Genomic DNA, 60,948 nt, shown 5'->3' with positions numbered 1-60,948 from the left:
ACAAGAAGAGAAGTTACTTCTTCTCTCCAAGAAAGCCATGAAAGTCATTTCCCAGAAATCCAATCACACAGGACGGGTAAAGGAAATCCTTTTCGTTATCAAAATCGCACTACAAACCCAGCCCCCCCCAATTACGACGAAGCCAAGCCTGATGTTGCCTTTGAACAGAAGAGAAATCACCACTTCTGTTCAGGAAAGCCCACGGAAGGGATTTCCTTGACAACCAATCTCTCAAGACGGGTAGAGGATATATGTTGCCTAATCCAAGATGAAAGGCGCCTAAGGACGCACCACAGCACCAAAGTGAAACAATGCAAAGACTGATAGTTTCCTTCAACCAGAAGAGAAATTAGTTCTTCTCTTCAAGAAAGCCATAAAAGTCATTTCCTAGAAATCCCATCACACAAGACGGGTAAAGGATATCCTTTTCGTAATGAAAATCGCACTACGAACCCAGCCCCCCCCAATTACGACGAAGCCAAGCCTGATGTTGCCTTTGAACAGAAGAGAAATCACCACTTCTGTTCAGGAAAGCCCACGGAAGGGATTTCCTTGACAACCAATCACTCAAGACGGGTAGAGGAAATACGTCCCCTAATCCAAGATGAAAGGCACCTCAGGACGCACAACGCCACTGAAGTGAAACAATGCAAACACTGATAGTTTCCTTCAACAAGAAGAGAAGTTACTTCTTCTCTCCAAGAAAGCCATGAAAGTCATTTCCCAGAAATCCAATCACACAGGACGGGTAAAGGAAATCCTTTTCGTAATCAAAATCGCACTACAAACCCAGCCCCCCCAATTACGACGAAGCCAAGCCTGATGTTGCCTTTGAACAGAAGAGAAATCACCACTTCTGTTCAGGAAAGCCCACGGAAGGGATTTCCTTGACAACCAATCACTCAAGACGGGTAGAGGAAAAACGTCGCCTAATCCAAGATGAAAGGCGCCTAAGGACGCACCGCGCCACCAAAGTGAAACAATGCAAAGACTGATAGTTTCCTTCAACCAGAAGAGAAATTAGTTCTTCTCTTCAAGAAAGCCATAAAAGTCATTTCCTAGAAATCCCATCACACAGGACGGGTAAAGGATATCCTTTTCGTAATGAAAATCGCACTACGAACCCAGCCCCCCCCCCAATTACGACGAAGCCAAGCCTGATGTTGTCTTTGAACAGAAGAGAAATCACCACTTCTGTTCAGGAAAGCCCACGGAAGGGATTTCCTTGACAACCAATCACTCAAGACGGGTAGAGGAAATACGTCGCCTAATCCAAGATGAAAGGCGCCTAAGGACGCACCACATCCCCAAATTTAAACAATGCAAAAACTTGCCAGAACGAATCCTTCTTCAAAATGCGACGATGCTAAACCTGCTATGACAATGGAGCAGAAGAGAAACTAACAATTCTCAAATGTTTAAGTGCTCTCCTTGACACCCTCCCTCCAATGACGGGTAGAAAGAGCCCTCCTGCCTGAAGATTAGAACTTCAGCCAGCTGCAGCACGACACGATGCCAAGCCTGCCTATTTGCCGCTAAGGGAAGAGAAACCAATGCTTCCCTTCCTGAAAAAATTGAATACCAGGATTATCTTAACACCCACCCACAAGACGGGTACATGAAATATTTCTCCTGTCTCAGCTTTAAAACAGCACCGCTCTCTAAAAGGCGAAGACGAAAGCCTGCTGAATTCACAATAACACGGGAGAAACTATCGCTTTCCATCAGCCAAGGAAATAAGCAGCCTTTGCATTGTCTCATTTCAGGAAGTGCCACTGATGGGTCAATTTTAATATTGGGGTAGGGGACATGTTTCTCAGCCCCTACCTGGGTGGATGTCAAGGAAATGCTTTCCATGGTCTTCCCTGAAGAGGATTCAGTCAGTTATTAAGAGTCTCTCTTGGGGTAGAGAGAAGAAAACAACTCTGATGGGGTCGTTTGTAGCTTCTGGGAATAGCTGATTTGAACTTTGGGGTGCATCACACTATTTTAAGCAGAAGCGTGCATTAAATGGGTAGAAACACACCCATAAAAAGACTGTTTCTCTTTCCCCTTATATACCCAAGATAATAACATCCCTTTCTTCTCATTTATCTCTATTATGCAAATAAACCCCTCTTGTCCATCCCTCTCCACTCCCAGGACCACCCCTTTCCTTTCACAAACCCTCCCGCAATGCCCCCTCTGCTTCCCCGCTGCGTGCCCTGCCTACCACAAATCCCCCTTCACCCTCAACCCTCTTCTCTCTCCTCCCCTCAAGCCCCCTCTATCCCGACCCTGCCTTTCTGGCCCAACCCAAGCATGGTCCCTCCCACCCGCCCCGCTCTCTTGTCAGTCCCTCCTCGACGCATCTCATCTAATGCCCATGGCCTTTTCCTGCCCACCTCAAGTGCATTTCTGCCCCCTCCCCTCCCCTCACTCCCTCCTCGACGCGAGCCCTGTCTATCTCCCCATATTTTTCTGGCCACCATGAGCGTGGATCCCCACCCCCCATTCTGCAGTCATTCCCTCCATGACCCAAGCCCTGTCCATTTCCTCCCCCGCCCCACAAGTTTGCTTCTCTCCCCCATCCCCCGAGGAAGTTCTGTCATTCCGTGCTTGCCACACCATCTGTCTTTCCCCTCTCAGGTCATTTCCTCCCCAACACACATCCCTTCCTGATGCCAGCTGTATTCTATTGTTTTTCTTTTGCTATCAAGGGGGCCAACTCAAGTCTCTCATAAGGAGGCATTTTCCCCTCGTTTTGCCAATGGTCGTTGGCCACAGGTTGAAAGAAAAAAGAATGGCTGGACTATGTTTCAAGTTCAGGTTTGGCAAATATAGCACTTCCACATGGTCTAGTGTGGGAACGCTCCCCTCCAGGTCACTAGCTGATGTCTGTTCTTCAGTGCAGAGTACACTCTCCTGGCATAGTGAGAGCGGCTCCTGACGGGGAGGGGTGACTCACCCATTCTGCCTATTTTCCCTTAGAGTTAGAGCGTAACTTCAAAGGATTTCTCCGGCCTATCCTGAGTGGCCATGAGGTAACTAGTGTCCCATCTGAATTCTGTCAACAATCTGTAAGCTTGTTAAGGTTCATAAAAGGGACTTCTCAGGGCCTTGCCTAAAGAATTCCGCTGGCGGACATCTACATGTCCACTGACTTCTTGCTTCTCTCTAAAGTTAATTGCTTTCTCTTTGTTCTGTGATCACCTAAACCTTTAGTCTTTGTTTCCTGATCACTATAGTCTAGGATGTCTCTCAGGAGTGAGACATTTCCACAGATGCAGAAGCCACTTTGTTTTATATGCCGTCACTCCAGTTCTTTCAACCAAGAGTTCATGTGCTTGCATTTGATGGCTCACTGAGCTTTCTAATGCAAAGTGCACATCTCCGACGTTCTGCAGGGAGAAAAGAAGACAAAATTGCAATGGTCAGAACACTGATTTTTTTTGCAGGAATAAGTACTTTTGTACTGAAATACTTCTGCTGCAAGTTCACAAAAGCATTAAAGGCAACACACCTGCATTGTTAGAGTTTGCATTTGGAAACACAGCTCTAAGCAGAAAAACACACTGGAGGCACTAGAACCCTGACATTTCCATCCATGAAAAATCAGTCAAGAATATTAGAATATTAGAATGAGATATGTAGAATAGAAATTTAAAATCTGGCACAGAAGATCTTTCTTCTTTACATAAGAAAAGAACTGTCAGAAGAGAATACTGTAAATGTGGGGAAATGCACCTTTATTTTGGCCATTTGACAATCCTGAATCAACTGTACGCTTTGATCTTAACTCCCGAAACTCTCTCATTCACTCTTTTTGACTGCTGCTTTTATTTTTTTTATTCTGAAGTAACCTAAGTGATGCCGTGTACACTCTTCTAATCTTTGATCCTTACATGGATGAACACTAGTTTTCACCTATTCATAACCATGTTCTCAACCACTGCGTTACAGTTCTCAACATTAGGTGGAGAACTTTCAAAAAGAATTTACAATGTCATAACATTGTCCAATCCTACGTTTCTTTATCTCTGTAAAGGCGGCTCAGATGCACCCTTTCTCTGAACCTGAAAAGTCGCTTGCACTCTTAGAGAGGCATTTGGCAGGCACATCTGGTTTGCTATGAACGGAAAAGGCCTTGCGACACACGTCCCTTAATAGCTCCTGGACAGACTGTGAAGACAGTCCAATTCCAACCAGCTTTTAATGACGTACTGTGCAAGAACAGGTTTACCTTTGCCACTGTTTTAATGATACTTTGCCCACTACTGATTTTGTTTTAATTTTTTTAAAAAATGCTGTACATCTGTTTATTTTACGTGCCTTAAATAAGTTTCTTTAAAATGAACAAGAAAAGAAATACTTCCTTCTAAGGTTTACCTGACTTATTCAACAGTTTTCAGTCAAGAGTTTTCATTTCAACCAGACAATCATAGCATTTGGCATCCCGTTTCTGCCATGTTTCTTCCTTGCTACCCATTATGCTCATTCAACCATCGGCGCACAGACGTACTTCAAAAGTCTGAAAACACAATGCACACCAAATGAACCAAAATGACAATGCAGCAGCTGACAAGACATAACATGCAAAACAATAAGTACACCGTTAACATAACAACATATATCTTCATGTATTGCTTCATATGGACAATATGAAATGGGGGGAAAATGTACCTCTTAACACCTAAAACTGAAAAGGAAAGCAGTCAAAAACTGTGCAATCTTTTCCTTATCATACCTTAGATGAAGGGGTTTTATCCCCACCCAGACACTTAAGATCAAAAAGCCCTGCAGAAATGATCAGTTTAGAAGAGACTCTACAAGGGTGACTCCCGCCCCCAATGCCCCCCCCAAGCAAGCTGGGACCTTTGAAGGGAAAAAGAGAGACAGAAAGAGGTGGCAGGCAACAAGGCAGCCCCTGGGCTGGCATTTTCTTCCACCCCCCTCCCCACTCCTGGTCTTTGGCAAACTGCGGAGTGCTCCGACACTGGGGTAATGAAACAAGAACCTACGCTGACTGGGGCCAGGAGCCCAGCCCTCGGTCCAAAGGGTCACCACCCTCTCCCGCCAGGCGCAGCGACCTACCTGCCTTGCCGCGCCCATCCAGCTGCCGATGCCCCTTCCGTCAGAGCACGGCAGGCCAGGGAATGCCAGAGGGTTGCTCGGCAACAGGCTTGAGCCCTGCCTCAGGGCAGAGCAGCACCAGCCTTCGCGGGAATCCTCCCAGGGCGATTTGGGCAGTGAGAGAGCGGAGGACGAGGCTTTCGCTTCACTGGGCGGGGCTTGCAGGCCCTTCACGAAAGAGGCTGTGGGACAGACAAGGGCCCTGGCCTCCGCCTTGGGGGGACACATCCAGTTGCCATAGGCAGTAGCTCTGGTAAAGCACCCTGTCCACGCCTCACTCTACCTTGGAAGAGGAAAGGCAGACAGAGAGAGAGAGACACCATCAACCTTGAGAACCAGAGAAGGCATGGCTAGAGAAAGAGAGAGAGAGACAGAGAACTGCTCTGCTGCCACCTACAGCTCAGACTAAGCCTTGCATGCAGAGAGAGTCAAAGGCCCTTTTATTGCACCGGCTAGGGATGCCCCCAATGGATGGGAGGCAAACGCAAGGCCATCAAAAGGGCCCACCAGAAATAAAGGAAGCTGAACAAGTCTTCTGCCTAATCAATACTCAAAGACTAAGAGCAAAGTCAACACCGTTCAGGGGAAATGCATTCCCCAGAGTAACCCAGCTTAATTGTTTTTTTTCCTAGACTCTTCCAGGTTCACTATTAGTGAAGTCTCTTACAGAGAGGATGCACTGACCACTTTAGTCAGACTTTGAGCCAGGGTGATGCAAAAGCACATCCAGGCTCAAAAGCAACCTTAAGGACAAAACCTATTCTGAGATTTAGGCAGCTAAGAGCTGTTCCCACCAAAAACAATAACAGCTTCTTACCTCCCAGCTCTCCCCACAGAGTAACAAGGTTCCAGTGCTCAAGCAGAGTTCCTCATAACAGCAAGCTGGACGACATGTTCCAGCCAGAATAAAGCTGCTGCCCAGAACTGCTGAGCGCAGCCATTCCCTCTGGCTGGCCTTATATCCCATCTCCCTCCATCAGAGCCTGCAGCCTTTCCAACCAATCAGGTGCAGTCCTTTCAGAAACCAACTAATTGGTAACTCCTGGAAGAGTAGCTCCTGGAGGTCACCAGGTGTGCCTAATTAGCCCACCAAGGGAAGCCAAAAAAATCCTCCCCAGTTTCAAGGTCTATAGATAGCATTCTTCACAGCCAGGATGGCTCCTTCATTGCCTGAGCCTTCTTTCTCTCTTCTCCACTCTTTTTGTAGCTGTGAAATGAATAAGACATCCAAAATATATAAACAGGTAGCTGTTAGCTATAAGGGAGCTGAACATGTAGGTACACTTGAATTCATACAAAATGCATTTGTGACTGTTTGTGATTTTAGAGCTCAAAATAAACTGTGTTTTTGCTCCACGAAACTCTCTGGTCTTTCCTCTGCCCTGTTTTCTGAGAGGTGGTTAGAGTGGCAGCTTTCCTGGTACCAAAACTAGGCATCTCTGAGTCAGGGAGAGGGACTGAGTTTTAAACGCGTTTGAACTCCCCCACTGCTGGCACCCGGGAGGCAAGGGTCTCTCTGAAGACAGGCAGACGACGGTGTGGTGATGCGCTTCACACGCCCTCTGGCCGAACGCAGTCTTTTTGACTGATGGGTTTGAAGACGCTTCTCCAGCAGAATCTTGGTTCTGTCCCCTTTGGGGAGACTCTTCCTGAAGTGAAGAGCGTTTGGTCCCCATCGGAGGAGGGGGTTTTGGGAGCCCACCCTCCAGTAATGCCCAGGGAACTTTCACCTATGTGAATGGCGCTATGCCTGGATCGGATCATGATGCCCAGGTGCTGGAGGCATCTGGTCTGCTGCCTTTGGTAGAGAGCTGGCCTGCCGCCTGAGGTTGGTGGCTGGTAAGTTTAATGTGTGGCAAATGGGAGGGAACAGGGAGGACTCATACAGATGCTGACGACTATGTTTCCCCCACTCCAGCTGATTGGGGCTATCCTCTCCGGCCATTCCTGCAGACACCGTATCCTAAGGACCTCCCTGGATGCACCAGCCCCTATAATGAAGCACACGGGAAAACCAGAATGGTGACAGAGTGAGCGACCCTTTGGGATGGGGAAAACGTGTTTCTGTTGTTTGCGGCACGTACAGTGTCGCCTGCTGTGTAAATCAGAAAAGGTGTCAAAAACCTTGCTAGTGTGTGCTGTGCTACATAACTTCCCCCCTAGATCCCCCCAGATGTGGGGGCTGTTATAGCCATGATGCCCCATGTGTGCTTTGAATTTGATGGGAGAAACATCCCAGGGCCGGGATCCACAGGGGGTACAGTTGCAGGACGACATTACCCATGCCTACTTTGGGCCACGAGGCAAGCAAGCTGCTGCAGGATGTGATCCGTCTTGCCCTCTCCCCACTTTTTTGGAACTGCAGAGCTGTCTTTCACATTCCAAAGCATTTCCCAAGGATTCTCTTGCAGAATCTCACCCCGTTGCTCCTAGCTACCTCCTTGCACACGATGCCACACTCCTTCCGTGGGATGGCCTCGTCTTATTCCCTTTCCCCTCCTTTCTAACTCGTCATCAGTGGCAAATATAGCAACCAGAGCTGTGCGGAGTTGTACTTTGGGCAACCATTCCTAGGCTGGGCATGTTAGGGATCACAGGGGCTCTCGTCCCTCTGACACAACTCTACACAGCTCACTGTCCATCTTCCTGTCTTCTTTTCTGGTTGGGTAATGTTTAGGGGCTTAACTTGGGCTCTTTTCCCCATGATTGGGCAGCCGGTTTGGCTCCCACCCACTCCCTCTGCCTCCTGGCTCATGATTGGGGGGCTGCGTGGATCCATCCGACCCTAATCCTGTCCACCCTCAGCCTCCTGGTTTATTTCTGGGAGGGTGGTTTGGGTCCCTTAGAGTAGCATTCTGCCCACCCTCAGCCACCTGGGTCATTATTGGACAGCCGGCACAGGCCTCACCCACTCTCAACCTTGTTCCTAGAGCTCATGATGGGTGGATGGGGCCCTCTGCATTTGTTTTCACTCCCCACCCCATGTTAAAGGCAAGCCATGGGTTTCTTCCATCCTTCCCCTGACATTATGATGGAAAATGGAGTTTATGTTCCTTCCATTTTCCTGCCACATCATCCCCTAGGAGAAAGACCTTGAGCCTACTTGTGTAATCATGTAATTACAAGAATAAACAAATGACAGGTTGTAGGTGGCATTTTATTGAGCAGGTTCAAAGAAATGATGCTTAGAATATAGTGTGCCTTGGCACTGGCATTTTGCCTCAGAAGCATCCTTGTATCTTCGACAAAGAGAAAACAGACAGAAAGACAGACAGACAGCAGAGAGACTTGTGCAGAGAGCCTTCGTGTAGATGTGCTGCACCTGACCCATACCTGTCTGACCATACCATTGCCAGGGTCCAGGTGCAAGGCTCAGGCACTGCTTAGTGAAATGGCTGTGGTCACGCACAGCTGAGTGGTTTGGGAGCTGCACCTGTAGCACAGCTACCTGTATAAAAAAGAGAGATGGGGGGACAACAGTCAAAGCCCTAGCCTAGTATGGAAAGGAGAGGGCAGCAGGCCATTGCTTCTTTTGAAGTCGTAGAGCACTGGACATGGCGGTGCTGTTGGGAGGTAGCTAAAGAGGGCACCAAGGGGGCATGGACTGACCTGGCTCATGGGCTTTGGTGTCTCCCTGAAGTCTATTGTTCACATGCAGAGTTTCAGCTTTCTCACAACAACTTCACTTCAGCCCTAGATGACATAGGCAGGAGAAGTCAAGTCTTATTTGTTGCTAGTAAGAAGGACTCTCATGAGGAAAGCAAGACTGACATTTCATGGCTTTCCTCCCTTCACTTAACTGGGTTTTCTTTTCTAGAAGCTGGAAGCCCCAGGCTTCGGGGTGTTTGTGTCTTGCAGCTGCATTCCTGGATGGCTCGACCTGTTAGGCTACGAGGCAGACAGATTAGTGGCTCTACCTGTTAGGACATTTGTCCCCAACCTTGGGCCTCCAGATATTTTTGGACTACAACTTCCAGAAGCCTTCATCATCACCTCTGCTGGTCAGGATTTCTGGGAGTGGAAGTCTCTACCTGTTAGGATACGAGGCAGGATACGAGACAGACAGAAGTTAGAGAAGACAAATTACATGCTTTGGAGTGGGTCTTTTGTGTTGCAAAGTGCCATTTCCCATAGTGAGCTGCCACCACCACCCCGACTCAAGTGTCTCCTCGTGAGTCCAAAGTGAGTATGCTGCAAAGCCAGAGAGAAAGAGTCCCTTGGCCCGTACGTTGTCATCTGAGTGAGGGGTATATATACCGGTGGTGGTGTACTGTATCTTAATGTCAGCCGAGTCTGTCTCCCTGAGAGGTGGGAGGACTGGGGCCGTAATTATGTTGGGAGCTCCAATTGGGTTCCATGTGCTGGAAATTACTTTGGAGTATTTTTTTTCCTGGCCTGACTTGTGCCAGCATAAGGGTGAGGAGTTTGAGCTTGGTGTAACTCAGCTCCTCCCCTGCCCCTCCCTTTCTCCTCCGCTTCCCCTCCCCCTTTTGGCCCTTCTCCCCACTGATCAGATGGGGGATCAGCCCGCACAGAGGGTTAGGCCAGCCTCAGGGGGCTAGGCCGGCAGAAGGATAGTTGTGCCAGCAAAAGGGACTTAAAGGCCAATCCAAACCTTCTACAGCAAGCCTATCTGGGATTTTGGATTCTGCCCTAAATTGGTGCATTAATCCTATTTTCATATTGCAGTCGTCTACTGATAGCTTAATAAAGATTTTGTCTGCCTTATACTGACTGGGAAAATAATCCATTGAAAATTAAGGCCAGATGTGACTAATGCTTCCGTAGCCTCTCATCAACCACTGGAACTCAATCTATCGTGGGAGAAAAAGAGGAAGGATAGAGCCAGCCTCGTAGTTTATCCCTCACAGCGGCATTTCAGCGAAGGCTTGTGTCTTCAAGGTCAGCGGTGTGGCCAATCTGCTCTGGGTTTTAGTTTAGACATTGAAACTCCTGTGTGAGATGTTAAGCTCCTTTTGACAAGAAGGTTCCCTACTTTGGATGGCTCTCGTAAAGTTCAGAATAAAAACCTAGAGCAGGTTCACTGACATATTGACCTCTTGAAGCCATCAACCTCCACTACGCCATCCAGTTCAGGCAAGAGCCTATATTCTTCTATGGGCCGAGTCTCTCTCTGCATTTTCTTGTCCTCAAACTGCAGTGCCGTGATGCTCAGTTGAATGGCGAAACGAGTCCACTGGTTGTCTCTTTTGCTTAGAAAACTCCAAAGGGCACCTCTTCCCTCTCCATGTTTAAATCTACTGCCTTGAATGTACACAGTCATAGAGCACAGTTATGTACCATAACCATTTTTAAACCAATATAAACACAAGTTCATGATCTGTCTGCAGTTGTCAGTGACATCACTCAATCTAATTTGCCCATCCCAGTTGTAATAATTTTTTCAAAAAACAAAACAAAACACTCTTCACGTTAATGGCAATGATTGGCAAAATAACATAGCTAAGGACGGTGCTCCAAAGTCCACTCAGCCTTCATTCCAAATTCCTTGCAGATTGTTCATTCCAGCGTCCTAGCCTTTTCTACTGCCTCAGTAGGTAGGTACACTGTTCATTCCAGCTTCTAGAGGCTCATGTGCTGCTTGCAGATCTGAATTCAGCATCCCACTGTTTCTGCCAGCCAAAAACAGCATATTTGAGTTCACTTTGGTGATTGTCTCTATCCCTCCTTGATGGCAAATGCCTCCCTCTTCCTCATCCATGTGGCAGATATCTGCCAATAAATTACCAATGCCACCCCCAATGCCACCGTATCTGCCAATAATTATGTTGGTACCTAGAATGTAATCCCACACTGATCCAGCCTAGAAAATCAGTGTGGGATGTGGACATCCCGATGGGGCAACACACGCGACTTTGCTGCTACCATCTACCTCAGTGCCTGATGGGGCAACACACGCGACTTTGCTGCTGCCGTCTACCTCAGTGCCTGATGGGGCAACACACGCGACTTTGCTGCTGCCGTCTACCTCAGTGCCTGATGGGGCAACACACGCGACTTTGCTGCTGCCGTCTACCTCAGTGCCTGATGGGGCAACACACGCGACTTTGCTGCTGCCGTCTACCTCAGTGCCTAATGGGGCAACACATACTACTTTGCTGCTTCTATATGCCCCAGTGCCCGATGGGGCAACACACTCTACTGCTGCCAACTATGTCAGTGCTGCTAAGTGCTCAATGCCTCATGCCTCTGTGTGCCTGCGAGAGACAAACCAAGCCACCTCAGTGCCAAAGATTTTTCATTCTGCTGGAGTGAAATATAACTCCCTCAATGCCATGGGCTTTTCTGTTCCACATGGTAAACTATCCTGTGGTGACCCAATTTGTGGGTGAATAACTTGGAAGTCGGATATTGAATCTTCACCAAACATGGCAGGTGTGTTGGGGAAAAACCTAGGAAGCTTCAGTTTGATTCTGGATTATCTACAGTAAGTACCTGGGGGGAGCTTTCCTGGGGTTGTTCTACTTTTGACTATATAACTCAGAGTTCTGTTACCCAATGTTCATCAAACGTCCTGGACTTGTAGAAAAGTGCCTGAAGAAGCTTCCCTGCAGATATAGTGTCTTTAGGTGTTTGGTGGCCAGTTTTATAGGCTTTTAAATTGAAGACAAATTGACAAAATGATTTGTCGATGAATATTCATAAATTCATATTAATTGATTCGGTAACATTGATGAATCATGAATCAAAAAACAATTGTCATTGAGATGTTACTTCTGCCGGGATGGGATGCACAGTTAAATCTTTGTCTCCTCACCCTGTGGAACATAAATAGGGTGATAAATGCCTTTTCCCCTACTGGAAATGTGAGTAAACATGCTTAAATTCTTTGTGAAAACTTCAAGCGAGATAGAAGTGCTTTTTAAATTGCAAAAAACTGGCTGCATATCTGAGGAATGTACTTTTGTTTTCACTCAGAAAGAATGCCAGTGAAGTTATACAGCTACAGAACTGTTAAAGACTGTTAAAGATGGCTTGTCTTCTTGTGTTATGAATATTTGCTCTGCTTATGAGAAAAAACAGAGAGAAAAGAGCTAGAAGTTGGACAAGAGAAGCAGAAGGACCATCAGATCATAGCCTTGAATGTTTAAGACAAGTGGAGGAAGAGCCCCTTCCTAAAGAAGCTTCTAGAGAGATTCAGGAAGCTGTGGGAAAGGAGGAGGGAGGGGCTACCTCTTTGAGCAGTCTTACTGAAGCCAGCTTGGGGGGGAAATTCGGGATTAGCTGTTTGTGTAAAGGAACTTGAGAGCCCAATTGATACAAAACTGGAACAGGTTTTCTCCAAAATGGACTCTTTAATAAAAGAAAATCAACAGATGGGAAAAGACTTGAAAGCAATCCAGGGAGAAATGGAGAACATGAAGGCAAGCTGAGAGAAGGAGGGCAGAGTTCAACAATTGGAAGACTTCCAAGGGAAAATGAAGGTGCAACAACAGAAAACAGATAATATGCAAAAGAAAGTTATCTATCTGAAAGGTAACTCAAGATGTGACAACATAAAAATAATGAATGTTGAACATAAAAAAGGAACTGATCTTAAGCAGGAAGTGGTGGCCTTGATTAATTCTATTATGATTTCCCAACATCTGGCAAAGGAAGATATAGAGAGAATACATTTTGTTGGGAATCCCAGAAGCAAGAGATCAAAACCTGTAATATTGAAATTTTTCAACTATGTCAAGAAAGAACAATTTCTTAAGGTCATTAAAGAAAAACCAGAACTGCTAGTTTATATATCAAACCCAGTTCAGATCTACCAGGATTTAAGGAATGAATCTATACAGTGGAGGAAAACGATGAAACCTGTCACTTCAATTCTAATCAAGAATGGTAGAAAATGCAACTGGGTTCGTCCTGTCTTTTTAAAAATATGGAAGGATGGAGTAGTTTTCAAAATCTACTCTTTTGAAGAAGGCAAGGATTTGCTGATTGTGAGGGGGCTTTGGCAAGAAGATGAAGGCGACCAAGGTACAAGTAAGTAAGCGTGCAAGGAGTGGAAATTTGAAAGAGAAAGATATCTCGATTGGAAGAAACCATTGGATGTTATCGGATGTTTGACTACTCCCTCCTCCCCCCACTCTTTCTATCTTCCTTTTTTTTAACACTGTAGTTTTTATTTCTTTTCCCTTTTTCTTCCTTTTCTTTTTATTAACACTGTCTTTTTTCATTGGGTTGTTTTGTTTGTTTGTTTTGGGGTTATGATAAAAATATAGGGTAGGGTGAAACAGGAATGAAGATTTGGCTGGGGCCCAGACTGGTGTGTGTGGCATCTCCCTCCCTCCCAGAGCTCGCATCAAACTTTATTGAGACATGGGAAAATGGGAGGGAGGAAAAGAGTTTACATGTAGAAAGGGATGTTAGGGATAGGAGATTAGATAGAGATGTAGGTGAATTTGGTTTCTTAGGGTGTTTTTGTTTTTGTTTTGTGGGATACACAACGGGACCAAATAAAAGTCAGACTATGGAGAAAAACATAAGTTTAGTTACTTTAAATGTGAAAGGCCTAGGGTCTGTAACAGAAAGAAAGAGAATAGAATCACTACTGAAGAAAAACAAGGCCGACATTATTTATTTACAAGAGACTCATCAATCAAAGGATGGAGTTAATGAACTGAAATTACAAAATATACATATTTATGAAAAAGGATTTGGGACTTCCAAATCCAAAGGTGTAGCGACATTGATATCTAAAAAATGTGAATTTGCAATAAAAGAAGTAGTAAAAGATAGAAATGGTAGATATTTGATAATACAGGGTCAAATAGGGGAAGACAGTTATACATTAGTAAATATTTATGCACCACATATGAATCAAAGAGAATTTTATAGAAATGTGATTAAAGAGATGGAGAAGGTTAGAAAGGGATATGTGATTATGGGAGGAGATTTTAACATGATTTTGGATAAGGTACATGATAAATCTGTATGTAAAAAAATGAGTTGAACAAAAGTACACTTTTGAGCAAGATGTTGAAAATTACAGATTTAAAAGATATATGGAGAGAATTGAAGGGGTATGAAAGAAGATTTACGTATTATCTTCTGTACATAATAATTATTCAAGAATAGATTTTATCTTCATATCGCAAAATTTAATTTCAAAGGTAGTAGATACAAATATTAATGTGATAAAAATAACAGTTCATGTGTTGATTGTGATGGATATGGAAGTTAGGAAGGACTATGGAGACGCTAGAAGATGGAGAATAGATTCCAAAATTTTTCAGCATACAGATGTAGTGTATAGAGTTAAGAAAGAATGGTTGGAAATATAGTCAAGCAATGAAGCAGATGGGAGTAAAATAGGAGTTTTATGGGACACTATTAAAGTAATTATGAGAGGAATTGCTATAAGAGAATCCTGTAGAATAAAAAATTTGAGAGAAGAAAATATAAAAAAGAAGAATCATTAAAAGATTTAGAAAGTAAATACTTTATAGAGATAATAAAAATATTAATTAGAGATTCAAGCTATTATTATCATTAGAGATTTCTATACAGAAAGTGTAGAGTTAGAAAAGGTCCAGAGGAATTTGATATAGACGAAGAGGAATTTTTTTGAATATAGTAATAAAAATTCAAAGCTTTTAGCTAGAATACCTCAAACTAAAAGATCAAAAAATACAATTGGAGTGATTAAAGATGAAACAGGAAAGATTTGTAGTCTAAAGAATTCTATCAAAATTTATATAAAGCTAATAGTACATTGAAAGAAGGTATAGAAAATTATATTAAAGAAAATGTTAAGAGTAAACTATTAGAGAATGATAAAAGAGAATTAGAAAAAGAGATAAAGGATGAAGATATTATAGAGATTATTAATAAACTAAAAAATGGTAAAACTCCAGACTTTGATGGAATCGGATCAGAATGTTATAAAGCTTTTAAGTCAATACTGATCCCTAGGTTAAAATACTTTACAATGAGATATTGGAAGGAGAGAAAATACCAGATTCTTGGAAACATTCATTAATAACTCTTATCCCAAAACCTAATAAAGGTTTAACAGACCCAAGTTCCTATAGACCTATTTCACTATTAAACCAAGATGCAAAGATATTCACTGCGATACTGGCAAATAGAATGAACAAGTTTATTACAAAATATATTAAAGAGGATCAGAATGGGTTTTTAAAGGGAAGACAAATGGAAAATTTGACTAGGAGGGTTTTGAATATTATATATAATATAGAGAAAGATAAATCAAAGGCAGGTATTTTATCATTAGATACAGTGGTGCCTTGCTTAACGAGTGCCTCGTTTAGCGATGAATTCGCATAACAATGTGGTTTTTTTAAGAAAATAATATGCACTGTATAACGATGTTTCCTATGGGCGATTTTCGCTTAGCGAAGTTTGGGACCATGCTTCGTATAACGAATGCGATTTTAGGTCCCCTGCTTCACTTAACGATGTTTCTTTTTTCAATTTAAAAAGTATCTTAGAAGGGTCAAAAATGGTTCTAAATGCTTGGATTCGTTAGAGGACCCCCTAGGTCGTGTGCAAACCTGATTTGGCTTTGATCTGACTTTTCGTTAATTTATGGTGAATTTTTTTTTGGCCCATAGGAACCAATGGAACTGTCAAAATCTGACAGCTCCATTGGTTCCTATGGGCAAAAAAAAGCATTTAGAACAGTTGCTGAGTCATCGTTAATTTTTGTGAATTTTTTCTTCCCCCATAGGAACCAATGGAGCTGTCAGATTTTGATAGCTGTCAAAAGTTGGGGGGAAAAATTCACCATAAATTAACGAAAAGTCAGATCAAAGCCAAATTAACTTTTGCATCCGTTTTAGAGGGTGCAGAAGCTAATCCAAGCATTTAAAACAATTTTTGACCCTTTTATGACACACTTAAATTTGCAAAAATTGACTTCACCAAGCCATTGAAATGCATTGAGTCAGCTTCAATACATTCCAATGGAGGAAACATTGTATCGTTTAACGATGTTTCCTATAGGTTTTTTCACTTAAGGATGGCAATCCGTGCCTATTGGAATGGATTAACCAGTTTCCAATGCATTCCTATGGGAAATGGTGTTTCACATAACGATGTTTCACATAACTTTTTTTTTGGAACCAATTAAAATCATTATGCGAGGCACCACTGTATTTTCAAGGCATTTGATTGTGTTGAGTGGCCAACATCAAAGATTCTTTTAAAGGGCTGGGGTTTTGGAAAGAAATTTAGCGGGATAATAGATCAATTATATGTGGAGAATACTTCCGCAGTAATAGTTAATGATGGGATGACAGAACAGATTACTCTAGGCCAAGGCCGCTCCTGTCCTCTGAAGATGGCCGCCACAGAGTCTGGTGAAATGTTAGGAAAAACAACCTTCAGAACGCGGCCAAAGAGCCCGAAAAATCCATAACAACCATACTAGATACAGTTGCTCTCTTTCCCCAGTTCTGTTTTGTTTGATTATTGAAATGCTAGCAAATGTAATAAGGAATGACAATTTAATTGAAGGTATGGGTGAAAATAATAAAATAAAGATTAATTTGTTTGCTGATGATTTCCTATTGACAGTGAAAAATCTGGTGGAAAGTATAAGTAGAATTAAAACTCATTTGGAAAAATTTGGAAAAATTATTGGATTATGCGTAAATTGGCAAAAATCTGAAATAACGTTGTTTAATAATAATAAATTTGAACATGAAAGGTTTGCTGATAAATATGACTTTAAGATATTAAATCAATTAAATATTTAGGTATAGACTTAGTAAAAGACATTCAAAAATAAAGGAACATAATTACGTATAATAAATTAAAATAAGAAATTAAAAAGAAATTACAGGAATACCATAATTTAAAACTTTCTTGGTTTGGAAGGATTGCACTGATAAAAATGAAAATTTTGCTACAAATTAATTTTTTATTTAGAATGTTACCAATACAGTTAACAGAGAATGATTTTAAATTTTGGCAAGGAATAATTAACAAATATTGTAATGAAGGGAAGAGAACAAGAATAAATAAAAAGTATTGGTATAAAACAACAAAAAGGTGGCATAGGTTTACCAAATATAAAGAATGATTGTTTGGCTAATCAATTAAGGTTTATTGGAGAAATTATATATAACCCAGAAAAGATAATTTGGTGGAAAATGTAACCATCACAATTACAGGTAGATATTGAAAAATAGCTATTTGGTATAGTCAAGAAATATAAAATAAATGAAATTAATAACCCGTTTTTAAAGACAATGTTAAACATATGGTATAAATATAGAAAGAATTTATGTCCATTTAACTCTCCACTAGGATTAGTGACTGAAATAGAGAATTTTCCTGTCAATATTAAAGTGTATGTGGAATTATTTAAAGAAAAAAGGCGATTAGATTGAAAGGCTGGTTGTATAAAATGAGATTGAAAGATCAAATGAAACAAATCCTTCAGAATAAGAATATTTCATGGTTGAATTATATGCAGTTAGAAAGATGGACTAATGAATGGGTAAAGAAATATAACAAAGGTAGAGAATACACAAAGTATGAACAATTTTTATTATCATATGAAGATATTCAGATGACTGATTCAGTAAAGGGTACAGTGAGTAAAATTTATGGATTCCTGCTTCACTTAGAAGAAGAAGAAAGTGAGAAAGAAGGATTGAAAGTATGGGAACAAAATTTTAGAAAAAGAATAAATGAGGAAGAATGGAGGAAGATGTGGAAAATGAGGGTTTTGAGATTTATGTCAGTGAGAATAAGAGAAATTTTAAAAAAATTGGGCTTAAGATGGTATTTAAAACCAACAAAATTAAATGAAATTGTCGCTAGTTATCTGAATGTCTGTTGGAAATGTGAGGAGGAAATTGGTACATACTTTCATATGTAGTGGGAATGTGAAAAAGTACAAAGATTTTGGAAACTAATCTTTAAAGAATTAAATGGCATATGTGGAAAAGATATAGAATTTAATCCTGAGATAGCTCTGTTATCAATATTTGAGAATGTGGAATATGATATAATGACTAGAGAGTTGATTACCAATTTATTAAGAGCAGCCAGATTAATAATAGCTAGGAATTGGAAATCAAAATCTGAATTTCAAATGGAAGAATGGTATAATGAAATATGGAACATTGCTATAAACGATAAGCTAACTTGTAATTTAAAGGTTAAGAAAGGAAAGATGAAAAGGAATAAATTTTATGATATATTGGGCAGATTTCTTGAATATGTGCTAACAAGAGGAAAAAGGAAATCTCCAAATCAGGAATCAATGCAGTTCTGGAGAAGAGAACAATAAAGGAAGAAGAAGAATAAAGATTTATTTATTATTATTATTATTATTATTATTATTATTATTATTATTATTATTATTATTATTATTATTATTATTATTATTATTATTATTATTATTATTATTATTATTATTATTATTATTAATTTGTTTGTTTGTTTGTTTGTTTGTTTGTTTGTTTGTTTGTTTGTTTGTTTGTTTGTTTGTTTGTTTGTTTGTTTATTTATTTATTTATTTATTTATTTATTTATTTATTTATTTATTTATTTATTTATTTATTTATTTATTTATTTAATATCCCGCCTATCTGGTCGGTTAAGACCACTCTAGGTGGCTAACAGCCTAAAACAGTACAAAAAATAAATATAAAAACAATTATTACATAGATAATTGTAAAGGATAAAGGAAAAAGAAGACTGCTGCAAGAGGTCCTGATTATGGTGGTGGGAAACACAGTTGATTTGTATTTTGGTTTATGTATTTTATGCTTTTGTTTGGAAGGCAGTGGAAGACAGGAGGGCCTGGCGTGCTCTGGTCCATGAGGTCACGAAGAGTCGGACATGGCTAAACAACTAAACAACAACAACAACAACAACAACAACAACAACATGCTTTTGTTTATGTTGTAGTTGAATATTTTTTTTTAAAAAAAGAATTGTCATTTTTTTGATTTGTCCCCATCTCTAATACCTACAGTGTTATTTGAAAGACAGATTTGGACTTCCATATAGGAGAGTTCTTTTATGGACTCTAGGACTCCGAAGGCCATGTGCAGAACAAGGAGAGGTGGATAGTAGGATGGACAAAGCACCAGAACCATCAGGAATACAGATCATGCAGCCTGTGCTGCTTGCAGGGTTTAGAGACCATTTTTCAGATTTTCCAACATGCTGAGGGCAGCATTCCCTAATCTGTGTATTTCCATGCTTATCAACCATAATGGTTGCTACAACAGTTTTTTGTTAATGGAAAAGTAGATTTCACGTGAAAATTGGGATTATCTGACAAACCAAGTCCCCTTGCATTTTCTAATGGCTTTTTGAAAAGTGTCAATAAATCCTTTTTTTCTTTTTTGTTTTGGAGTCATGGTTTGGTCGACACATGCTAGCGGGCGGTGTATTATACTGAGTTGGCGGTTTTACATCACTGTTTACTTTACATGTGACACCAAGATTAGAACAGTGGTGGATAAGCCATTAAATAATTCAAGTGTTGGGTTTGCCTATAATGCAAATTAGTTTGCACAATATGCAAATTAGTCTGCCTGGGCTTGCAGAATTAGAATGTGGTAACTCTAATCACCAATTTGAAATCTTGCTGGCTTCAGACTGGAGTTCAAGCTGTTCTTCGTTGCCTCAAATGCTGCATAACACCATGCAGGTTTAAGCTATAAGGCTGTGTGATGTTATGAAGCACTTAAACCATCCTGAGCTAGTTTGAACTCTAGTCTTAAACAAACAGGCTTTAAGAAGAAATACGATTAATTATACAGTATGCATCATCCTGGAGATGGGAAACATGCCTTGGGAGATCTAAGCTATGAAGTTTTTAAAATTCTGCTTCTTGCATACCGCGGGGACATACTAGGAGAACCTGAGAGGAAAGGAAGAGCCTCGTGGCACAGTGGTTAAAACGCTGTACTGCAGCTAAAACTGTGCTCACGACCTGGGGTTCAAATCCCAGGTAGCCGGCTCAAGGTTGACTCAGCCTTCCATCCTTCCGAGGTTGGTAAAATGAGTACCCAGCTTGCTGGGGGGGGCAATGTGTAGCCTGTATAATTAAAATTGTAAACCGCCCGGAGAGTGCTTGTAGCGCTATGGGGCGGTATATAAGTCCAATAAATAAATAAATAAATAAATAAATAAATTACAAAGCTCCTGGTGACCATTACAGTGCTGCCTCGCTAGACGATGATAATCCGTTCCACTGAAATCGCTGTTTAGCGAAACCATTGTCTAGTGAATTGGAATGCATTGAAACCTGTTTAATGCGTTCCAATGGGGAAGAATTGTCATTGTCTAGCGAAGATCGGCCATAGGAAAGCCGCTTTGCGAATCGCCGATCAGCTGTTTAAGTCACTGTCTTGCGAAGCTTAGGTCCTGAAAACACCTGTTTTGCGAGCGCGGAGGGAGCTGTCAAAATCGTTGTCTAGCGAAAATTGGTTTGCGAAGCAGGGACCAAACATTGTCCATTGAAATTCCCCCATAGGAATAACTGTTTTGTGAATCGCTATAGCGATCGCAAAAAGTCAATGTCTAGCAAAAAAACAGTCATGTGGGGTAACTGTCTACCGAGGCACCACTGTATAGCCAAGCAATTTCCTTGTTGATTCCATACTTAGTGATGGAATTCAGTAAACACAGAGATCAGGCACAGTCGCTCTTCCCTGAACCTGGTGAATGTACAACTGCTGGAGTCCCTGGGGGCAAAACAGACTTTGTACATTCTTTGGCTGCAGACTTTGGACATTCAGAGACACGATGTAAAGCCTGTAGCTAAAGCTGGCAAACCTCCTCAGAACTGCATGTTGAGAACCTCTTTTGCTGAGCCGTGTAAAAATAAAACACATGGAAGTGCTCAGGCATGCGGCTAAAAGTGTGAAACCTGAAGTCTTACATAGCAAAGGAATATGAAAGAGGGGAAAGGTGACTTTTCCCCTTTGCTCTCTTCATCCTCCTCTCAAACTCTTCTCTTTCCACCCCAGTCTTACCCATCCAACCACAGAATAATACAAGGCTCCTGGAGCTCTAAACAGGAGTGCTCGGTTTATGTGGCATTTCAGATACCCTGCAGCATTTTATTGCCAATCTTCACTTGTTCCGATACACTGCTGGAGATGCTCAGGTTACTTCTAGATCCTTTCCATGATCCTTTCCATCCCATACATGTCAGTATCAGCCCTGGGAGCTATGCTCGGTGCTACACTTTCTGTCTTCTCTGAGCAATTGAAGCCTGCAGCCTTTATCTTTGTCCTGTGAGGACACCTTGCCTCTTCATTGTATGGGAATAGGGCACAGTTGCTCTATATTGATAGGAAAGCATGCAGAGGCAGTTCAGGATTAAATTCGTACTGGTTTCTTTAAAGACCAAGTGCAACCACTGATTGGAAGGGACAATGCTAAAAATGCATAGCTGAAGAAGGAAGGCTGAGGATACAAGACTGCCATTTTCTGAAGGAATTCTTCTGTTCTGCTCTGCCTGCAGCTATCTTGAGAGGTCACTTACCCTCTGTGGTTGCCCTATTCCAGAACAACATTCTTGCCCCCAAATTTCTCGCCAAACAAGTCTTTGACATCATTTGGGCTTCTTGAACACTCAGCCACTCCAGCCTGTCCAGATAGGTCATAATCTCAACTATCCTGTTGGGACAGACTCAGCTATCTGACCTAAGACGGTGAGATAGCTAGGAATTGTGTGCCTAAGTTCCAAAGGCCATTTGTATTTCTCAATGTTTCCAGCTAATCTTCCCAGGGTATAAGAGGCAGCAGAAAAAGACTCCAAAGGTTTCACAAAAAAGTCAAAACCATTTGGCTAATGGCATTCACTCAGCCCATTCTACCCCACAGAAGTGTCTCATTAACTGAGAACTCCATTTTTAACTGTGGGCGACCAACAGTCCATGGATCTAGAGGAGGAGGCCCAGTAACAATGGGGTTAGCCCAAAGGACAAAGAAAATATCAGGTAATAGGTAGAAAAACACATATTCCACTCAGCTTTTTTCCTGCTCCAGCATACCACAGTGGCAATGAACCTCATCTCACTCCCTACCCCATACCTTCCTCTCTGCCCAGAAGAAGGTTCTCCATCCTTTTTCCTGAAATAGACAAAGTTTTCTCTTCCTCACCATCAAGTTTTGCTGTTGCCAACATTCAGGCTGCCTTTGCTATGTAAAGCTTGGCATCCCCTTTCCTGCTGGCAACATGCACATATTAATGTGCAGCAATACTGGACCATTTTCTGACATTTTGAATCATGGCTACAGAAGCAAAATATCCCACATTCATAAACTGGAGGGTTTTTTTTAAAGCACTGAAAATATATAAAAAAATAAACTCAGGAAGAACCAAAACAAACAGATCCATCCATCCAGACCCATGGCTTTCAGTGCTCTTAATTCTTAAAGGTCTAGGTTTCACTCTCCCACTGATTATTTAACGATATTGGCCCTGAAGTAGGCCCTGAATTGTTACCCATCCCCCTTCTTTAACATCTGCTTAGTCATTAGACAGACAACATGGTCCACTCCATGCTCGGAATAAACACACCTATTGAATAGTCAGTAGAGGTGGAGAATAATTTCATGTCATGCCATGTGTTGAAGAATTTACCAAAATTCACAAAATACATGCTTTTTTTGCTTGTCCTACAATGCCACCTTGAACATATACTGATTTTGGCTACTGCAGAGTTGGGCCTGGTTAATACTTGGTGGGCAACCATCCGGAAATACCAAGGATTTTCAAGTATAGCTAAGAAAGAATGCTTCTGAAACCCTGAAGAGGCAATGCTGTCAGAATGCACAAGACTGGGTTAGATGGGCCAACTGTTTGGCTCAATATAAGTCAGTTTCATTCATTCATTCATTCATTCATTCATTCATTTAGTCATGAGGCACAAACTGGTCCAGCGACCCATGTTCTCACTACAACGGTTGTAGGGTCATGAAATGAGAAGGCTGATGGGCTTTGTGATCACAAGTAATTAGGATAGCAAATAGTCTTAGAGAATAGAAGTTAAAGAAGTCAGCCACACACAGAGAAGGATGTCTGCCAGCAGTGCTCCTGATGGGAGACTCGAAGAAGAGAACCTCGAATAAGACTGCCCTGCCCCCCAGGAGGACTGTGTTTTATTAACCTTACATGCTCACAGATAGTTGACAGTATACGGATTGTTGACAGAGTTCAGATAGGATAATGATTACATAATGCCATTAGGATTGGCCCAAGGAAAGGCTTTGAAGCTAGCTCCCTATCACTATGAGAAAGAGGAAGAATGGGTAGTAACTCCTCCCAGAAGCAGCTATGACGTCCCAGGAGAGTTTGCTCTACTCTTGTAGAATCAGCCAACAGCTTAGCAACTTTGGGGACGGGCATTCCCCCACAAACAGCCAACCAGCTAGCTAAGTTTTATTTTTTTTTTTGCACGCTTTAATCTGAGACCTCCCTCTTCCTTCTAAATAAATGAAACAATCTGTCTTCTCTGCTCATGAACTATAGTTTCTCCAAATGAGTTAGGAAATCAATTCAGGGACAAAAGCCAGAGAAGAAACATCCCCTGAACTTTGATCTTGTTAACCAAAGTACACAAGTAGAATCTGGCAGAAGACCTGGAATCACCAAGGCAAAAGCGAAGATGAAAGAGTTGTAAGAAGGGTAAGAAATTTATTCAAAGAGCTATTTTATTTTATTTTATTTAACTTATATGCCTCCCACACTACCCAAAGGTCTCTGGGCAGCTTACAACAATAAAAATACAATAAAAAGATAAAACATTAAAATACAATTAAAATATATACTCTAAAATTTTTGCTTAAACCTTTTAAATACATCATTTACAAATGACTTTATAACACTTTATTACAATGCATAATGTTTCTGTGTGTCTGTCACAGTATCTGGGCATAGAAAGACCATTTTAATGTAAAGCTTTTATCTTCTGCAGGCCATCATAGAATGAATCAGATCAAAGTTTTCTTGAAATTGAAGCCCAAACTGTATGCAGTTGGGAAGACATTCCTGCCATCTTTCTCATCCTTGCTTTCTTCCTTGTTCAGCAGAAACAGGAAGAGACATATTTGACATGTAGAGAACGAGCGAGACTTTACACATGTCTCTAGTCCTCACTCCTCTTCTGCTTGAGTGCCACCAGATTCCCAGATCTGTGGAGTTTTCTCCTACCCGGCGTAGGCTTCCAAGTGTTATGAAATGTGACTCTAATGGTAGCAGTTCATGCATTAGAGCAAGTGACGTGCACCTCAAGCTATCCCCAGCTATCTCATTCCTGCCTTCCTCCTTACTACATGTATATATTTGCCTTTGTGTTTATTGATGTGATGAGAATGCCACAGTGTGTTGAGAAGTGTGCGTGTGTGTGTGGGTGGGGGGTCGGAGGAATAGCTATTTCTGCTAGTTGACAATTTGGTGTTGTATCCCAGACTGCAAAATGCCTTCAGCTGCCCTGAAAAATGAGCAAACACAAGCACCACGTCTTTATGTTACAACATACTTAGAGGAACCACCTGAAAGCAGGCTGCTCAGGAGTTCAACCAACCCTGGAAGCCCATCCTCTTGGGAAGCAGTTGTAACATGCCTGGATGTACTCTGCCCAACACAAGAAGGCTATGCCAGCCTTCTAGGGCCATGCTTGGAATCAGCCCATATTTCCTCACTGCCACCTCAGCAGCAAAAGCACAGGGTGACCTGGATGCACCTAACTAACAGGGCAGTTAGCGCTAAAAGCTGTTCATAAGGAGGAAAAACGACCATGCTCAGCAAGTGAAAGCCCCCTATTTGCCTGATCACTGTTCTTCACAGGCCTTAAGCCATGTGGCTCTACCTGGTTGCCCTCTTGGGGCTTTATTTCATTCGCCGATGGTACCGGGAGAGACAGACTGTGGAGAACCTGACAGAGAAATATGTCTTCATCACTGGCTGTGACACCGGTTTTGGGAGAGCGCTTGCCAGGCAGCTGGACACCCGGGGTATGCGGGTGCTGGCCGCCTGTCTCACCCAGAAGGGGGCAGAGGAGCTGGAGAGACTCACGACTGATCGGTTGAAAACCACCATTTTGGACGTCACCAGCACAGAGAGTGTTGCTGCAGCAACTGAGTGGGTGAAAGGATGTGTTGGGGTCAAAGGTAACAGGCTCCCTCTTTGTTCATAATGCCCTCAGTACTCTGTATCTAGAAAAACTGACCCGATGCTACATAATTGTTATTAATTTTACATACACAGCACACCTACACATCTATACAGAAATGCCGATACACTTCACTTGTCACATAGATTTATCCCTCGTGTTCCCAAATCCCTCCTCATTATCTTTGTCCCCTGCCCTCAACTCATTGGCTTCCCTAACCACCGTACAATCCTTGTATTCTCTTTTGAAACTCTAGTTACTTTCACCCACCCTGTTTGACATTATACAGTATCTGCTCCCTAGCCCACCAAATATATTATGACACTCTCGCCCTCACAAAGCATTCCCGAAGCTGTGCTCTTACTTTTGCCTGGTTGTAGTCACTTTGTTTCAAACCTTCAACAAATTTGGTAGGTCAAAAGGCTGGCTGGGCTCTGTAACACCAGAGAGGATGCTTGGCTCGAGATTGACCTTTTTGACAATAGGACTCGTTTTGCTCTTTGGTCTCATAGATTTCATGGGTTGCAACTTGATGAGGCAGTGAGGAATTTTCAAGCTCCTGTGAAATTCCTTGTGAAAAAATGCTAATTTTGGTCAGTGTTTCTGTAATTTGTGCAAAGTACCCCTTCATTTTGAGAAGCAAACCACACAAAGCCTAATAGAATTGGAAAGTTGTTTTAAAAGGAGAGAAGTTAAACAACTTTTGTGTAAGATGTGTGACCTCTGCATTAAACATTATTTGGGCAATACAGTATTCCTTGGTTTGCGCAAAAGAATTTGTTCTCATTCTCTTCTTCCAGAGCATGACAAAATACACCACTCTCTTGTGAAGCATAAAGGATGAGACAAGTGAGGATTTACACGGCTACTCAACGTTGTGTTCCCCTCTTAACATTACACAGAGAACCAAAGGTTTCAATAGGAAAGCAAGCCATGTTGTTCTGAAAATTCCTCAGAGCCTTCAAGAATCCATCTTGACCAATTCAATAGGTGTGCCCATTCCTGCAGAGAGAGGGGGAGCCATTACAAATTTAAACTGTGCCACAATATGGTCTGACCATGAGAATGGGCTTCAAGATTCATTTGAAATCATTGCCCTCCCACCCAGAATAACCACGCGAGACCAAGTTTGTGGGTAAATCATGGGCCACGCTTTATTTGGAATCCATTCCATTTCATAAACATTGCCACTCCTGGCCAAAGGGGGGGTCCTGCTGTAGTGCGGATTCAGGTTAGTTCTTGGTCATCAAATGACCATTCAACAGCCAGCTGGCTGTGCTCAGGCCTCAGTCATCCCCTTCTTCCTTAACATGGGATCACTATCGGCCTCCATTTACCCGGATCCTTTTTCACTCTCTCTGTGCCGACCTTGGGTCCGGGTGCGTCCCCAGCATATCCCAGCTTCCCAGCACTGAGATCGCCTGATCGGCAGTGCTGCAAGCTGGGACGCGCTGCCATTTTCCATCGTTAACCTATCATCCAGGTTCGAATACCGCTCGAATCCGCACTACCCTCCACAGCAGTGGGACTAGCTGCACCATGTCCCATGCTCCCCATCAAGCCGCTGCAGCTCCAAAAGCAGGCCCCCCTTGACGTCTTCTAAAAAGACGTCCAAACCTTCTTCTGACAGGTGCACATCATCCGACCGAAAGAGTTCTGGCGTGTCAATCCGAATCCTGTGGTGCCCCACCACAGATCCCAGACCACTACGGACTGCCCTGCAGACTTCCCTGTTAACGCTCCTCCGGGCGGTGTTTACAGGCAAAAACTGTCTCGCCCCTTTCCAAAACCGGCGAGGAATGATTGTGGACCATATGATCTGCATCCCCGGGTACATGCTTCTCAACCAGTTGAGATCGCGTATCACGTCGATTATCAGGGACTTGCCTGGGTATCGGGCCAGATCATTGCCGCCCAGGTGTATCAGCAAGACATCTGGCGGATGGTTGCCAAAGGACGCTGCTCGACAAAGCTGACTCCACAGCATGCCGCGGCGCCCTCTCCACTCCACGTGAGCCCGCTCATCAAGTCCCAGGTTGCTCCCCCACGGGGATGCGGCAGCGTATTTCTCTGCCCACCACACAAAACTGTGTCCCACAATGACTATGTGTCTCCTCCTCGGTCCCGGTGTAGAGCCTGCAAGAGAGAAACACAGTAGGCCTCGTGCCTACACGTTAGGTAGCGGCCGAACGTACCGGCGATATGTCGTCGAGGCCCAGCGCCCTATCCTTTTAATGTCCTGCGGCTGATATCCTAGGGACGCAGCTGTGGAGGCTGCCCCGATCCGAAAGGAGTGTGTACCAAATTGCAGGCCCTGGGCCCCTTCCCTTCTCAACGCTTCCTTGGCCAACCTCCAAAACTGGTACCTCGTCAGGGGGGATCCGTCCTTGTGAATGAATAGGTATCCCTGCTTGGCCCCTCTCCTGCTCAAGTATACTTCCATAGCCCTTACCGGGCATATGGTAGTGTTCTGACATTGAGTTAATGTAACTGACGCCCCTCTTCCCCACTGGTCCACTTTGGATCGACGTATGTGCAGCCGCATCACGCCGTCCCGCAGCTGGACGTCAGCCAACTGCAAGGCCGTCCTGGACTCATCCCCTTTACCTCCGGCCACCACCTCGCTAATCCTAAGGGCGGCGAAAAAAGTTAATAACCCGGTGGCCCGAAACAAGGCCACCTCGTACTCATCCCGGCAAATGGATCCCCATTGCCGGCAGATGCCCATCAAGAGCTCGGGTGATATTGGTACCCTGGCATCCTTGACCTGGCCCCTTTCTTTGGACCAACCCTCTATCATCTTCCGAATGCGGAAGTCCGAAGAAAAATCCTGAAGACCTCGCGCTTTGGCCTGAAATGCCAATGCCGCCAGCTTGCCCTTAATGGTCCTAGGGGCCAGGCCCTGTTTATGCAGTCCCACGATAAACTGCTGTAAGTGGCGGACCGGAATCGGCCAAGTCTGCTCCAACCCCACTGACTCTCTGAATTTCTGAAATTCGCTACTCACTGCAGAATACCCTCTCCTTGTCCTTGGTGCCAGGGCCATACCTATTGCCCTCTCCGCGTCGTCACACCAAGTGCCCAAACCTCCTGCGGCAGATTCTCCGGCGCCTCGCATGCCCTTGGGTCCAGTTCCCTGAACCGTCGCATCTGTTGGCGTGACAAGGCATCCGCTATACTGTTGTCGATGCCGGGGACATGCCGGGCCTGCACCAATATGTTAAATTTTAGCGCCCGTAACGCGAATGCCCTTACCAAGGCCATAACCCTCTCCGAGCGGGATGTGAGGCTGTTAACTACATGGACTACGGCTTGATTGTCGCACCAAAAGCGTACGACAGAGTTAGCCCATTCCTCTGCCCAGAGCCACAAAGCCCCCACTATAGGAAAAAATTCCAGAAATGTCAAGTCCCTTGTGATTCCCATCTGGTGCCATTCTTCTGGCCATGTGCCGTTGCACCATCGGCCCTTATAGTAAATCCCGAAGCCATGCGCTCCCGCAGCATCTGACTGGACTTGAAACTCCGCCCTGAGCAACCTGTGGCTCCTCCAGAACGACACCCCATTGTATTGCTCTAAGAATTGTCTCCAAACTCCCAAGTCCTCCCTGATTGCCGCTGTAATCCGGGTCCTGTGAAATGGGCGCTGTAACCCCTGCATGGCCACACAGAGCCTCCGCAGAAAAGCCCGACCTGGAGCCACCACCCTGCATGTGAAGTTAAGGTGGCCGACTAGCTCCTGTAGCTCCTTGAGTGTGGCCTTCTTTTTGCCCATGAGCAATGATACCCGGCTCCTTAAATCCTCTAACTTCCCTGGTGGCAGCCTGGAGGTTTGCTGCACTGTGTCCAATTCGATCCCTAGGAATGTTAGCGTCGTGGCCGGCCCTTCTGTTTTCTCCTTGGCCAAGGGAAGCCCAAGCTCGCCTGCCATGGCCCTGAAGCTCTCTAGTATAAATTTACATTTTCCAGTGTTGGCTTCTCCACAAAACAAATAGTCATCCAGATAGTGTGCCGTATTCTTGCTGCCAACCCTGCACCTCAGCTTCCATTCCACAAAGGTGCTGAAGCGCTCGAAAGCCGAGCAAGAAACCGAGCAACCCATCGGTAAGGCCCTATCCACGTAGAATGACCCCTGAAACTGAAAACCTAAGAGGTCAAAATCCTTCGGATTCACTGGCAGAATTCGGAATGCCGATTTGACATCACATTTCGCCATCTCTGCTGCCACCCCGCATCGTCTAACCTGCCACCCCGCATCGACTGCCTCGTCAAATGATGTGTATCGTACAGTACAAAATTCTTGAGGTATGGCATCGTTGACTGAGGTCCCCTCCGGAAATGATAAGTGCTGGATTAACCTGAACTCCCCTGGCGTTTTCTTAGGAACAATCCCCAAAGGTGACACCCTCAACGTGGCTAGTGGTGGGTCCCGAAAGGGCCCCAGGACCCTTCCTTCTATCACCTCCTTCCCAATCTTCTCCTGCACTACCTTTTCCATCCCTACTACGGATTTCAAGTTCCTTGCGAAATACGCACGCCGCTCCCCCACTGCTGGTATCCGAAAGCCTTCCTTAAATCCAGCTAACAAGTACTCGGCGTCCTCCCTCCTGGGGTAATCCCTCAGCCATGCCTCTAGAACCTCCACTTTAATGGGGCTGGGCCCCTTTGCCCGGATTGGTGCTTCCACCTCCGGGCTTCCTTCCCCCTGTGTTTTTTGACATACCGGCCCTATAGCAATTGGCGCTGGCGTGAAGTCCTCCGCACACTGAGCACTCGTGCTTAAATTTACATTGCCTTCTTGAGCATGTGCCCTTGGAGTTGTACTCCCAACACACCAGGCGGGGTTGAACCACCTGCCCCGCATTCCCGCGGGGAGCCCAGGGTGCGGCCGACTTCCTAACCATGTGCCCGCTGTCCGTCTTCTCACCCCACATGGGTCTATACGGTGCCATAATTTCCAGCCATAGACTCGCCATCGGCTCGTCCCACGGTAACGCAGGTTGAGCGGCGCTCGCCTGTCTGAATTCCTCGTCATACTCCAACCATGCCCGTCCACCAAAATTTGTATATGCCTTGTGTATAAGGTTCCAATACTGGAACAATGAGGCGGCCCGCCAGGGCTGCGCCTGCACCACTACTCCACCGTAAATGACAAACCCGGGCTCCCAATTCGCCCATGTCCTCTCTAGTTTCCTACGCCTGCGCTTGTCCTTATCCTTCTCGTCCTCTTTGTCTCAGCTCTCTTTCTCCACTTCTCTGTTCAAGAGCTCAAAGAAATCAATAAATTCTCCACGCCAAATCTTTTCCTTCATAGCTGCTGATAGGTGATGACCCAGACGTTTGTATCCCAGCCGGGAACTTACTTCCCCCTGTCCCGATCCGCCTGCCAGCATACATGTGTGTGGCGTGGCCGTGGCCCCTGCCTTAGCTGATTCTGCCCGCGTCGCCACAACTGGTGCACCCTTGGCGGCTGAGGCGAGTGGGACGCCCACCTGTGTTCCCTCGGCGGTGCACCAGCACGGTGCTGGCGGAAGCCCCGCCTGGACACCCCCGACGTGTTTTGGTGGCAGTGTTATTGTCTGTGTTCCTGCCGCCAGGCCTGTCTGTGGTGAGACCGTAACCTGGGTCGCTGTCTGTGTGCTGGGGGCTGTAGTGGACACTGCTGCTTGCGTCCCTCCTTCGGGGCCTGTTTGTGGCGTGTCCGTCGCTGGGGTTGAGCACATCTGCGGCAATGCCGCCAGCGGGGTAGAGTGCACCACCACTGGGGTGCCCCCTGCCATCCGGCCTGGGCCATCCCAGGGCCATGCCGCACCCGTGGCCGGAGGTCTGGCAGCCCCAGCGCAGGCCCCATCCCCCGCGACACAATACGGGCATGCTCATTTTGCTTGTTCCCCACTAGCACCTCCTCCTAACCCGTCCCCGTGATGTGAGGCCTGGCCTTGTCCGATCAGTGACTCACCCAGACCTGAGGATGCTGAGGTCTTGACCTGGCTGGTCCCTCCCAATGTTCCGCTCGTGGCCCCTGGTATTGCTGGTGATCCTTCCGACCGTAATCCGACAAGTGCCCCGGCCCTCTCCGTACCCTCCACCGGCGCCGCTGCGTCGTCGCTCACTTCTGCGTCCAGGAGCTCAGCATCTAAAACTGCAAGCTTCTTCTTGAGCTCCTCTGCTATTGCCCGCAGCTTCGCCCTGCGATGAGCCTTGGAGGCGCGGGGGGACCTGCGGGGCTGTTCCCCTGCCTGTGCCTGGGGCGCCCGTGCCAACCTCATTTCCCAGGCCGCCATCTGCTGCTGCAGCTGGCGCCATATTGGCCATGCTTCCTCGTCAGACGAGGACTCTGGAGGGGAGAGCTCGGGGCGGAGCTTAGGGGCCCTCTGCTTCCCCTTCTTAGTCCCCTGTCCCTTGCGGGAAGCCATGGCCCCCTAAGGGCGCTACAAGTGGGGCCCCCAAACAGAACGAAAGCCTTGCCCCTGGTCACCTATACAAAGGAGTTGCTCCCCAGCCGGGACTTGAACCAACAACCTCCGGGACTCGAGCAGGGTGCCCTTCCCACAGAGCTATTCCTGCTGTTACCCCTGGTCCCTGTTTTTTTTTAATAGTAAATCAATCAACTAACGAATCGCTCTTCTCTCTCTCTCTCTCTCTTTTTTTAAAATTATTTTCTTTCTTTTATTTATTCATTCATTCATTTACCTATTTATTTATGCATTTATTTGTTGGTTTGCGTTATATCTGTACTTGCTGAGTATTATTTAAGTTATTCCTTTACTGATCCCCCCGGCTGAGTGGCACCCCAAAACTGGTGAGAGGGGGCTCCTCCCTGCCCCACCGGAGCGCACCCGTGCCCACGTGGTCCGGCCTGATGCCCAAAGGGATCCCTCAAGCCGAGGATACCGTACTCCGGGCGGGATCTAGCTCCCGGAGCCCCCACACGACAAACACGGAGGGGACCCTCCTATCCTGAGTCCTGTGCTCAGGGCTGCAAGGCAGCTCCCGGGTCGCGTGGTCCAGCCCTAACAAAAGGGTCCAGCTGCCGCCGCTGCAACCACCCTTGGCGAGGCCCGGGCCGGCAACCCCTGCTCAGCTCCAGACAGAAGCCTCCCAAAAGCCCACGTGGCCCTACAACAACAAAGGGGATTTCCACCCCCTCCGCCCGTCTGGGGAAACCCCCGTCGGGCCACACGGCTCCCACCGCTGCCTAGCAATCGAAGGAGGGGCCGCGCTTGGCCCAAAGAAAGCTTGGCCCCGTGGGACAGTCCTCAGAGCCGCGCGGTCACCGCCCAGCCGCGCCGCAACGCCTGGCCCCAGCGGGGGAAGTCCCAGTGGCCGAGGGGGTAAAGGAACTCCCTGGCCCCTCCTCCCCACCACCGTTGGATCTGCGCGGCAGTCCCGACCGCCACCCAGCTGATCCGCGCCACTCGGCCCGCAGGGAAAGTCCAGGTGGCCGAGGGGGTAAAGGGAATCCCCTGGCCCCTCCTCCCCACCACCGTCCGATCTGCGCTGCCGCCCCAACCGACGCTCCGCTGAGTCGCGCCCCCAGCCCCGCAGGGAAAGCCCAGGTGGCCGAGGGGGTAAAGGGAATCCCCTGGCCCCTCCTCCCCACCGCCGTCAGAGCTGCACGGCCGCCCGGCGGCCGCTCCGCTGCGCCGTGCCGCCTCACCCCGCAGAGGGAAGTCCCGGTGGCGAAGGAGGCAAAGGGGAATCCCCCATGCCCTTCCTCCCCACCCCCTCGGAGCTGCGCCGCGCCGCTGGGGAAAGTCCAGGTGGCGCGGCTGAAAAACAAAGAAGTCCTGAGGCCACCTATCCGCTGAGTGAGTGCCTGGGACCCGAGCTGGAAGGCTAACTAATGGGATGGGGGTCGGGTGTTCAAAGGGGTGGGGTGTGGCGCGCCTGAGGTCGGTTTCACCGGGGGAGAGGGCTGATGCCCTCTTCCCAATCTGCTGCTCCGCCACTTCTCACCCTGCTCAGCGTCTTGGCTCGCCTCCTCGCAGCCGCTGCCCAACTTCATCTAATGCTGCTCTAGCCGGGGGGGGTTAGCAGTATGCCACCTCGCCGTGCGCACCTGCACGCTCGCTTGCTGCACCGGTGACCGGCTACCTTCCCCCTGCCAGCTCAGCATGCCGTTCACAAGAACAAAAGGGGAGCTTCCAACGTGGCTGCCCCCTTAAATATGCCCTGTTCAGTCCACGCCCCTCGGCTGATCTCGGGCAAGTCCCGTAGCCTCGCGTGGCATCCGGGAAGTTGGCAAAGGCAACGCCTCCTGGGGGGATCCCTTTGGGCCCCTTCCCGGCGTTGGCAATCTTACAGGTTACGTTGACATGGTATGGAAAACAATTTTAGAAACACCTAGTTAATTTTGAAATAACAGACAAGGTTGAAATAATTCAAATCACTACCGATAGATGTCAAGTGCAAGATTACCCATGAGTCTTTCTCCACAGGACTCTGGGGCTTGGTGAACAATGCGGGCATTGCAATGCCACTGGGCCCCAATGAGTGGAAAAGCAAGGAGACCTTTGCACAGATAGTAGAAGTCAACCTCCTTGGAACAGTCGATGTGACCCTGCACATGCTGCCCTTCATAAGGAGAGCTCAAGGAAGGGTGGTCAATGTAAGCAGCTTAGCTGGAAGAGTGGCGTATAGCGGAGGGGGCTACAGCAGTGGAGGCATTCTCCAACAGTCTCAGGTACATAATCCGACAGTCTCAGGTACATAAACCTCTCTCAATCCAAAACACTTCTACGGTTTCTGCCGCTGTCGACCAGCCAAAAGGGGAGATAGGTCAGGTACTCGGCTGTACGTCATACTTTCAAGCTTGTTTTTATTTGAATATATGACCAAATCATACAGCAAATCATCTGAACAATTGGGGAGGAAGGGTGGCAGACTCATAGGCAGATAGATAGACTACATGTGCAATTTCCCTTCAGGTTTTTATTAGAGCTATGAGTAAACTAGTGCTCTTAAGATTCCCTCTGTTTTCTGAATACATTCTCTGGCCTTTTTTTTTCCTCCCTGCACCACATTAACTAGACCTGTAGGAATACAAGAAAATTCTCGGGGCTTCTTGAAATAAATTTTAGAAAAGTGTTTTCTTCTACACTTTTTACAAATAGGTTTCTCAAATGAATGAAGATTGGCCAGAATCTTATTGGTGTTCATATGAGATATACACAACTTGCTGTGGCTAATTGCGCCTAATTGAGGAGGTGCCAGTCATATGTTGTGTGCCCAGCTGCACCATTGAGATGTGCCCTGGCATCCTAGCAATTAATTGAAATTAGCCATAATAAATTATCTTGCATAAGCACTCATAATGTTTTGACTGGTAAATGTTGTTGTTGTTACTGTATTATGGGTTTATATGTGGTGTTTTTGTGTGTGTGTTGCCAAATAGTAGTCTCCTCATCAGTCACAGCCTCTGCACTAGTTTGTTAGCAGTATAATATTTGATAATCCTATTAGTTTTCATAAGTGGTGGCCAAAATTCTGTTGCTTTAGTGTAGTATATCATGCTAGAGTAGACCCATTGAATCAGTGGAGGTTTGGTGACTCAACTTCTGGGTAAGTGCCACTGATTCAAATGGGCCTACTCTAACTGTGACATACTGTAGCCAAGTACATCACAGTTAGAGTAGGCCCATTTGAATCAGTGGAACTTATGAAAGAATTGACTCACCAAACCCCGACTGATTCAGTGGGCCTACTCTAGTGTGGTTTACTTTGCCTCACAACAGATCTATCTTGCATTCTGTTGATTCTTGGCTCCTTTAGGACACTGGCCCCCAACCTTGGGCCTCCAGATGTTCTTGGACTTCAACTTCCAGAAATCCTGGCCAGCAGAGGTAGTGGTGAAGGCTTCCAGGAGTTGTAGTCCAAGAACATCTGGAGGCCCAAGGTTGGGGACCACCGCATTAGGAGAAAGGCTTAATTAAAACACTCAGCACCAGAAAGACACTTCCCTGTTTAGCTAGTGGGGCAGTGCAATAAAGGATCCTAGCTCATGAGAAAATGTTCTTTTTCACATGTTGATTTTCTTCCTAGGCGTGAATTATATCCCTTTGGGGTCAAAGTCAGCATCATTGAGCCAGGAAGCTTTTTCACAGGAATAAGTAATGTCAGTGACTTCTGTGCAATCTGGGATACAGTGCCTGCGGAGATCAAGGAAGTCTACAGGCAAGAGTACTGGAATAACTGTGAGTTCCAAGTCATTAGAGGTTGAATATGTTGTAGGATCAGATGGGAGGGATTGGAGCCTGACTGGTAGCCATTACTGTAGTGTAAGAAATGAACAAGATCTAACAAATTCAAATTCCTCATATCTCCACACACAGTTCAACATGCCCTTCACTTGGAACTCTTAGCCTGGTCCCTCCCAGAATCATGAGATAAATGGTGATGATATTTTCAATTAACAATTGCCAAGTCTGGGAAAGAACTGTGGAGCTAGATAGAGAAAAGCTCATATTCTCTCCTTCCTTGACTTCCTGCAGCAACAATATTAGCACGTGCTGAAAATGTGAGATAAGGCTGCTGTGGACACCACTCAGATACATTGCCTCTCTCAGGCACCTTCTGCTCCAAATGGATATTGAGCACTTATTGCCAGGTGTTAACTGTTGCTTCAAATTGATTCTGATGCATATCTGTTTCCTGTAACATTCGGGATCTAGATTAACTGAGCACAGTGACTTGATCATGTAAAGGAGTTCTTACACAGAGAAGGAGGTGGATCCTTGCACAGCTTTTTACCATTGAAGAGGTGCATTTCCTTAAAGAGATGTGCTACTGGTGGTGCAAGAAGAGACTGATGTCCATGTTTCAAGGTATTATAGCCTGTAACGGGCAGATGGTACAACAACCAGATGGCAGGAGTGTACAAGGAGCAGGCAGGATAGGCAGAGTTGGCTAGAAGACAGTCCACAAGCAAAGGCCACTAGACACAATGCTTCTGGGACCTTCAGTAGGCCACTGGGAACTGGATGTGTCTTATTCCAAAAAGGTCACTTTCATATCCAGTTGAAATTTTACATACCCTCCCATGGGCCCTGAGTGCTCTGTCCTGTTCCACCCATTGGCTGAGGAACAGAGAACTTTAAAGGGGCAGGTGGCCCCTGGGCTTGATGCCGAACATTCTGTCTCATCTTCATAGATGGACAAGGAGCTATGCAGTGCTTAAAGTCCATGGTATGTTCTTCTGAAGCCAAGGCTGGCCTCCAGAGTAGAGGCACTGAGGTTTGCAAAACTATGGGGAATATAACCAATGCACCCCACTCCCAGGGAGACAGCTCTCCAGCAAGGAAGGGCTTCTTGTACTTGGTCACTCTGTCATCAGAAAACTCGGCAGCATGTTTTCAATGACAGTGTATAATACACTGTGAACTGCCTGCTTGGCATCTTCCTCCTATGTATACATGCTGAGTGGTAGAGCACAGTCTTGCTATTGAAAAAGAGATTCTGGGGCTGAATCTTGGAGAAGTCTTTATGCTTCTTACGTTTTGGACAGAAGGGTACTAGGGGAATTTGCTTAATAAAAGGAGTGCGGAGGGTTCCTAAAAATAAGCAACTGTTTTGGAAAAAGTTCCTGTAGGAGACAGTATGAGATTGGGCTATTGTGTGGAAGGAAACACAGTTTCTGCCTTCTCTGACTCTAGCTTTCCTGCAAAAGGAGAAGGGTTGTTATTTAAGTTCTGAAAGTGGAGGTGTGAGTAGGATTACTGGTTGGGACTGATGTTGGTGTAGTTAAGCAAACTGACAGCACCACCTTCCAGTTCCTAACATATATTCGTTGTTGTTGTATAGTCGTGTCTGACTCTTCGTGACTCCATGAACCAGAGCACGCTAGGCCCTCCTTGCTAATATATATATATAACATATATTAGCAAGAGTTAAGTATACAGGCCTCAGTTCTGTCACAGAAATCATGACAGCTGCATCTTCAGCCACTAGCACAGGTGAGACTGATGGGTCTGTGTTCTTCTTCTTCTTCTTCTTCTTCTACAGTTAACAAAACATTTGTTGGCCAAAGATGGCGGAAGAAAAATCTCTCCCTGGTCACAGACTGTATGGAACATGCACTAACCTCCTGTTACCCCCGTAGTCGCTACAGTGCCGGCTGGGATGCCAAATTATTCTTCATCCCGCTCTCCTACTTGCCAGCATCAGTTGGGGACTTTGTCATGACGTATCACCAGCCAAGACCAGCCAAAGCTCTCTACTGACATAGGCCTATGAAGTCTATAAAAGCCAACATATTGAAAAATGGATCAACCAATATCCCCATACTCTAAGACCAATACAACCGATATCCTCATATGCCCCACCATGTGTACAAAAGAAGATCTAGCAAATGGCTGAGTTATTGCTATTGAAACAGTCCACTTCTGGTCAAAAGTAGTCTAATTATCACACCATTTTAATGTGTTTTTAATTTAACCTATATTTCACATATGACCATAATTTAAAATTGTGCAGTGCTTTAATATAAAGAAAGAAAGAAGATTTCAAGATCTCTTCATTCTGTTGCAGTTTCCTACATCATTACTTGTTGGACAGGGACACAGCTGAACCTGCCTACCATCTCCCAGATCCTTATTGGTACAGTGGGGTCTTGACTTACGAACGGCCCGAGTTACGAACATTTTGACTTACGAACCGCTCTCATAGGAAAATGTTGACTTGACTTACGTACTTAGATTTGAGTTGCGAACTGAAAAAAACCTGAAAAAAACCACGTGGGAGGCAGGGAAAGTGCAAAACTTGAACTTTCAATTAACTGTTGGCCGGTGAAAAGGGTGCTGTCTGCTTCCTCACTCCTCCCAGCGTTTAGAGAGTGGATTGGGAGACAGTCTTCGGACTGCCTGGTACTGTACTGCCTGGACTGTATTTTCCCTGCCTTCCCTGAACCTTTCTTGACCTAAGAAAAAAAGAAACAAAATATCCCCCTCTAGTGGTTGAAGGCGGAATAGCAGCTTCCCATTAGTTTCTATGGACGGAAAAGAGCAGATACGGATCAAATGGTTTTCAATGCATTCCTATGGGAAATGCAGATTTGACCTGCGAACTTTTTGACTTGAGAGCTGCCTTCCAATACGGATTAAGTTCTCAAGTCAAGACCCCACTGTATAGAAGTTTAAAACTGAGAGTACTGGAAAGTTAACAACTTACTTGTAGCTGCTGCTTTTGAGGTGATAACGCAGTCTCCAGCTGGCCTCCACAGCCACTGCCTGCAGAAAAGGACGCTAGATGCCCTTTGCAAAGATGGCAGCTGCGGCTTCATTTAGGTTAGGGAAGCTACAGCCTCCATCTTTGCAAAGGGCAGCCTGGATTCTGTTAGCCTGCCTTAAGGCCAGCTGGAGACTGCAGCAATGGTGGTCTGCTGGCAGTGGAGGTCTGGCGGTGGCAGCGGTGCAGCAGTGGCCACCAAGGAAGGGAGGCGACAGGGGCAGGGGGGCAAGCTGCGGGGGTGGGAAGGGGTCAGCTTTGTTTTTTTTTATACAGCCTCTGGTTGTCTAACCCCCCTCACAAACCAACGAATAAATTTGTGCTTTGTCGGTTCATGGGGGGAGCTTCATGCTTCGTGATTCATCAACTTTGATGGATCACGAAGCAGGAGGACTCACCAAAATGGTGAGTCATCCCCATCTCTAATTATGAGTAAATTAAAAAGGTCATCATTTGGACTGGGTGCAGCAAAATATTATTCGTGCACTAAAAGGAGCAAACAAACAGCTAATTCAGCTGATGCCAGCCCCCAGTGCATGTGACAGTGTGTCCAAACAGCCAGACCCATCTTCCACCATCGATAACTAAATTAAGGGCAACACTTACAACTGCAGATTCAGCATTCCATAAGGCAACTCAAAAATAGGGGCACCCCAAACATTATAACTTTGAAACTAGACCTTGCATCAATGCTGAACTTGGCACAGATATGACAGATGGTCTGCTTTTGCTCTGTGCCAAATTTAGGGAAGTTTGGGCAAATGGCTTTTGAGTTATTATTTTTAAATATGTAACACTATTTTACTCCCAGGCAGATAGCAGTGACCTTCTGCAGTCTGTAGATTTAAAACAAATCAAATACATTGAAAAGTCCACACTTGCTTATCTTGACAGAGAATGATGAGTTCCAGCTCCTTCATTTATTTGTAAGGAATCTAGGCATTGGAGGAGGATGATCTGAATTTTTAAAAAGCAATTTTGAGGTGGAAAGTCTCTGTTTCTGGCTTCCTGTGGTGAATGAGTGTTCTAAACATAAAAAGCACTCTCAAGTCTGCAACAGTGTTGCACGTTTGCGAGCCCATGGAAGGTCTGAAATTTTGAATCTGACACTTGGAACCAAATTGAAAGACTCTAAGGAGAAAACTTCTAAACTCATTCCTGCCCAAACAGACATTAAAAAGAGTTTCTCTTTCTGGTGTACCAATATTTACATATATATTTATTTATATTTTGGTACACCAGAAAGAGAAACTCTTGTAACTGTCTGTTTGTCAGTTTAAATGAGTGAGCTTTGAAACATTTATCCTCTTTTAAAAATATATTAATATATTAAGTATATTTTTATTCTATTATATATCTTTTAAATATCTATCTATCTAAAAAGAGAGGATAAATATTTCAAAGCTCACTCATTTAAACTGTGAAATTACTGGTTTTTGCTTTGTGGCTGGAGATGGTCTACCTCGATGTTAGCAGAGCTTGGGGGCCTATTCCACCAACTTTGTCACTAGACAATTGCTTAGTTATTAAGGAAAAAAACTATAAAGATACTTGCCATTAAATCACTTCTGATGTGTGCTGACTATGAGAGTTACGGACTTTCAAAATGTCCTATCATTAACAGCTCTACACAGATCTTGTAAACCAACATCTCGTATTAGGTTGTTCTCTCTTTCTTCCTTTCTTTTTCAATCAATTCAGGCTTGACTGGATTGAGCATCCACTTTTCTACTTTTCTGGCTGTCTTTTGTATTTATAAAGCCCTACTCCAGCACCGCATTTCAAATGAGTTGATTTTTGTCCCTGTCTTGTTCACTGCCTTTCTTTCACATAGTATGGATGATTTTGACCCTGGTTTCCAGTGACATTCTTTGCAAAATCCAGTCTTTATTATTTCAAAAGGCAAAGGGACATCTTTTGGAAAACATGCACACAGCATGTCTGTAAAGCTTTTCGTCCTATATAGCTTTTCTTTTGCAGCTTGCCTAATTGAAATAAAGAGTTTGGAAACGGGAACATAGCTTTCTAGCATTCTACAGAGCGAGCAATGTTAGTTTATCTGAGAGGTTAAAGGGTGTGTATGTCTCTGTACTTGGTGTACCTACTCACATCTTTGCTTCACTATTTTGTTAGGTCCAAAACAATCCTTCAAAATATTGTGGAACAGAGGAACTACAGCCACATCCAAGCTGTTCTTGCTTCAGTCCTCTCCCAATAACCATAGCACAGATCATGTGCTCCTGGAATCCCACAGCACTGGATAATTCTATATTTGGGAAATTTCTATTGGGATTTGTGGATGTTTTAAAACTCCCATTTTAAAAAGCCAGGAAATAAATTCTTTTTAAAAAAGTCTCTGGTTTATTAAAGTGGGATATTGCATTTCATTTTTGCCAGCTTTCACTGCAAAAGCATGTTTTACTGCACCTGTGAATTAGGTTACAGGCATAATCCTTTGTAAGAATGAAGTGATGGAGCCCAGCAGAGACCTCTATTTGTTTTGCAATTTGAGCATCAAGCTGAAATTCATTAGACAAATGCTCCTCCACCCTCCATTTCAGTACCCTCATGCATAGGGATATCTTCTTGTCCTCCTTCTGTGCATGCAATCCAGTTGTTAAAAGGTGAAGCTGTCCTGCATGGAGAATACTGGTGAACTTAAAAAACAGAAGGACAACCAAGGAAGCTGCCCTGTGTGCTAAGGAGGACCTTACACATTTCATGAGAAGTGTCTCAATCCAAAAATGTCATTGACCAACGAGGAGGGTTGAAAGGGTCTTAAAACACCATCAGTTGGAAGAAAAGGACCTAAAACCCAGTGGGGATACAATTAGTGGGGGTAACTGAAACTTGACATCTTAACTATTAAAACTGGTGAGCCAAGGTTTGATCTCATGCACCTCAATAGCAGCTGGTTTGTGGTGATCACTGTGAGGAATTAAGTTAGGCAGCAAGAACTTTCACCTAGTTTTTTCTGCACATTGCTTATCTGGTAACTGAAAAAAAAAAATATAGCTGGCCGAAGGGAGTGGGAGTTTCCCTAGATAAAAAGACAGTTTAAAAAACAGCAAGGAGAGAGTTCGTTTTTGCTGCTGGGAGAAAGAAGACAAGATGGAGATTTATGATGGACTGAAGAAACATTTACATGATTGATTTTATAGTCGTTGCTGAAATATCCCTACAACTAAAAAAACTTCTGTGCTTTACCAGCTGTATTCAAGGACGTGAGATAATAATTTTTTTTTATTTAGAGAATGTGTTTAATTATTTTTCTAGAGAAATGCAATGAAGGGGAGGGAAACTGCTTAGAGTAAAAAATTGTACAAATATCTATTTATATTATATTAGAGTTATGTTGATTTAATTCTTTAATAAATACTTCTGTCTATTTGACAGTTTAAAATTATGTTCTTTCCTGACCAAACCGAATCCATTTTGAGTACTGAATTTACGCTACCTAATTAATTGATGATTCAGCCCAACCAATTAAAATCTTATATGTCTGTGTTGTGTTATTTAAAATCAAGTGGGCTTTTTGAAACAGACAAGAGTAAAGCTCCTAACTGTTTGTATTTGGGCTGACGGACAGCAGAGAGAGGGGATTGCTTTGTTTGTTTATCAAATCCCTACTTGTGCTTCTCTAATTACTTTATTACAGCTTCTTAGGAACTGAATGAAGTAAATAAGAGTCGTTATATGGTGGCAGCGGTGTCATGAAACACGTGCTTTGTTTATTTTTGCTGGCAACAGTTTGAAGATTTATAGCTAGGCAACGATCGTAAAAGTAAGACGTTAGCCTACTATATATTTGATTTATGGCATTAAAAGCAGTGTCTGCTTAAAGCAGAGCTGTGTGAGTAAGTGAAAAGCTAATGGGTTTTCTTTGATAAAAACATTAGCCATGCAGGAGTTTGGTAGGAAAGAACGTTTTTAAAGTTAAATTGGCTTATTAAATGTACATTTTTCTCTGAGTGAATTCCTTGAACTTCACAAGCATTTCTGCAGTGATTTTTTTTTCCCTATGTGCTAATTTCATTTTTAAAGCACATGGACAGTTTTGCATCTTTTTTGGCATCAGAGAGAAGGAGAAGGGCGACATCTCGTGGTCTACGGGGTACATTGCTCCGAGGAGATGTCGAAGTGACACCTGGTGGTCTTCAGACATTATTGCAGCATGACATTTCAGATTCTTACGAAGCTGATACAGAAAGTGCAGCTCATCTATCTCCAGTAAGCAGACGGTTGCAACTAAGTGAGATGATGGCTGGAGTTCAAGAAGATCAAGCTATTGAAGACATCGTTGTGCGCCCAAGACCCAAGCATACCAATTTAGAGGAAGACCAAAGAGGAGAAGAAGGAAGGTTAGATGATGAAGAAGCAGCAGCAGCAGCAGCAGCAGCAGCATCCCAACTGGATGAAGAATTAGACCCAATTGACAAACTATCCAAGATGTTTGCTAGTTTTATTGCTAACCAAAATCAAGAGAAGAGAATCAGAGAATTGGAGTTAAGGTTGTCCAAACAGTACAGAGAAGCAAAACTCCAGCAAATGGAAAAGGAAAGGAAGCGAAAAGAGGAATATGACAAATCGATTGCCAGTGTGAACAGAAATAACCTACCTTTTTATCACGAGGGTATGGACGTTTTATCATTTCTATCTTTGTATGAGAAAGTTTGCCAAGATTTGAAGATCCCTCAGAAATGGTACATACCTTTGATTCGTACACAATGTAGTGGACTTCTTGCTGAGATTGTGGCAACTGTACCTAATGAGGACGTCGAGTGGGAGATTTTTCGTGAATATATCAAACGAAAATTTGGATACACTCCAGAAATTTTGAGACAAAATTTCAGGAAACTGAAAAAACAACCTAATGAGTGCTACTCTGCAATGGCTGATAGATTAGAAAAACTTGGGGATCAATGGCTAGACTCAGTAGGCGCCAGTACTTTCCAAGACATGAGAACACTGATGTACCAAGAACATTTTCTTTCTTTAGTACCTGCAGAGATCAGAAGTGTCTTGATGCAGAAGAGGTTCAAGGATCTGCAAGAATTGGCCTTAAGAACCGATGAGTTACTTTCCTTCAAACGACCTGACCCGACGGTTAGGCCGAAGACTGCACCAGTGTTCCCCAGGAAACAGAGTTCATTTCTAACTAGAGAGTCTTTTGAGCAAGATCCCAGACGAAGGACAGAAGATACACGTAAGAGTATAGCACCGGGACAGACAAGACCACCTCTCAAATGTTTCGAGTGTGGTGGTTCTCATTTGAGAAGAGACTGTCCGAAGTTAAACATTCCGGTTAAAAAAGAGAAAGAGCCTGGGAGAAGAACATCTGCTCCAGTACAACCCAAAGGCAGACCTAGTGCTCCTAAGATGGCTTATACGAGTATAGAGTCAATAGGAACTGTTCAAGACCATATTCACAGTACTACATCATCAGTACCCTTCCAGTCAAGCATTCGACATTCACATAGTCAAGAGGGTGGAAGAGCAACTAGAACCTCAACTCAAGCTAATGGGGCTTAAGCCAAAGTTAATTATGGTGTACCTCGTGTTTTGAACTTACGAATGGATTCTGTAACCTCAGACTACATCGGAGAAACTGCTGATGGACAAAAATACTCTATTTTAGATCCTGACACCATAATACCAGATTACCAAAGGAACTGGACTATAAGGAAGTTCACCGAGACTGTTTTCTTGCATACACCATCCGGAGATGTAGCTTTATGTGCTTTCAGAGATTCTGGAGCTGAACTTTCTTCAATAAGCCGTCAGTTTCTTGATCCAGCTTTGGTCTTGTATAACTTGAGATGCCCCATAAGAACCTATGCAAGCGAAGGAGATGAGCTAAAACATATTCCTGTCGCGTATCTGAAAATTACATACAAGTCCTGGACTGGAGTAAAACATATTTTGACCCATGAGGGGAAACCTGACTTTCTTCTAGGAAATGATCTCGCTGTGTTGGACGAAATACAAAGCCAAGGTCCACCTGTAATTCAAGTAGTTACCCGATCCCAGAGCAAGAAGATGCGAGAAGTTGAACCAATAGAAGAACTAGACTTAGAACCAGAAGCAGAGGAGCCAGATCAAAGTTATGAGCCAGATGAGGAACAAGCAGGACTGACAGTAAAAGCCAGTAAATGTCAATGGATGCAGGGAAAAGTCATGTATTTAGGACATTTGATTGGGCAAGGAGAAATTCAAACTATACAAGCAAAAGTTCAAGCTATCAATGATTGGCCTATTCCTAAAACTAAGAAACAAGTACGCTCGTTTCTAGGTCTAATTGGCTACTACAGAAAATTTATTCCGGATTTTAGTAATTTGGCAGCACCTTTGACAGAGCTAACTAGAAAAAGAGAACCTGTCAAAGTAAAATGGACTCCTGAATGTCAAAAGGCTTTTGATGCCTTAAAAGCTAAAATTGTTAAGATGGAGTTTGGCATTACAAGATTTTGATTTTAATATCCAACATATTCCAGGAAAATTGAATGTAGTAGCAGATAGTCTTTCTAGAATGTATGAAGAAGAAAACTCATGCAACACTGAGCGTTAACTTAGATATCTGATGTAATTTCATAGAATGTAGTGTTTCATTATTTCATATATACTTTTGTAGTAGAGTTTTGATATATAACATGTTTTATATTTTCTTAATTCCTTGTATCAAATTACTATAAATTAGATAAGTAGACTAATCTGAATTTCTGTGTAATTTCGGGGGGCGTGTGAGGAATTAAGTTAGGCAGCAAGAACTTTCACCTAGTTTTTTCTGCACATTGCTTATCTGGTAACTGGAAAAAAAAAATATAGCTGGCCGAAGGGAGTGGGAGTTTCCCTAGATAAAAAGACAGTTTAAAAAACAGCAAGGAGAGAGTTCGTTTTTGCTGCTGGGAGAAAGAAGACAAGATGGAGATTTATGATGGACTGAAGAAACATTTACATGATTGATTTTATAGTCGTTGCTGAAATATCCCTACAACTAAAAAAACTTCTGTGCTTTACCAGCTGTATTCAAGGACGTGAGATAATAATTTTTTTTTATTTAGAGAATGTGTTTAATTATTTTTCTAGAGAAATGCAATGAAGGGGAGGGAAACTGCTTAGAGTAAAAAATTGTACAAATATCTATTTATATTATATTAGAGTTATGTTGATTTAATTCTTTAATAAATACTTCTGTCTATTTGACAGTTTAAAATTATGTTCTTTCCTGACCAAACCGAATGCATTTTGAGTACTGAATTTACGCTACCTAATTAATTGATGATTCAGCCCAACCAATTAAAATCTTATATGTCTGTGTTGTGTTATTTAAAATCAAGTGGGCTTTTTGAAACAGACAAGAGTAAAGCTCCTAACTGTTTGTATTTGGGCTGACGGACAGCAGAGAGAGGGGATTGCTTTGTTTGTTTATCAAATCCCTACTTGTGCTTCTCTAATTACTTTATTACAGCTTCTTAGGAACTGAATGAAGTAAATAAGAGTCGTTATAGTGAAGGAAATTTTTCATGGTTAGGGGAATAAGTGCTGCACTCATAGGAGCTACAGTATTTGATGTAACCATTAGCACCAGGTAGAAGTGATGGAGTTTCAGCACAGCTCTGTTTTGAACAAGGACTTTTTGAATATCAATCTTTTATATGTAAACAGTACATTTTCCTTTTTAAAGAAAACTGTATTCCCACCCCCCACCCCAATGCAGGACACGGTACAGGAATTAATAAACAATAATTACAGAATTCCATGTTGTCAAATCAGTCCCAGTTGATTGTCCCACTTTCTAGGATTTTCTATGTAGAGAATACATGTTTTACTTTTCCCTTTGATGAGATTGTGCGTTACCAAAGGACAGAGAGACTGGCTCTTCTTTTGGGAAGCAGAGTGGGGAATTTGAACCCCTAATCTTTGGATTTAGAGTCAGGAACCAAATTGACTAAGCCACTGGTTCTTAACCTCCGGTTACTCAGGAGTTTTGGACTGCAACTCCCAGAAGCCTTCACCACCAACTGTGCTGGCTGGGGTTTCTGGGAGTTGCAGTTCAAAAACATCCGAGTAACAAAGGTAAAGAACCACTGGACTAAGCTATCCAGCCAGTTTTATAGACTGAAGAAAGAATTCAAAAATATAGAAAATGGTCACACAATTTGGATTAAGGCGTGTGTGCCACAGTATTGCAAACTCCTCATGCTGAAATTCTTTTATAACGAACTGGGAGGTCTGAAAAGAGTTATCAGCTCCCACACCCAAATGGGATTTGTGTTACATGATAACATCAGGGTTTTCCTTTCCATTTAACATATTCCTTGTAATAAGTGACCTTGTCTTTCTATGGATGATTGTGTGTAGGCATCCTTCAGTCTAAAGAGACTATGGTAACATACTCTGAATAGAGATCGTGGAACAGCATCTAGCATGGCTGAGAAGGCCAATTTGAGAGTGACAATCCCTTCTGCACTGAAGACAAATACCGTACAATCTGTCCCCTGTCCAACTCCCTGATTTTGCTGGTTTTGGGACTGCCTCTTTGTCTCGGCCTGCTGAATAAATGTCTCTTCAAATTGGAAGAGGCCATGCTGTACTGCCTACCTTCAGGCTGTGCGCTCAGATGTCAAAGTTTCCTGTCTGTTGAGGTCCATTCCTAAGGCCTTCAGATCCCGCTTGCAGATATCCTTGTATCGCAGCTGTGGCCTCCCTCTGGGGCGCTTTCCTGCACTAATTCTCCATACTGGAGATCTTTCGGAATCCGACCAACAGCCATTCTCATGACATGCCTAAGCCAACGTAGACACTGCTGTTTCAGTAATACATACATGCTAAAAATTCCAGCTTGTTCTAGGACTACTCTATTTGGAACTTTGTCCTGCCAGGTGATACCAAGAATGTGTCGGAGACAACAAATATGGAAGGTGTTCAACTTCCTCTACTGCCATGCACAAAGGGTCCAGGACTCACTGCAGTACAGGAGTGTGCTCAGGACACAGGCTCTATAGACCTGGATCTTGGTATATGCCATCAGCTTCTTATTAAGCCATACTCTCTTTGTGAGTCTAGAGAACATGGTAGCTGCTTTGCCAATGCATTTATTGAGCTCGACATCTAGAGAAAGTGCGTCAGAGATGTATTCGCGAATATGGCCGGGATCTAATGGTTGTTGTGGGTTTTTCAGGCTCTTTCGCCATGTTTTGAAGGTTGTTCTTCCTAACATTTCACCAGTCTCTGTGGCAGTGCTGTCCTCTGAAGATGCCGGCCACAGAGACTGGTGAAACGTTAGGAAAAACAACCTTCAAAACACCAAAGAGTCCGAAAAACCCACAACAACCATGTGTCAGAGGTCATTTATTTATTTAATTTCTTTACTCAGTTTTTACCCCACCCCTCTAGACAACGTCTACTCGGGGCGGCTTACATAGATTAAAACACAACAAGATAACATATATGAGCCAAAGTATACAAAATCATGAACAACCTTCAGTTCTTGTGTAGAGATGGTAACAGAGGGAGGTGAGTCCACACCCTGGCCCATGTTTTGTGTTTTCTTCAGGCTGATTTTTAATCCAAAATCCTGGCAGGCCTTACTAAAACAGTTCATAAGTTATTGGAGATCTTCAGCAGAATGGGCAACAACAGCTGCATCATCAGTGAAGAGGAAGTCCCACATGCATTTCAGCTGGACTTTCGTCTTTGCTCTCAATCTAGAGAGATTAAAGAGCTTTCCATCTGATCTAGTCTGGAGATAGACACCTTCTGTTGCAGTTCTAAAAGTGTGCTTCAGCATGACAGCAAAAAAGATCCCAAACAGGGTTGGTGCGAGGACACAGCCCTGTTTCACTCTGCTTCAGGTGTCAAAGGGAGTCGATGTTGAACCATCAAAAACTACAATGCCCTTCATTTCCTCATGAAAGGACCTGATGATGTTAAGGAGTCAAGGTGGACATCCAATTCTGAGAAAGATTTTGAAAAGGCCATCCCTGCTAACCAAATCAAAGGCCTTTGTGAGATCTATGAAGGCCACAAAGAGTGGCTGTTGTTGTTCCCTACATTTCCCCTGCAACGGTCTGAGGGAAAATACCATGTCGGTGGTGGATCTATTAGCTCAAAATCCACACTGCGATTCTGGCTAGGTTCTGTCTGCAAGCACCTGGAGTCTCTTCAGCACAGCACAGGGAAGCAGCTTCCCTACAATGCTGAGAAGAGAGATGCCACGGTAGTTATTGTAGTTGCCCTGTCACCTTTGTTCTTGTACTGTACAATGTGACAATGTTTGCATCCTTCATGTCCTGTGGTACTCCACTTCCCTCCAGCAAAGACAAAATATTTCATACAGCTCAGTGGTGATGATCTCTTTACAGCATTTCATCAGGGATGTTATCCTCCCCAGGTGCCCAGGCAGAGGGCTAAGGAATCCAAGGCCGCTTTTATTTCTGCTAGACTGCTATATTTTAATCTAATCTTTTGTGGACCTTCACCCACTTCTTCAGAAATCACACAGTAAAACCATCATGCTTAGTTCTAACAGACAATGCTGCATTTCAGATGTTGTTGACTTATTGCTCTATTGAAAATTAGGACTGCTCCCCAAAAAGACATTAGTATATCACCATATGAAATGTTGTTTGACCTGTGTTATATGGCCCGTTTAGAATGTCCACAGTTTGGAACTACTGGTAAATTTCTTAAGTAATACATATATTTGGGCTGTCCACTTTTTTTCTCCTGAGTTCAGAAGGACTTTTGAGTCGAACACCAGCACAGGAATTTGCTGTGCATAAGTATCAACCTGGATGGTGGGTGTTGGTAAAGTCCTGAAGAGACCCCAAAATTAGAAGCCGATTGGGACGGCCCATTTCAAGTACTCTTGGTCACCAAAACAGCAATCTGAACGGCAGAAAAAGAGTGGACTAATGATACTAGAGTAAAGGGAACAGTAAACCAACCCAAAAACTTGGGAAAAAGAACAATCTTATGGATGCATGTTCTAATGAATACAGGTTGCATCAAAGTGATAAGTACTACTGGACAATAACAGAATGATGGGAAGGGGCAAACACACACACACATACACACACGAGAGCAGCTAAAGGTTACTTCTTTTTTCCCTTCTGCTATGCCATCTTGGTAATGTCTTGGTCGTAATTAACTGTTATAATTTTAATTATAATTGTAATTTTTAAGATGTTATTTATGTGATATTGTTGTCTTTTATTTGTAAGCCGCCCCGAGTAGACACAGTCTAGAGGGGCGGGGTAGAAATCTAATAAATAAATAAATAAATAAATAAATAAATAAATAAATAAATAAATAAATAAATAAATAAATAAATAAATAAATAAATAAATAAATAAATAAATAAATAAATAAAAGTGTTTGGACAAGTTTCTGGATCCTTTGTTGGCACCTTACAGACCTAGTATTACTAATTGTAGTAATCTTTGTATTTGGAGTTGGTACCATTCAGGGTCCATACTGTTGTGGGCAAGGGGAAGGTGATGGGTGGTGATTATTCCAATATATGCCTTATTCACATTCACATTCTGATAGAGTGAGGCACAGATTAGAATATAATTTATTGACGGAAATCCTAATAATTTCACAAGAAGGGAAGGCAGAATCTTCTGCAAGAGGATTTCTTAAAGTAATAAGGCCTGGTGCTGGTCTCTGGTGTTGGGGGGTGTAATGGAACAGGCACACAGAATTTACAGTAGTTGTAAAATAAACATTAAAGTAAATGGAGCAAAGATGTCAAACGGAACATGGACAACAGACTATGAGGAGTGAACCTAAATATCTCAGGGTACTATTTGCAGTGGATTATGGAACAACAATGTAGCAATGTTTTCTGCATTGTGATGACACTATTTTATTTGTGGAAAGATCAGTGGCTGTGGGGGGGGGGTGATCCGGTGACCTATGGCTTGCATGCCTACAGAAAGGGCTCTGCGTGCCAGCTGTGGCACACATGCCATAGGTTTGCTATCTCTGGCCTATACCATCCTGCCCAACAATTGGAATGGGAACTGTTACATAGCTACAGTAATTGCCTGCCTTCTGAATTTTAACAGAATTACCAAAAACACAAGGAAGGAATAAAAGAGATGTTGCCAAGGCACATCAGTATGTCAAGGATTACAATCGATTGACACATTTTGGCAATCTAAGGTCCCTTAATCATGCCATGTACCACATATAAGTGGTAGTGGAAACATTAGCAAATGAAACAGGAGACGCCTTGGAGCTAATAAAATTGGAGCTGAGTGACTTGAGGCAGTTAACTCTACAAAATAGGGAGACATTGGACATAACATGGCCTGGGGGTGGGGCCTAGGGGTGGGACTTCCTGATTTAAAAGAGCGTGTCCCAGGACCCTGGACCCTTTCTCCTAGGAAGCTGGGCTGAGGGCGAAGGCCAGGTGTGTTTGCATGGATGCCTTGCTGAGTTTTTTTCCTGGGCTTTCTTTTTGTCTCCTGAGCACATGGCCTGGGGGTGGGGCCTAGGGATGGGACTTCCTGATTTAAAAGAGCGTGTCCCAGGACCCTGGACCCTTTCCCGTAGGAAGCTGGGCTGAGGGCGAAGGCCAGGTGTGTTTGCATGGATGCCTTGCTGGGCAAGGCAAGGCATCCACCCCCCTGGGGGTGGGGCCTAGGGGTGGGACTTCCTGATTTAAAAGAGTGTGTCCCAGGACCCTGGACCCTTTCCCCTAGAAAGCTGGGCTGAGGGCGAAGGCCAGGTGTGTTTGCATGGATGCCTTGCTGAGTTTTTTTTCCGCTGGGCTTTCTTTTTGACTCCTGAACACATGGCCTGGGGGTGGGGCCTAGGGGTGGGACTTCCTGATTTAAAAGAGCGTGTCCCAGGACCCTGGACCCTTTCCTCTACGAAGCTGGGCTGAGGGCGAAGGCCAGGTGTATTTGCATGGATGCCTTGCTGAGTTTTTTTCCCTGGGCTTTCTTTTTGTCTCCTGAGCACATGGCCTGGGGGTGGGGCCTAGGGGTGGGACTTCCTGATTTAAAAGAGCGTGTCCCAGGACCCTGGACCCTTTCCCCTAGGAAGCTGGGCTGAGGGCGAAGGCCAGGTGTGTTTGCATGGATGCCTTGCTGAGTTTTTTTTCCCTGGGCTTTCTTTTTGTCTCCTGAACACATGGCCTGGGGGTGGGGCCTAGGGGTGGGACTTCCTGATTTAAAAGAGTGTGTCCCAGGACCCTGGACCCTTTCCCCTAGGAAGCTGGGCTGAGGGCGAAGGCCAGGTGTGTTTGCATGGATGCCTTGCTGAGTTTTTTTTCCTGGGCTTTCTTTTTGTCTCCTGAGCACATGGCCTGGGGGTGGGGCATAGGGGTGGGACTTCCTGATTTAAAAGAGTGTGTCCCAGGACCCTGGACCCTTTCCCCTAGTAAGCTGGGCTGAGCGCGAAGGCCAGGTGTGTTTGCATGGATGCCTTGCTGAGTTTTTTTTCCGCTGGGCTTTCTTTTTGTCTCCTGAACACATGGCCTGGGGGTGGGGCCTAAGGGTGGGACATCCTGATGTAAAAGAGCGTGTTCCAGGACCCTGGACCCTTTCCCCTAGGAAGCTGGGCTGAGGGCGAAGGCCAGGTGTGTTTGTTTGGATGCCTTGCTGGGCAAGGCAAGGCATCCACCCCCCTGGGGGTGGGGCCTAGGGGTGGGACTTCCTGATTTAAAAGAGTGTGTCCCAGGACCCTGGACCCTTTCCCCTAGGAAGCTGGGCTGAGGGCGAAGGCCAGGTGTGTTTGCATGGATGCCTTGCTGAGATTTTTTTCCCCTGGGCTTTTTTTTGGTCTCCTGAACACATGGCCTGGGGGTGGGGCCTAGGGGTGGGACTTCCTGATTTAAAAGAGCGTGTCCCAGGACCCTGGACCCTTTCCCCTAGGAAGCTGGGCTGAGGGCGAAGGCCAGGTGTGTTTGCATGGATGCCTTGCTGAGTTTTTTTTCCCTGGGCTTTCTTTTTTCTCCTGAGCACATGGCCTGGGGGTGGGGCCGAGGGGTGGGACTTCCTGATTTAAAAGAGCGTGTCCCAGGACCCTGGACCCTTTCCCCTAGGAAGCTGGGCTGAGGGCGAAGGCCAGGTGTGTTTGCATGGATGCCTTGCTGGGCAAGGCAAGGCATCCACCCCCCTGGGGGTGGGGCCTAGGGGTGGGACTTCCTGATTTAAAAGAGCGTGTTCCAGGACCCTGGACCCTTTCCCCTAGGAAGCTGGGCTGAGGGCGAAGGCCAGGTGTGTTTTCATGGATGCCTTGCTGGGCAAGGCAAGGCATCCACCCCCCTGGGGGTGGGGCCTAGGGGTGGGACTTCCTGATTTAAAAGAGTGTGTCCCAGGACCCTGGACCCTTTCCCCTAGGAAGCTGGGCTGAGGGCGAAGGCCAGGTGTGTTTGCATGGATGCCTTGCTGGGCAAGGCAAGGCATCCACCCCCCTGGGGGTGGGGCCTAGGGGTGGGACTTCCTGATTTAAAAGAGCGTGTTCCAGGACCCTGGACCCTTTCCCCTAGGAAGCTGGGCTGAGGGCGAAGGCCAGGTGTGTTTTCATGGATGCCTTGCTGGGCAAGGCAAGGCATCCACCCCCTGTGGGTGGGGCCTAGGGGTGGGACTTCCTGATTTAAAAGAGCGTGTTCCAGGACCCTGGACCCTTTCCCCTAGGAAGCTGGGCTGAGGGCGAAGGCCAGGTGTGTTTGCATGGATGCCTTGCTGAGTTTTTTTTCCCTGGGCTTTCTTTTTGTCTCCTGAACACATGGCCTGGGGGTGGGGCCTAGGGGTGGGACTTCCTGATTTAAAAGAGTGTGTCCCAGGACCCTGGACCCTTTCCCCTAGGAAGCTGGGCTGAGGGCGAAGGCCAGGTGTGTTTGCATGGATGCCTTGCTGAGTTTTTTTTCCTGGGCTTTCTTTTTGTCTCCTGAGCACATGGCCTGGGGGTGGGGCATAGGGGTGGGACTTCCTGATTTAAAAGAGTGTGTCCCAGGACCCTGGACCCTTTCCCCTAGTAAGCTGGGCTGAGGGCGAAGGCCAGGTGTATTTGCATGGATGCCTTGCTGAGTTTTTTTCCCTGGGCTTTCTTTTTGTCTCCTGAGCACATGGCCTGGGGGTGGGGCCTAGGGGTGGGACTTCCTGATTTAAAAGAGCGTGTCCCAGGACCCTGGACCCTTTCCCCTAGGAAGCTGGGCTGAGGGCAAAGGCCCGGTGTGTTTGCATGGATGCCTTGCTGAGTTTTTTTTCCCTGGGCTTTCTTTTTGTCTCCTGAACACATGGCCTGGGGGTGGGGCCTAGGGGTGGGACTTCCTGATTTAAAAGAGTGTGTCCCAGGACCCTGGACCCTTTCCCCTAGGAAGCTGGGCTGAGGGCGAAGGCCAGGTGTGTTTGCATGGATGCCTTGCTGAGTTTTTTTTCCTGGGCTTTCTTTTTGTCTCCTGAGCACATGGCCTGGGGGTGGGGCATAGGGGTGGGACTTCCTGATTTAAAAGAGTGTGTCCCAGGACCCTGGACCCTTTCCCCTAGTAAGCTGGGCTGAGCGCGAAGGCCAGGTGTGTTTGCATGGATGCCTTGCTGAGTTTTTTTTCCGCTGGGCTTTCTTTTTGTCTCCTGAACACATGGCCTGGGGGTGGGGCCTAGGGGTGGGACATCCTGATGTAAAAGAGCGTGTTCCAGGACCCTGGACCCTTTCCCCTAGGAAGCTGGGCTGAGGGCAAAGGCCAGGTGTGTTTGTTTGGATGCCTTGCTGGGCAAGGCAAGGCATCCACCCCCCTGGGGGTGGGGCCTAGGGGTGGGACTTCCTGATTTAAAAGAGTGTGTCCCAGGACCCTGGACCCTTTCCCCTAGGAAGCTGGGCTGAGGGCGAAGGCCAGGTGTGTTTGCATGGATGCCTTGCTGAGTTTTTTTTCCCCTGGGCTTTTTTTTGGTCTCCTGAACACATGGCCTGGGGGTGGGGCCTAGGGGTGGGACTTCCTGATTTAAAAGAGCGTGTCCCAGGACCCTGGACCCTTTCCCCTAGGAAGCTGGGCTGAGGGCGAAGGCCAGGTGTGTTTGCATGGATGCCTTGCTGAGTTTTTTTTCCCTGGGCTTTCTTTTTTCTCCTGAGCACATGGCCTGGGGGTGGGGCCTAGGGGTGGGACTTCCTGATTTAAAAGAGCGTGTCCCAGGACCCTGGACCCTTTCCCGTAGGAAGCTGGGCTGAGGGCGAAGGCCAGGTGTGTTTGTTTGGATGCCTTGCTGGGCAAGGCAAGGCATCCACCCCCCTGGGGGTGGGGCCTAGGGGTGGGACTTCCTGATTTAAAAGAGTGTGTCCCAGGACCCTGGACCCTTTCCCCTAGGAAGCTGGGCTGAGGGCGAAGGCCAGGTGTGTTTGCATGGATGCCTTGCTGAGTTTTTTTCCCCTGGGCTTTCTTTTTGTCTCCTGAACACATGGCCTGGGGGTGGGGCCTAGGGGTGGGACTTCCTGATTTAAAAGAGTGTGTCCCAGGACCCTGGACCCTTTCCCCTAGGAAGCTGGGCTGAGGGCGAAGGCCAGGTGTGTTTGCATGGATGCCTTGCTGAGTTTTTTTTCCTGGGCTTTCTTTTTGTCTCCTGAGCACATGGCCTGGGGGTGGGGCATAGGGGTGGGACTTCCTGATTTAAAAGAGTGTGTCCCAGGACCCTGGACCCTTTCCCCTAGTAAGCTGGGCTGAGGGCGAAGGCCAGGTGTATTTGCATGGATGCCTTGCTGAGTTTTTTTCCCTGGGCTTTCTTTTTGTCTCCTGAGCACATGGCCTGGGGGTGGGGCCTAGGGGTGGGACTTCCTGATTTAAAAGAGCGTGTCCCAGGACCCTGGACCCTTTCCCCTAGGAAGCTGGGCTGAGGGCGAAGGCCAGGTGTGTTTGCATGGATGCCTTGCTGAGTTTTTTTTCCCTGGGCTTTCTTTTTGTCTCCTGAACACATGGCCTGGGGGTGGGGCCTAGGGGTGGGACTTCCTGATTTAAAAGAGTGTGTCCCAGGACCCTGGACCCTTTCCCCTAGGAAGCTGGGCTGAGGGCGAAGGCCAGGTGTGTTTGCATGGATGCCTTGCTGAGTTTTTTTCCTGGGCTTTCTTTTTGTCTCCTGAGCACATGGCCTGGGGGTGGGGCATAGGGGTGGGACTTCCTGATTTAAAAGAGTGTGTCCCAGGACCCTGGACCCTTTCCCCTAGTAAGCTGGGCTGAGCGCGAAGGCCAGGTGTGTTTGCATGGATGCCTTGCTGAGTTTTTTTTCCGCTGGGCTTTCTTTTTGTCTCCTGAACACATGGCCTGGGGGTGGGGCCTAGGGGTGGGACATCCTGATGTAAAAGAGCGTGTTCCAGGACCCTGGACCCTTTCCCCTAGGAAGCTGGGCTGAGGGCGAAGGCCAGGTGTGTTTGTTTGGATGCCTTGCTGGGCAAGGCAAGGCATCCACCCCCCTGGGGGTGGGGCCTAGGGGTGGGACTTCCTGATTTAAAAGAGTGTGTCCCAGGACCCTGGACCCTTTCCCCTAGGAAGCTGGGCTGAGGGCGAAGGCCAGGTGTGTTTGCATGGATGCCTTGCTGAGTTTTTTTTCCCCTGGGCTTTTTTTTGGTCTCCTGAACACATGGCCTGGGGGTGGGGCCTAGGGGTGGGACTTCCTGATTTAAAAGAGCGTGTCCCAGGACCCTGGACCCTTTCCCCTAGGAAGCTGGGCTGAGGGCGAAGGCCAGGTGTGTTTGCATGGATGCCTTGCTGAGTTTTTTTTCCCTGGGCTTTCTTTTTTCTCCTGAGCACATGGCCTGGGGGTGGGGCCTAGGGGTGGGACTTCCTGATTTAAAAGAGCGTGTCCCAGGACCCTGGACCCTTTCCCGTAGGAAGCTGGGCTGAGGGCGAAGGCCAGGTGTGTTTGTTTGGATGCCTTGCTGGGCAAGGCAAGGCATCCACCCCCCTGGGGGTGGGGCCTAGGGGTGGGACTTCCTGATTTAAAAGAGTGTGTCCCAGGACCCTGGACCCTTTCCCCTAGGAAGCTGGGCTGAGGGCGAAGGCCAGGTGTGTTTGCATGGATGCCTTGCTGGGCAAGGCAAGGCATCCACCCCCCTGGGGGTGGGGCCTAGGGGTGGGACTTCCTGATTTAAAAGAGCGTGTTCCAGGACCCTGGACCCTTTCCCCTAGGAAGCTGGGCTGAGGGCGAAGGCCAGGTGTGTTTTCATGGATGCCTTGCTGGGCAAGGCAAGGCATCCACCCCCCTGGGGGTGGGGCCTAGGGGTGGGACTTCCTGATTTAAAAGAGTGTGTCCCAGGACCCTGGACCCTTTCCCCTAGGAAGCTGGGCTGAGGGCGAAGGCCAGGTGTGTTTGCATGGATGCCTTGCTGGGCAAGGCAAGGCATCCACCCCCCTGGGGGTGGGGCCTAGGGGTGGGACTTCCTGATTTAAAAGAGCGTGTTCCAGGACCCTGGACCCTTTCCCCTAGGAAGCTGGGCTGAGGGCGAAGGCCAGGTGTGTTTGCATGGATGCCTTGCTGAGTTTTTTTTCCCTGGGCTTTCTTTTTGTCTCCTGAACACATGGCCTGGGGGTGGGGCCTAGGGGTGGGACTTCCTGATTTAAAAGAGTGTGTCCCAGGACCCTGGACCCTTTCCCCTAGGAAGCTGGGCTGAGGGCGAAGGCCAGGTGTGTTTGCATGGATGCCTTGCTGAGTTTTTTTTCCTGGGCTTTCTTTTTGTCTCCTGAGCACATGGCCTGGGGGTGGGGCATAGGGGTGGGACTTCCTGATTTAAAAGAGTGTGTCCCAGGACCCTGGACCCTTTCCCCTAGTAAGCTGGGCTGAGGGCGAAGGCCAGGTGTATTTGCATGGATGCCTTGCTGAGTTTTTTTCCCTGGGCTTTCTTTTTGTCTCCTGAGCACATGGCCTGGGGGTGGGGCCTAGGGGTGGGACTTCCTGATTTAAAAGAGCGTGTCCCAGGACCCTGGACCCTTTCCCCTAGGAAGCTGGGCTGAGGGCGAAGGCCAGGTGTGTTTGCATGGATGCCTTGCTGAGTTTTTTTTCCCTGGGCTTTCTTTTTGTCTCCTGAACACATGGCCTGGGGGTGGGGCCTAGGGGTGGGACTTCCTGATTTAAAAGAGTGTGTCCCAGGACCCTGGACCCTTTCCCCTAGGAAGCTGGGCTGAGGGCGAAGGCCAGGTGTGTTTGCATGGATGCCTTGCTGCGTTTTTTTTCCTGGGCTTTCTTTTTGTCTCCTGAGCACATGGCCTGGGGGTGGGGCATAGGGGTGGGACTTCCTGATTTAAAAGAGTGTGTCCCAGGACCCTGGACCCTTTCCCCTACTAAGCTGGGCTGAGCGCGAAGGCCAGGTGTGTTTGCATGGATGCCTTGCTGAGTTTTTTTTCCGCTGGGCTTTCTTTTTGTCTCCTGAACACATGGCCTGGGGGTGGGGCCTAGGGGTGGGACATCCTGATGTAAAAGAGCGTGTTCCAGGACCCTGGACCCTTTCCCCTAGGAAGCTGGGCTGAGGGCAAAGGCCAGGTGTGTTTGTTTGGATGCCTTGCTGGGCAAGGCAAGGCATCCACCCCCCTGGGGGTGGGGCCTAGGGGTGGGACTTCCTGATTTAAAAGAGTGTGTCCCAGGACCCTGGACCCTTTCCCCTAGGAAGCTGGGCTGAGGGCGAAGGCCAGGTGTGTTTGCATGGATGCCTTGCTGAGTTTTTTTTCCCCTGGGCTTTTTTTTGGTCTCCTGAACACATGGCCTGGGGGTGGGGCCTAGGGGTGGGACTTCCTGATTTAAAAGAGCGTGTCCCAGGACCCTGGACCATTTCCCCTAGGAAGCTGGGCTGAGGGCGAAGGCCAGGTGTGTTTGCATGGATGCCTTGCTGAGTTTTTTTTCCCTGGGCTTTCTTTTTTCTCCTGAGCACATGGCCTGGAGGTGGGGCCTAGGGGTGGGACTTCCTGATTTAAAAGAGCGTGTCCCAGGACCCTGGACCCTTTCCCGTAGGAAGCTGGGCTGAGGGCGAAGGCCAGGTGTGTTTGTTTGGATGCCTTGCTGGGCAAGGCAAGGCATCCACCCCCCTGGGGGTGGGGCCTAGGGGTGGGACTTCCTGATTTAAAAGAGTGTGTCCCAGGACCCTGGACCCTTTCCCCTAGGAAGCTGGGCTGAGGGCGAAGGCCAGGTGTGTTTGCATGGATGCCTTGCTGAGTTTTTTTTCCCTGGGCTTTCTTTTTTCTCCTGAGCACATGGCCTGGGGGTGGGGCCTAGGGGTGGGACTTCCTGATTTAAAAGAGCGTGTCCCAGGACCCTGGACCCTTTCCCGTAGGAAGCTGGGCTGAGGGCGAAGGCCAGGTGTGTTTGTTTGGATGCCTTGCTGGGCAAGGCAAGGCATCCACCCCCCTGGGGGTGGGGCCTAGGGGTGGGACTTCCTGATTTAAAAGAGTGTGTCCCAGGACCCTGGACCCTTTCCCCTAGGAAGCTGGGCTGAGGGCGAAGGCCAGGTGTGTTTGCATGGATGCCTTGCTGAGTTTTTTTCCCCTGGGCTTTCTTTTTGTCTCCTGAACACATGGCCTGGGGGTGGGGCCTAGGGGTGGGACTTCCTGATTTAAAAGAGTGTGTCCCAGGACCCTGGACCCTTTCCCCTAGGAAGCTGGGCTGAGGGCGAAGGCCAGGTGTGTTTGCATGGATGCCTTGCTGAGTTTTTTTTCCTGGGCTTTCTTTTTGTCTCCTGAGCACATGGCCTGGGGGTGGGGCATAGGGGTGGGACTTCCTGATTTAAAAGAGTGTGTCCCAGGACCCTGGACCCTTTCCCCTAGTAAGCTGGGCTGAGGGCGAAGGCCAGGTGTATTTGCATGGATGCCTTGCTGAGTTTTTTTCCCTGGGCTTTCTTTTTGTCTCCTGAGCACATGGCCTGGGGGTGGGGCCTAGGGGTGGGACTTCCTGATTTAAAAGAGCGTGTCCCAGGACCCTGGACCCTTTCCCCTAGGAAGCTGGGCTGAGGGCGAAGGCCAGGTGTGTTTGCATGGATGCCTTGCTGAGTTTTTTTTCCCTGGGCTTTCTTTTTGTCTCCTGAACACATGGCCTGGGGGTGGGGCCTAGGGGTGGGACTTCCTGATTTAAAAGAGTGTGTCCCAGGACCCTGGACCCTTTCCCCTAGGAAGCTGGGCTGAGGGCGAAGGCCAGGTGTGTTTGCATGGATGCCTTGCTGAGTTTTTTTTCCTGGGCTTTCTTTTTGTCTCCTGAGCACATGGCCTGGGGGTGGGGCATAGGGGTGGGACTTCCTGATTTAAAAGAGTGTGTCCCAGGACCCTGGACCCTTTCCCCTAGTAAGCTGGGCTGAGCGCGAAGGCCAGGTGTGTTTGCATGGATGCCTTGCTGAGTTTTTTTTCCGCTGGGCTTTCTTTTTGTCTCCTGAACACATGGCCTGGGGGTGGGGCCTAGGGGTGGGACATCCTGATGTAAAAGAGCGTGTTCCAGGACCCTGGACCCTTTCCCCTAGGAAGCTGGGCTGAGGGCGAAGGCCAGGTGTGTTTGTTTGGATGCCTTGCTGGGCAAGGCAAGGCATCCACCCCCCTGGGGGTGGGGCCTAGGGGTGGGACTTCCTGATTTAAAAGAGTGTGTCCCAGGACCCTGGACCCTTTCCCCTAGGAAGCTGGGCTGAGGGCGAAGGCCAGGTGTGTTTGCATGGATGCCTTGCTGAGTTTTTTTTCCCCTGGGCTTTTTTTTGGTCTCCTGAACACATGGCCTGGGGGTGGGGCCTAGGGGTGGGACTTCCTGATTTAAAAGAGCGTGTCCCAGGACCCTGGACCCTTTCCCCTAGGAAGCTGGGCTGAGGGCGAAGGCCAGGTGTGTTTGCATGGATGCCTTGCTGAGTTTTTTTTCCCTGGGCTTTCTTTTTTCTCCTGAGCACATGGCCTGGGGGTGGGGCCTAGGGGTGGGACTTCCTGATTTAAAAGAGCGTGTCCCAGGACCCTGGACCCTTTCCCGTAGGAAGCTGGGCTGAGGGCGAAGGCCAGGTGTGTTTGTTTGGATGCCTTGCTGGGCAAGGCAAGGCATCCACCCCCCTGGGGGTGGGGCCTAGGGGTGGGACTTCCTGATTTAAAAGAGTGTGTCCCAGGACCCTGGACCCTTTCCCCTAGGAAGCTGGGCTGAGGGCGAAGGCCAGGTGTGTTTGCATGGATGCCTTGCTGGGCAAGGCAAGGCATCCACCCCCCTGGGGGTGGGGCCTAGGGGTGGGACTTCCTGATTTAAAAGAGCGTGTTCCAGGACCCTGGACCCTTTCCCCTAGGAAGCTGGGCTGAGGGCGAAGGCCAGGTGTGTTTTCATGGATGCCTTGCTGGGCAAGGCAAGGCATCCACCCCCCTGGGGGTGGGGCCTAGGGGTGGGACTTCCTGATTTAAAAGAGTGTGTCCCAGGACCCTGGACCCTTTCCCCTAGGAAGCTGGGCTGAGGGCGAAGGCCAGGTGTGTTTGCATGGATGCCTTGCTGGGCAAGGCAAGGCATCCACCCCCCTGGGGGTGGGGCCTAGGGGTGGGACTTCCTGAT

The 60,948-nt window shown here is 46.1% G+C and overlaps 1 long non-coding RNA gene and 1 pseudogene across 4 annotated transcripts; one reads left to right on the top strand and one right to left on the bottom strand.

Moving 5' to 3' along the window:
- Nucleotides 1-2,730: 2,730 nt before the first annotated feature.
- Nucleotides 2,731-6,040, bottom strand: LOC140705824 (uncharacterized). Of its 3 annotated transcripts, none has more exons than XR_013543748.1 (3): nucleotides 5,930-6,040; nucleotides 4,369-4,510; nucleotides 2,731-3,380 (listed from the first exon to the last, which is right to left on the bottom strand). It is a non-coding gene; the product is annotated as an uncharacterized LOC140705824 (long non-coding RNA). The 3 variants fall into 3 exon arrangements; XR_013543750.1 differs by lacking the exon at nucleotides 5,930-6,040 and adding an exon at nucleotides 5,074-5,114; XR_013543749.1 differs by lacking the exon at nucleotides 5,930-6,040 and adding an exon at nucleotides 5,001-5,072.
- Nucleotides 6,041-24,526: 18,486 nt separating this feature from the next.
- Nucleotides 24,527-38,657, top strand: LOC144583024 (retinol dehydrogenase 16-like; annotated as a pseudogene). Its single transcript, XR_013543727.1, has 4 exons — nucleotides 24,527-25,242; nucleotides 33,685-33,929; nucleotides 35,288-35,439; nucleotides 37,247-38,657. The product of XR_013543727.1 is annotated as a retinol dehydrogenase 16-like (transcript).
- Nucleotides 38,658-60,948: the final 22,291 nt, after the last annotated feature.

Source organism: Pogona vitticeps, chromosome 3 (genome assembly GCF_051106095.1).
Source record: "Pogona vitticeps strain Pit_001003342236 chromosome 3, PviZW2.1, whole genome shotgun sequence".
Taxonomy (NCBI): Eukaryota; Metazoa; Chordata; class Lepidosauria; order Squamata; family Agamidae; genus Pogona; species Pogona vitticeps.
This window is presented reverse-complemented; position numbering and strand designations above follow the sequence as displayed.